The sequence below is a fragment of the Dermacentor silvarum genome, chromosome 5 (assembly GCF_013339745.2).
Source record: "Dermacentor silvarum isolate Dsil-2018 chromosome 5, BIME_Dsil_1.4, whole genome shotgun sequence".
NCBI classification, from domain to species: domain Eukaryota; kingdom Metazoa; phylum Arthropoda; class Arachnida; order Ixodida; family Ixodidae; genus Dermacentor; species Dermacentor silvarum.
The window spans coordinates 81660074-81731999 of record NC_051158.1 but is presented as its reverse complement, the minus strand read 5'-3'; the positions used below and the strand labels follow the sequence as shown (position 1 = coordinate 81731999).

At 44.3% G+C, this 71926-nt stretch overlaps 2 protein-coding genes and 1 long non-coding RNA gene across 4 annotated transcripts; 1 reads left to right on the top strand and 2 right to left on the bottom strand.

Moving 5' to 3' along the window:
- Nucleotides 1-16665: 16665 nt before the first annotated feature.
- LOC119453531 (ethanolamine-phosphate cytidylyltransferase) lies at nt 16666-54951 on the bottom strand. 2 transcript variants are annotated; one of them, XM_037715578.2, is made up of 16 exons: nt 54744-54951; nt 53304-53346; nt 49368-49413; nt 39672-39757; nt 39029-39104; nt 38115-38181; nt 33992-34039; nt 33388-33472; nt 30042-30092; nt 28910-29002; nt 27196-27241; nt 26807-26883; nt 23927-24004; nt 22217-22282; nt 21424-21489; nt 16666-19492 (listed from the first exon to the last, which is right to left on the bottom strand). In XM_037715578.2, the coding sequence occupies exons 1-16, from the start codon at nt 54794-54796 to the stop codon at nt 19289-19291; spliced, it is 1185 nt and encodes a 394-aa protein (XP_037571506.1). In that variant the 5' UTR covers nt 54797-54951; the 3' UTR covers nt 16666-19288. The 2 variants fall into 2 exon arrangements, with proteins under 2 accessions (XP_037571506.1, XP_037571507.1); XM_037715579.2 differs by lacking the exon at nt 30042-30092 and having other exon boundaries at nt 54744-54950.
- Nucleotides 43741-48503, bottom strand: LOC125945872 (uncharacterized). Its single transcript, XR_007467176.1, has 2 exons — nt 44480-48503; nt 43741-44192 (listed from the first exon to the last, which is right to left on the bottom strand). It is a non-coding gene; the product is annotated as an uncharacterized LOC125945872 (long non-coding RNA).
- A 248-nt stretch (nt 54952-55199) lies between the features above and the next one.
- On the top strand, nt 55200-68560 carry LOC119453530 (developmentally-regulated GTP-binding protein 2). Its single transcript, XM_037715577.2, has 13 exons — nt 55200-55472; nt 56199-56287; nt 57836-57907; nt 58493-58582; nt 59614-59674; nt 60681-60771; nt 61667-61739; nt 62426-62516; nt 63615-63789; nt 64551-64639; nt 66017-66075; nt 66948-67001; nt 68311-68560. Exons 1-13 carry the CDS (start codon nt 55409-55411, stop codon nt 68395-68397), a joined length of 1095 nt encoding a protein of 364 aa, XP_037571505.1. The 5' UTR covers nt 55200-55408; the 3' UTR covers nt 68398-68560.
- Nucleotides 68561-71926: the final 3366 nt, after the last annotated feature.

Here is a 71926-nt window from a genome sequence, read left to right as displayed (position 1 = left end):
TTGACGCGAAAGGTGCACTGACACTTCCAAAGGCGTGCTTCTGATTTTTAATTCTGGAACTTTGTGGATTTAATGTTCTTATAAACTTAGGCCAACATGCGCGCACTCGAACGCGCGTATCTAAGCCGTTTTAGAAATGGAAGCACGCGCTCGCAATCTTCCACACAACGAAAATATTAAACATCACCGTGACTGTCAGCTGCCAGCTGGCATCTGATAATGTTCTCCAAACATTTTCAGGAAGCGCGCCCAATGTGATAGATCAACTGGACCAGGGCAGGCAAAGTAAAATAAAAGAAAACAGAAGAAAGTTCACGGCCTATTAAATTTGAGACAGTTCTTTTTTGCGGGTGGAAAGATCTGGCTCTCCGTGGCGATAGGGGCACTGATCCTATGGGTTTAAGCAAGCCCCCGCTGAAAATACTGGTATTTCCAGAGCGCTTCTTCGCATGCGAGCTGATTGTGGAGATACATATCTGAAGAACCATTTGGAAAGTTGCCCCAGTAATGCCTCGTATTTAAACCAGATGTACAAAACCAAATTATAGGAAATTGTGGTGAAATTATCAAAGAAAGCCTACATGCAAAAGTGAACACTGCAGGCTGCTTCTCCGTACTTGCTGAAGAAACGACGGATATTGCTGGATTCGAACAGCTTACTGTTTGTGCAAGGTACCTAAACAAAGACGTCAACGATATCGAAGGAAGGAAGGAAAATAAGAGGTGAAAGGCAGAGAGGTTAACCAGGTTAAGTGTCCGGTTGGCTACTCTGCACAGGGGGATGGGGTAAGGGAAGAAAAAATTAGAAAAGAAGAGAAGATTAAAAAGAAAAGAAAAAGAAACGTATCAGTCCGTACATTCTATAGTTTTTCACTAAGTCCTGCTTATATTAAAAAGCGTACGAGCGCTTTTAAAGCAGTTCGTTCTGACGTCGGCTGGGACCAGGGACCAAGAATTCTGGCTTCCGTAAGGGGACGGCTGTCTATCTTGTCGAGCGTGGTGGTGAGGAAACGATATCGAAGAAGTGTGTTTAGGTTTTAGCACAGGAATAGATGCCCTCTCTCACTGAGACTGCAGGTTATAAGTACATGTGTACAAACTGCTGCAGATTCGAGTCACCCTTCCAGTGCCACTGCCAGCGCTGAGAGAATTTCAAACATGAGATTACTAAAAAAAACCACTTGCGCTCTACAATGTCTGAGGAACGCATGGTTGTGCACGAGCTAGCGCCTTGGTCTTTTGTCGGTGCTGCGCTGCCCCTTTGGCGACTCGGACTTACCTTAACGGCCTCTTTTAGAAATCGCCCGTTCATTTAACGTGACAATATCTCGAAACTGGTGCCATCCTGAGAATTAGTTCCTAGAGCATATCCGCCTTGTGAATTCCGCGGCTAGAATTTGTAAATTGCAACACGGGCCTATACAGTTCCTGAGCGGGACGACCCCTTCGGAAGGCCAAGACATACTCGATGGCAGTTATTCCGTGGTGCTGCCTCAAGTTTTCTCTTGCTTGTGGGAGACATTTTGTGCAGGATCGGGAGGTAATATCGTAGTGTTCCGTCGACGTAGGCCTTATGGAAGAGCACCATTGATCGACAGTTGCTGCCCCACATGTGATCCGGCTAAAAATCAGAATACGTGCGACGCCGAGGAGATATTCTCACTCAGTTTTTTCACTTGAGGCGACCATGTGAGGTTCCTATCGATCCAAGAAACCCACTCCAAGAAACCTTTGTGTCTTGACGTATGGAAGGGTACCACCACCCAACACTAGTGGGTATTTTTCCATACGCTTCCGCGTGAAAGCCATAGCATGCAGCGATTTTGTCGGGGGACAATTTCAGACCCCTTGGATTTATGTAGGCCGATATATTTGCCAGCGCTCTCTGGAGACGTTGTTGGGTGGTACTGCGGGAACGCGCCGCGCTACAAATGCAGATGTCGTCCGCATACAGTGTGATTCTGACGCCACGGGGTAGGTTTCTTCTCAGATGGATGAGGACTAAAGTAATACCGGGCTTAACACAGCTCCTTGTGGCACTCCCTTCTCGACGGCATAAAGCGCCGTGGGGCCATCCGGGGTACGTATAAAAAGTTGGCGTCCTTGAAGATAGTCATGCAATCCATGTGTAAAGCCGTCCTCCAAGACCAAGGGTCTCCATAGCGTCAAGTATTGCTTTATGATATACCGAGTCATATGCTACCTTAATGTCCAAAAATAATGCAGTAGGTGTGTTATCACAGACCAATTCCTCTTCAATTGATGAGACCAACCTAGGCAAATACATTATAAATTGCGGACCTATTTTGCCGGAAGCCATTCGGGTAAACTTTTGTAGTTTCCAGGAACCAATTTAGTCGTTTGTGAATGATTTTTTCGAATAGCTTCCCTACGCAACTAAGCAGAGATATGGGGCTTCAATATAGGAATAACTTTCGCAAGCTTCCATTCCGTAGGAACCTCCCCATTTATCCATGAGGCGTTGTAGTACTCCAGAAGACGTAGGCAAGATGTGCGGCATAGATTTGCGAGGGCTTCATAGCTCACACCGTCATGACCAGGTGATGATCGCTTGTTTGTGTCGCCGATTGCTGCCGTGAGCTGTTCTATTGTGAATGGTAACTCTAAGTCAGGAAGGGTCGCTCGAGGTGGACTAGGCTACAGTGTACTAGAAGGGGGCAGTGGGCTTACTCAGCCGCTCCTCTGACGCAGTCAGAGTCGCATCCAAGAGGTGGCGCCACTGGCAACTTCAATGGAAGCTTTGCTTGCAGAACCTTTGATTTTCCTTGCGTTTCTGTCGGTTTCAGTTCGAAGCAGTTCAAACACTTATTTGTTTTTAATTTTGGCATACTTTAGAGTCTTTACATATCTTTAGCAAGCACTATATTTGTTTAGGCCACATGATATGTGCCATAATAGTACCTTGTGGAAAAGGAAGACGGCAACTCTTGGGCAATTTGCTGCCTATCCTAACTCTTGAACCTTTTGGGCAAAGAGGTCGTCGCTGACGGATTTTGCTTATGTGGAAGAGGCCTTCGAATTTTCCGAATCATCGGGCAATCGTAAAAAAAAATTGAAACAAAAATTTGAATGAAAGGGTCGGTGACCAAATATACGGTTTCATGCAGTGTCGACCTAATGTAAAATTTTGTCAGAGAGAAAACAGTGCGCGCATACTACCCAGACGGGCTAAAAAAAAAATTAGGCATGCTAACCAGATTTGTGCCTTTGCTTAGCCAAAATGAATTTGTATATGTGGCTTAAATATGTCGTTGTTCCACTTTAGTTGTTCCATGCTTCACAGTAGCCTTCTGCGTTTATTGTTAAACATCATTACGCCGGCACAGATTTATTAAATCAAATTAGGTTGATTTTTCCACAAAGAAATGGAGGGAGGCCCGAACAAAACGTGAAAACTAGTTCACTTGACAAAGGCTCCGGCCTATGCTTATGTACAGTTATATAAGGGTAAGCAAAATGAAGTTAACAGGGCTGTTGCTGACACAAAGCTTTTATTTGCAAGAAGTACAGCAAGCCATTGTTTCATGCACTTCAACTCATGTGCAACGGCTCAATTTCAGCTGCTTGAGCCTCTGCCGCTTTCCTGCCTTGTCACAGTTAATTTCTTTCATATAAAAATGGAGACGTGTGACAATGTAAAAACTAATTATTTTAGCTCTGAGTCTAAGAGCGTGCGCATTGCAGCCAACTTCGAGGGAAAGCTTACTCTTAAGCCAGCATATCCATAACGCTGTCAGAGTGTAGCTCACTCTGAGAGAAGCATTCTGTGAAAAGATCCTCTAGAATTTTCACAAAGCCGTACAGCTGACTGGAGGAATAAAGGAGGCCTCCTCGGTCACAGATGTTTGTTAGCCGGGCAAGTTGAAAACTTTCGCCTGGTGGCGTCATAGTGAGCAGCTTTATGCATTCTTGGCATTTTATGCTGGAATTGACAATACACTTCCGCGCAACATAGCCCGCAATGTGGTAAGTTAGCCTCTAGTCGCTTCTGGCCACGTGCTGGTTATGGTCGTTTGAAACCCGCAGGCCTGTGCAATGCTGGGGTACCACGTTTGTGTGGCCTCTGTGGCAGTAGCGCTAGCTGCAGTTTGACTGCACTAATTTCTGTCACATGATGCTTCGAAGAGTCAACTTCCAGTAGGGAGGCCAGTGTACCTTCCTCGCAGTTTCCTTCGCTAACTGACCTAACTATACCATAAAAAGAAAAACAATTCACAGTGATCAGCAGGAACTGCGTTGGAGTTGAGCACAAAACGTGGCTCGAAATGGAGCTCGCATACTGCGCTCGTGTCGTCCAGGGGAGGTTCTATGGAGGTTCTTTTCCCACTTTTTCCGCCTATTTTTATCCTTCGGGAGGCCAAACAAGGACAACATCGGCCCATCCTTCACATAAACATAGCCTGTTTGGCACCCAGGCGCGTAACAGTCGGTTTGTCGATGCCGCGGCATGGCTCAGTTACTGCAAGGCATACTAATCTCTTGCAGGCTATGTGCGAAAAAAACACTGAAGGAAAAAACAACCCACGCGACGACGTCCACAGAAAAAACAACGCAGCTCAGCAATTCCAACTAATATGATCGGGCACTGGGCGGGCACTAGGCAGCTGCGCAGCTGCGCCATCGCACCCACGTTCCATGATGATGATGATTTATTGGCATCCCCTTTGAAACGGGGTGGCGACAAATAGTCACCTAGCCTGCTTGATTTAATCAGGTATACTACACATGTTCTTTATCTCGCATTTTTGTATACCTTTTTCAAAAATTTAGCTTGTACCGCTGCCTATGATTTTAAGAGATCAGGTCGTATCCATCTTTTTCCTGCTTTTTTCCACCAGTACTCTAATCGTCTCTTGCTGATCTCTACGGCTGATCTGTTTATGTTTCCTTCCACTTTAAACCCAAGCGCTTCTGGGAGTTGCACGTTACCTACGGTTCTCGCTGGGTGGATCCCGTCGCATTCCATTAGGATGTGCTGAGTGGTCTCTGGATCTTTACTGCAGCATACACATGTCTCATCTAGTTCCGAATATTTGTTCCGATATGTTTTCGTCCTTAGGCAACCGGCTCGAGCCTCAAATAGCAAGGCACTGCCCTTTGTGTTATCGTACAAATTTTCCCTTCTAATTTCTTTCTTCTCATTCTTGTAAATCTCCATTGTCCTTTTCGTTTCCATTCTTTGCATCCAATTCACGGTCTCTATTTCTCTCACTTTCTTTCTGATGACCCCTGGTTGTCTATTTACAGTTTCGATTATCCTGTACTTGGTTGCCAACTTCCTTGACCTCTTCCTCCATTCTGTGTCCACGCTTTTCATGTAGAGATACTTGTGCACTTTAGCCGCCCATTTATTTTCATCCATGTTCCTGAGCCTTTCTTCAAAACTAATTTTGCTTTGTGCTTCTCTGACTTCAAAAGAGGCCCAACCCATGTCTCCATGCACTGCCTCATTTGTCGTATTACCGTGTGCTCCCAAAGCCAACCGGCCTACTGATCTTTGGTTAACTTCTAAACCCGCCAATATATCCGATTTTAAGCATATAATGGCATTTGCGAATGTTAGCGCTGGCACCATTACTCCTTTCCAGATTCCACGCACCACCTCATACTTATTGTGGCCCCACAGTGCTCTGTGTTTCATTAATGCTGCATTCCGCTTCCCCTTTATTTTCAGATTATCTTGGTGGTTGCTTGAGTAATTCTTTCCTTCGTTTATGTGTACGCCGAGGTACTTATATTGCTTCACTATGGGTATTACTTGCTGTTGAATTGACACCACGAAGTTACTCGTGTGTTCATTAAAGATCATAATCCCTGATTTATCTGTGCTAAACTTAAGGCCTAGGTTTGTCGCTGCGTTCCCACAGATATTCGCAAGTATCTGTAAATCTTTTTTATTGTCCGCTAGTAGCACAATGTCGTCTGCGTACATCAATCCAGGGACCTTCTGTTGCACCATTTGTCCATTACGCATGTAGGATAAATCAAAACCTAATTCGCTGTTTTCCAGTCGTCTTTCTATGCCCTTGACGTAAAGCGTGAACAACAATGGTGACAGAGGGCATCCTTGCTTCAATCCTTGGTGAATTCCCACCATTTCATTTCCTTTTCGGCCTTCCCATGCCACTTGTACTTGGTTGTCTCGATATATCTCCCTCAGCAGCTCCACGAAATCGTCATCTATGCCTTCGTATTGAAGAATATCCAACAACAATTCCCTGTCTACGTTGTCATAAGCTCCTTTAATATCTAGAAATGCTACCCATAAAGGTCTTTTCTGAGCTACTGAAATCTCTATGCACTGAGTTAGTACAAACATATTGTCTTCTAAGCGTCTGCCTGGCCTGAACCCATTCTGTAGTTCCCCCAATACACCGTTTGAAACCGACGCCAGTGCCGCCGCTCGGGCTATCGGAGAAGCTCATATTTGCGACATTCGTGGAGCCGCCGCATCGCATAGCCTCCGCCAGAGAGTAAGCCCACTGCCCCCTTCTAGTACACTGTAACTAGGCTCGAGGTGGACTAGGCACTTGCAATTTGCAGATAAGGTTGTGCCCCGCTGGAAAGGAGCCTACAGTACTGCTCTAGCTGCCACCTCTTTCAGGGATGCGCGCTCATGCAAGCGCACAACCATGCAAGGGCAGAGTTTCGGCCTTGTTGGTAGGACATGCTAGCGAATGTTTAGCACAAAGGACTTGAGACAGGGACAAAAGGTAAGATATACAGGGCAGCGCTTGTGTGTGTCGTCCATTGTGTCGCTTTCTCAAGTTTATTTGCGCTAGCTAAATAAACCACACGCTTAAAGGACTTTGAATGTAGAAGAGTAGATCGCAATGCTATAGGCACTCAAGTCTTTTGGACTCTAAGTTCGAAGCACTTTAGGGGACCGGGCTGTCAGCGTGTATTGTGATCTCATGCATGTCGTCGTGGTCACGCGCAATGCAGAATTGATCAAAACCGGTTCAAAATAAACTAATATGATTCAGAATAATGTAAAAGATAGGAATAATCAGGCATTAAGTGCATTAATGAGCAGAAACTCGTGAAAATCGTTTCCCAAACGCCACTCTGGTACCAGCGCAGCGCAAGAGAGGGCGCCACCACCCCACATTCCTCCTCACTCCAGCGCTACTCCAGCACCCGATCAGTGCGCGCCGTGTGGCAAGAGAGAAGGAACAGGAACTGTTATAAGCAGTTGGCGCGCCCCAGAACTTCCTTTGTGCCATGGACGCCGAGTTGCAGGCGCGCATCGAGCGACAACGCTGGCGCATCACTGCTTCACACTTCCCGCTTCACGTTAGTGGAGCTGCATTAGCGCTGGATTTGAACTACACAAGCGCAGGATTTTTTTATAAGGTCCACAAAGTTTTTCAGCTCCCGTTTAAATGGTTAGCGCTATATTCAAGTTGCGCAATTAGAATCATTGGGTAACACGCATAGCCATTTAATGTCACCAGCCCTTCCCCTATCGAGAAAATGGGGGTAAGCGAAGCTTGTCGTGTATCGGACCTTCATGTGATTTTCTTTCTTTCTCTATATTTACTCTCTCTCTCTCTCTCTATTTCTCTCTCTTTATTTCTTTCTCTCTTTCTATATCGCTTCCTTCCTTTCTCTCTGACCTTCGTGTTCATTTTCTTTCTCTCTTTTCTTTCTTTATCTCTTTTTCCTTTCCTCTCTTTCTTTTTCTCGTTCTTTCTCTCTCTCTCTCTCTCTCTCTCTCTTTCTTTGTCTGATCTTCTTGGTGATTTTGTATATTTTTCTCTTTCTCTCTCTCTCGGTCTTTCTCTCTCTCTTTCTCTCTTTCTTTGTCTGACCTTCGTGGTGATTTTCTATATTTCTCTCTCTCTCTCTCTTTCTTTTTTGTCCCTGGTATGTGCCATTAAGCTTGGACCCTTTCTGCACTATCGCCAAGATCGGCCCACTTTTCAGCGTGACACCGCCGCCGCCACCACCACCACCAGTGGTAATAGTGATTTTATTGAAGAAGAAAGTGACGCTTACTTCTGCTGCCCAATAGGGAGCACAACGCAGCGTCCACCGCCGACACTTGTGAGCCTATAAAGCTTCGCTTAAAAAATGTGCTTCTTATGGCGCATTGTCAGAACAGGAACGGAGGCAAAGAGGAGCAGATCAGTAGCACAGGAGGGAGTGGCGACTACTTGCTCGCTCATTGAAATGTTCCATGCGCCCCGAGAGCAGGTGCGAGGGCGAAGGTGTATCACGTGACCAGATAGTTTACCTTCCCGCGGTAATAGTCGCGCGAACTTCGCTTCTGGGTCACCATTGCTGCCGCACACTGAACCAAAACGACGGAAACACAACCAAAACAAAAGGACATGAAGCGTTCGCGTCACGTGACTCCTTCGCACCACTCTTTTCGCGTGGGAGCAGCTTGAACTGCGCTCGACTGCTCCCGGCGTCGCGAAACTGCTCGCGTTCTGCCATTGGGGAGAGCGCCTTGGAGACACTTTTCAGTGCTTCTGTTTGCCCAATGGAATGCGCCATTGAAGGGCCCCTCACCGGGTTTGGGCATTACAAACAGACAAGTGCGGTGTGTGCTGATCACGCTCTGACGATCGTGTCCCACAGCGCGAAAACGGCTTGAAATTTGAAACGAAAGCCCGTGCGCTTTTTCTCTCGAGGGAGCCTCGCCTTCTGCCGGAGTATCAAGGCCACTTGCGTAAAAACTTCTACGTCAGACTCACTGCTTGCTGCGTCGCCGTTTATGGCGTGTGGCCTCAGCAAATCATGGGAAACACGCAAAGCAGCCACTAAAAGTGCGCCGCACAGCAACGACAAAGACACAGAGAGAAGGAAACAAAAGAAAGGGTAAAGGGGAGGCGGGGTTCATGAGTACCTCGACATATACAAGACGTCTGAAGGACATCTTGTGACGTCTTGTATATGTTTTGAAAAGATCGTTAGGACGGTGTGCTAAACTCGAGAAGACATCTTGTAGATGGCTAATAGATGTATGAGTGTTCAGTGGGGTAAGCGTTCACAAATGCTGAGAAACGTGTGCAGATGGCCTACATATTCTTTTCAAATTTTGGCAGATCCTGTTTCACAATGACTGCGGGCTGTAATGCGATTAACATTGAAATAACATAGCAACACAACGCATTGCCACTGCTAAAACGCGTCATATATATGAGGCGCATAGGAATTAAGCGGGACTCCTTACTCGCGCTTTTGGCCGCGAAGTACATGCTAAGTAATTTGTCAAGACTCCGAAATTGCACCGGTGGCGCGCCTGTGCAGTCGGGCTCCTCGCGCTTCCCTGTACCCTACTGTTCCCTGTGGACACGTTTCGCCATCTAGTGGCGCGCCGTCACGAAGCCGGCGCATGGTCTCCTAGATTTGTGGAGCACTAACGCTTGCGAACGCTAGAAACGCGTCGTGTAAAAGGTGTGTACGACAGCCGGGCTTCTTTCTCGTGCTTCCCTGTCGAACTCTACACCATCTTGCGGCGCTGCCGAGAACTCCGCGTGTGGCCTCTGAGATGCATGGCGCGCCGGTGCATGCAAACGCTGAGGCTTGTTCCCTCGCTGGCCGCATGCCCAGTCGGACCTATACCCAGTAACCCAAATTGGCGTAAAAACAGTTCATTAAAGAGCGCCAATCCTCCATAGTGGGTGCATGCCATAAGCAGAGGGCAATGAGCGGCTTTGAACGAGCCGCGGCCGGAATCAAACCCTCGAGCTCTGCAGCGCAACGCCATAGCTACGCTACCGCGGCGGGTGACATGTATCAGTGAGAAACATCGCGCTCCCCAGTGCTTATTAAAATCAGGGCCGGGGTGCCCAGGTGTGGCCGGCATCCTCTTCATTTTTTAAGGAGCTCCCCTCCCCCCCCCCCCCTCAGCAGGTCAACTGTAGCACTGTGGCTGTACACATTCGACAGGCGCTGGAGTTGATTTTATTACTAGTGGTGCCTTGTGGCGGGGCAATTCTAACTGTCCAATTTTTCAATGAATGATTTAATCACCATTAATTAATCGGTTGACGTGGCTGGAGTGAAGGCTAGTCTCCGGCTGCAACCTCAGTAGAATACTGGTATTTTTCCTACGTGCTTCGATCTATTCTTGGACTGGTTTCACTGCCGGATCCTGTGATTAAACGCTGCACTGATATATATACAGGGTGTTCATTTTTAAGTTTTACGGCATTTTTTAAAATCGCCTATGGCAGGTGGCATAATTCTTATCGTTGAGCTAGGTAATTCGAAGAGGCGGACATTAGTAGCACGAGAAATCGAAACACATATTCAACTAATTAACAAAAATTCCCTATGTAACTTCTTAGTTAATTACTTTACGACGCATATTGCAATTTACGAATTGTAGCCGGTGAGCTTCTCAGGCGTATCCACTTGGAATGAATTTCCAGAACGACACCAGTTTGGAAATATGCGCCATCAAACTCGCCGTAAAAATGCACTGTTGTTCAACTTACTTTTTTTACCAAAATGCTGCTTTATTGCGATAGCAAATATATGGACACTTCAACCGGATTTCTGCCGTCGGCGTCGCCGTCATCGTCGCCGTGAGGTTCCGTATAGATTCCAACGCGCGCCATATGCGCGAGCGAAAGCGCGCTATCACGGAGGGCGAACTCCCCCGCGCGCTATCACGGAGAGCGAACGCACGGCGGAAAGCAAACGCGACCGTCGCGCGAAAGGCCGTGGGGGTATGGGAGGGAGGGAGGCGGGGCGGCGCTGTGCTCCGGCACCAAAGGCGTATCTTGCCACTCAATCTCCCACGCGAAAGCAAGAAAGCGGGAAGGCAGCGCGGGAAGGAAGGGGGGGGGGGCAGCTTCTCCTCTGCCAACAACTTCTCTGCACTTTGCCCTGCGTTGGCGGTCGCCCGCACCTTTGTATGCGCTGTGCATTCGCCGCTCAGTTTCCGTTGAAGCGCGCAAGCCTTCGCCCGCTGCGGCGTTTTGACAGTCGTTGTCTGCGGTCATTCAGTGTGATCTATTCATGTTTGCTTGTGCGCGCTGACACCACGATTGTTAATTCAGTTAGTAAGCGAATGTGTCCAAGTTTATGCAGCAGATAAAATCACTATCCCTACTGCGAATAGCTCTCTACTAATTTGCTATCGCAATCGATGCTTCGCCTTTCGGGCGAAACTGCGACATTTTTTTTATACATTGAAGCACAAAAGTAACTGGAACGCCCATTTCGTCCCACACAATTTGGAAATAAAATCTCGAAACTGGTGTCATCCTGGAAATTCATTTACAAGTGGTCTTGCAAACTCACCGGCTACAATTCGCAAATAGCAATATGTGTCGTAAAGTAATTAACTAAGAAGTTCATTAGTCAGTCTTTGTTAATTGAATATGTGTTTCGATTTTGCATGCTACTTACGTCTGCCTCTTCGAATAACCAAGCTCAACGATATATATATATATATATAATGTGAGCGCCAATCCTCCATGTATATATGAGCGTATTGAGTGTGCGCGCGCTATAAGCTCCGTACAGTCGAGTTTGCGTAGGGTGCCTCGATGCCCAGCGCCGAACGGCGGCGCTGGTATCGAGGCACCCTAAGTTTGCGGCTGCTCTGGCGCCATCTGGCGCAGCGACGCAACAGTGTTGGGAAGTGGGCGCCGCAGCTCGGGCGGCTCGATGAGTGTTCTTTCCCGCGCGCTACATTTAGTCTCGGCCACGGTTGAAGCCGTTTTGCTTTGTTCACCAGCCTCCTTATTTTTATATACGTATTGCGACGGTGCAATGGCATGCGCTTCATCGGCAAGCGTCGGAGGTGAAAAAAAAAAAAAAGGGCAAGTGGAACCGGTGATACTGCTGCGTAAAGGGCTGTCACAACCACGAAGGCCAGCCGGTGATAAAGTTGTACAGGTTTCCTGGCAAATCTTATGAGATCGAACGGCGAAAGAAATGGGTCGCAGCTGTGAGGAGAGTAAAGTAAGTCAGCTTCTTTGATATTTGTGACAAGGTTTTGTTCTGTAAAGCGTGCTACACATGTGCGTTTCACAGCTCATTGTGCGACGCCAGCGGCCATGGCCAGCTGCTGAACATTTAAAAGAAATTTGTCACGACTTTGCTGATTTGACGACTGCTTGCCGTTGTCTTAGCATTCGGTATGATCAGCATAGCACTGACATGTGCGATGAGCAATATTTTATGCCAAGGAAGCCTATTTTGAGCTGGCGAGCACTAACTCGACGATCCTCGTTTCGGCCGCTGGCGCTTGAGAGGCGCGGTTTCACATGGTGCGATTTTTCTTGTGATATACATTTGCGACGTATCATTGTAAAAGCAAAGCGCGTATGCAAGGAAAGGAATTCGCATGCGATATCGTATCTCGTGAAAGGGGCCTAATGAGCCTCGATCATTGTGCATGATGAAGAACGAACATTCGCGTCATGTAAATTAAGATCGCCTAGTTAATAAATCTCGTTTATCAGCGCAGCAGGTGGCTCCGACTGGGTCCCAAACGAGTCAACGAGGATAGCATGGTCACTGCCACACGATCCAACAATCCGAATCGTTCAGCTCACTCGACATGACTGTGCTGACGACATGTAGCCTACGAGTGAGCGTGTAGCTGCACGCGGTCCAGATCGAGCTGTATGACAATCTAAAGTAACAGTGTGACAGGGGCATCAAATGACAGGCCGCGGCGTACAACGCGCCGGAGCGAAATGAGGCATGCATTGCCAACAGTGAGGAGTCGATTAAAAATCGGTTTCAGGGTGTCACGTTTTCAGGGTGCCAGTTTAGTGACTTCAATTTTAGTATAACAGTAAGCTTTATTCACGTGAAGGATAACGTCGTATACTTGCTTTCCCTGTTGCGAATGGCACTTCGCGTGAACGTCCACGCCGTCTTTCACACAAGCAACATGCGAAGCAGCGTAGAGCTTGTCTCCGCTGGTTAACGCTGCACCGTGAAAGTAATCGTCTATTCCTTTAATAGGCCTGAACCCCGCGAAAACTATTTGTGCCATCACAGAGGGCCATGCTTGTACTTTCACGTACACACACGCACAAAAAAAAGAAAGCAGATCGCGGATATACGTGCGGCTTTCGGAGGCGTGTATAGGCACCGGGCGGCCGTTGTAAGGCGCCAGCGACGCGCCGGCGATATGCTGGGGAACAGCGCCGCGAGCGGCAGCTGTCGGAGCACTGGCATGTGAAGCAGACGACGGGACGAAGGCGCTCGGTGCTTCCAGTGATTTGGCACTGCGGGTTTTAAGGGCTGACGCACCGGAAAACGCATTTTCGTGTGTCTGCTTTTGAGAAAGGTCGTCACTTGTACGAGGCAGATCACATTCGTGGCATCAAGTAGTATATAAAGCAGAAAACGAGCGCAAATTGTGATGCAAATGCACCACGCGAACGGAGCTCCGCGGCAAGCTAAGACGTGGAACTCCAGCAGTTATATTGCAGATGTTATTTTGCTGTGCGCGTTAACATTCTCGCGTATTTAATCATGTAAATAGGCGAAGAACACAAAAACTATGGACAGAAAAAAAGGAGACATATGTCTTCCTTATTCTGTTTCTTGAGCTGCTTCGCCCATCGCACATGTGTCAGTAAGTTCCCGTTCTCTGTCCGTTGTAGCTCTTTTATCTTTGCAATGATTCCCCATTCTTAATTGCTTATAAACTAGCCCAATCTTCAGTCACGGCTCATTTTATATATAGCTTAGCGCGACGGGAGCCGTCGGTGGCGGTGAGTGTGAACACGCCACTGCATTGGCGTTCGCCGTTGATGCACAGCACAGTCATGTGCCGGACGCAACCAGAGTTGGGAATTGCTAGAGAGGAAAATGTACATTAAGAAGAAGACTGATACACTGATAAGACGGCAAAATGACTACATATCTGATTGTTCACCTTCGGTGCCAACACTCCGGAGCCGTTACACTGCATGCGGAGGCGAAGACACGCAAGTGGGACACGAAGCTCTTGCGTATGAACGGCTCTTTTATTAACGTTAGAACTAGACCATAGCAAATCAGCATCGGAAATGTACAGTGCCCAGCGATTGAAGCACTGGGAGCGCGCGGCTGCCGCCGTTGTTTTTTTTTTTTTTTTTTTTTTTTTCCTTTTCGCGCCACAGGTGAGCGCCGTGGGACCAAATGCAGTCATAATGCGTTACGAAGGTTCTCGCTTTCACTATACACCACAATGCATCAGTTTGGCGTCCCCAGCGCTTACAATCAGTGCAAAAAGCGCTGGCGACCATGCGATTCGAGTATCGCGTTTCAATTGCTGAGCACTAGCCTGTACGCGCTGTTGCCTACACACCGCACATATACAGACTTTCCGCCTGAAAAACGCGATGTCGCGATGAACAACGTTGAATTGAATGGCCTAACCAGCTTCAGTCATGTTTCAGTAACTGTTAGTGCACCTAAAAACGCAACATGTTTGATCAGACTTGGTTTCACGGCAGCGCCTGCTGCGCGCGGCCCGGCCGCCACATGCCATTAATTCAAGGCGCCGTCGCACGAAGGCGCCACCGGTCCAAATTCATCCCGCGCCCGGTGCCTATACGTAGTTCCGAAATCTCGCTGTCTTCCCCCCTTCCCAGGTTCGCGCCGCCCGCCACATGCGACGCTGAGCATCGCGCCACCGCTGCTGCGCAGCAGCGCCGCCTGTTCACTGTACGGAGCCTATACTTGTTGCCGTCCTATGAGGGCCCCCCCTTCCCTTGAAGGGAGACTTTAAGCCCTGGCTCTCCCATTGTGTTCATGTTCAGACTGGCAAGTGCCAAAAGTAGCGCCTTGCGAAGTGGGCTGCGCCTCGTGTTCGTCCCTATTGGTCATACCAGGCGTCTTAAGCACACTTTCAAAAATTTTTAAAGGTTGCCTGTGGTAGCACAATTCTAGTTCACGAGCTGGTCTACTGAAAGAGGTGTACATTACTTGCACAAGAAATTGAAATGCATAGTCAACTAATTAACAAAAAATCACTAATTAAGCTTTTAACTAATTACCATATGGGCAGCCCATATTGCAATTTACAATTTCTAGCAAGTGTCATTTATTCTTGTGTCTCTCTGCCTTGTCCTCGTCAATGTGCTGCTTCACCAACCCGATATGATGATTAATCACCAACTCGCTGAACTTTCCACATTACTCGACACTCTACGTGCATCTAATGACGTGGTGCTCCCTTTTAAAATTATTTTTGTCATCGTCCTGCTGCACCATGCAAATGAAGGCAGTTGCCTCTCATTTACAAGCTCCTCAGTTGACCGTGCATCCATTTGCGAACGTCAATACATGCATTTAAATGTGCCTGTAACAAGCCACGTAAGCCTTTTCTTTTTTTACCTCGAGGACCCCAAAGTTTATATTTCAGCGTCCTTAGAAATAAAATATTCAACTTGATATTCGGAGGTCGCTTATCACAAATATTCACATTCAATTCGATTAGGAAATTTCACTTATCGAACACCCCTAATAAATACGCAATAATCAATGATGCTACGTGAATCGATTATAGCTTGTGTCTACATTGCAGCCACAAGATATTACTTTTTGTTAAAGCGAAGCTGTCAAGGCGAACTCTCCCAGACTTTGCAGACTGTGTCTGCTGCTGCTGTCTTGCCAAACTGCTCAGCACAGGACAGACACATACGAGTCTCACACCCCTGCAGATGTGTCAATGGCTAGCTCCGCTCTTTACGGAGTTATGCAACGAAACAAGAAACGCGACCTAGATATGCTCACTGCAACACTCCTCCTCACACCTTCAAGCGCACCATTCCTTCATTAAAGTGAATAGCTTTCGTTGGCGCTCTTTCTCTCATCTTTGTGGTCCGAGAGGTATGTGGCCTCAATCGCGTGCATAGTTCACTTCTGCCAGAGCCAACTGAAACTCTTTAGGACACACAAGTTCCTGTGAGATAGCTTTGTGGCGTCTGAAGGTTTAAATGATGTGGTTGGTGGTGGCGCTGTGTCCCGTTTCTCTGTCCATATGGCCGACGGTTTGCGAGACATATTCGTCATGCAAGTCTGTGACGCTTCTCTTGTAGAGACGTGCCGCTTCATCTTGCCGGCTCACCACCGCTTATACAGACTCCCACATCTGCACTTTTTTCCTCCCCTACATCTATTAAGATATAATGTACCGTGTTGCTTTGTCACAGCAGTAACATCCAATTTTAAAATTGTATTTCTTTTTGCCTGAACAGTGCAGCTTTCCAATTACTCCAATAATAATTTGGCATCACCAAGAAGTGCAACATCGATTTTAATTCATTAACAGTGGTCCTCTATGCAAGACATACGAACACTTCATTCAGGTCACATGCCAGCATGTGACCCTGCTCTCACAGCGTGATGTCACTTGTTCCTGTTTTTCTGTGTTCAGGTGGTGCTCTGCATGTATGGAACGATGGAACAAAACAGTGGTTTGTCTGAGCTGCATTTGCCTACTCTTGCCTTTGTTCGGTTTTTAAATAGTACTGTTTCCTTCACATTACAGTAATAGGATCTTTTTCTCTTTTTTGCACATGCTGGCATAAATAGTAATAATGTGCTAGTCGAATTCTGAGCATGTCTATAAGGATAATATTTGAAGACCTGTGCTGAGAGCCTGTGGTGGCAGCAGTCCAATGCAACAGAATTGTCCATGTACCCCACAGACAATAATGACAGACATTTTTCCACAACAGAAGCCCGCATTTTATTAATGGCACCTGTATTGGCTCAAAATATTGCGAGAGTGCAGATAGCGAAACCTTCTAAAATAGCTTTTTAAAATGCCCGCACGGAGTGACCAATCAGGTCACTTCATGCACTAATCCCCATATTCAGAAATGCATCTTAACGTCAAGCCCATGCTTGACTTGATTTAAATGACACCTGTCATGAACTGCTGAAGGAAACACAATGAGCGTCTTGGGCACGTTCATGCGAGGCATGATCAAGTCAAGCGTGGGTTTCAAGTTAAGATGCGTTTCTGAATACGGGTGTAACAACATTAAAACTTGACACGCACAAATAAATATATTACAAGTACAGAAGCCAAAAAACAAAAAGGTGCATGCAAGAGCACGAAAAGTTTCACCTTTCACACCCGCATGCATCCTATAGACACACCAATGTAAATAAGGCAATCTTCTGATCACACAAACAACCACTGCAAAACATACTGCAAGTTGTCTTTCCAATGACTAGCGACGCTAATGTCTGAACCACGCAGCTCACAAAAAAATAGAACTGCTAAACGTGCTCTACGAGTTCGTCTTTGGCAGCTAGCTGATGAGATACTGGAAAAACAACTATGGGCCTGGACGTTGCTAGAATGAGAAAGACGATACAGCCGCTGCTCAGACTGTTGTGAATTAGAAGAATTTCAAGCCATCTTGCGCTAGTCATCAGAAGGTGAAGAAAAAGAAAGGGGCAAAGTACAAGTTGAATGCAATCTGCACGTTCCTGTACCCCGTCATATTTCAGCACGCATTGTAGACCACTAGGATGACACATTTAACAACTGTCACATCTGAACAATTGGAAGAAATACACAGCCATGCTCAAGAGTTGCTGAAACAAGATTTTGCAGACGATTCGGGTCACGCTCCTAAGCTGATGCCACAGGTACAGAAGGCATTCAGGTCTTGGAAGATCAGATGAATCGTGATGCAACGGACAGTAGAAAATTTTAGCAAAAAGGTCCAGAGCCCCGCTTTCGAGACCTGCACTGAATATGTGTTAATTGTTAATGTATAACGGCAGTGTGTGTGTGTAACAAAAATCTCACGATGCATGGATACTTCCAAGTCAAATTGTTCCCACAGAAAACACAATGTGTCGCACCACGTACAACGTTAAAAAGTAAGCGGGCTTAAATTCAGAAAGCAGTGCAAGATGATGGCATCCATAAAATCGACGAAACGTTGGGGAGAATGAATGTGCACTCTGTAAAAGTGATGCTGATTGATGAGCATACAGACAGCCTGTGTTGAAAAGAAAGCCGAAAGCTTCGAGCTTGGATAGGGAGAACTCGGGAAGGCCTGCTCGGGGAACCACACTGTTTCTAGGATGGCGTTTTCTATGTACATACAAAAGGTGCAGGTACACACGTGACACAGGTCCAGCAAAAGTGCTGCTCGTAGCTGCAGGGCAAGACTAGTCTAGCATTCCTTCGGCAGTTGAACCTGCTTGTCTATGCTTTTGAAGGTAATATATAACAACACGCCCTCAGACACTATGCATAACAGTGATGGCTTGCACAAGCAAGTACGTGATACAGCTTCCAAGCAAGTCACCTGTGCCCAAGGGTTCGCTTGCTTTACGCAATGAGAAAGAGTGCCAAGGCCACAAAACCTACTTCAACCATCGCTGATAAAAGAAACGTGGGAGTTGGAAGCTATTTACAACACAGCCCTCATTCTGCCTCGGTACTGATAAAGTTAATTTCACGCTGCAGTGAACCATGCCAAAGGGCGTGCTGAAATGCAGCGACTGCAACTCTGCGCTTTTTCATCTGCTCTGTAGCGTGCATGTTTACGTACAGCTTACTTGTGAAAAGAAATGACTGCTGCCTTCTGTGACCTTTCGTGACCAAATTAGAATGTGCAGTCTCTTAGGCACATTGTGCTTGTAGTTGACAAATAACACATTATTAAGAGCAATCTTTTCAAGTTCACTCTTGCAGACACCTTCCTTGACCGAATAAATAAATAAAAGAGAAAGTCATCAGCAGCAAGTGCTCTTCAAGATGTGCAACAATTTTCTTTCAGTGTTTTACAACTGGACAATAGCAAATGGCTTTTTTTTTGCGTAATACTGAGTCCCAATTAGTGGCAATGACTTATCCAGAATATACAAACCCAGAAATGGACATAGTGCATGATGAATAAATGTCTTGTGCGTTGCACACTGATATTTGGCCGCAGAGAAAAATGGCGGCAAAACAACGACCTTAGTTTAACATATGCATGTATTCCCCGAGCACAGTGTGAGGCTTGCTGGAGCTGTTTACAGCTAGCAGATAACAAACACACGCGCTGTCAGCACACCTTCTGCCGTTTACAGCTAGCAGACGACAAACACATACGCTGTCGGCACATCGCACTTTCAGATAACCGTTGCACTCTCTAGGTCCTCTAAAACAGGGTCCTCCCCACCATATTAACAGTTGTGCCCATATCGCTCTGCACCAGATTGCACCAAAGTTGTGACACAAAGCCTGCAAGCATTCAGCTGTGCATCGTCTGCATCGGCTTCCTATCGTCTCTGGGAATACGTCTGTCTGCTGTGCGACACGTTTTTCAAGTCCTCATTCGCCAATGTTGTTGTTCCCCACGTGGTTGTTTTGCTGACTCAGGAGCCAAGCGTCGTAGACAGCCATCTCCTTGCGTTCTTTCTCATAGTTGCGATTCTCGTACTGCAGCCGATTCCGTATGATGCGCTGCACCAGGTCGTGTGTTGTGAGCTTGTTTTTGCTGTCCAGTATCTTGAACTTGCCAACACGCTTGGGCTCCTGTTGACCAAAAAAGACACCCGGAGGTTTGTTCAAGAGGCATGAACACTAGATAAATCAGGGACGGTATGTAATGATCCATCTCATTTACATTCTCTCGCTCTTCGACAATCAACAAAGCCACATCCTCACTATCACCGAGATCACGCACTCAGTGGACAGATGATAAATGAATAGAACCGGACAAAAAGAATCCTTACATAATATGGCTCCAGCACTAGTTTTCCCTCAACTATCTACTAGCTGCACATAAAAATGTAACTTGAGGAGAAAAAGCAAGACAGCACTTCTCGGGCACATCTAGTTAGTTTGAGCTCGAGGGAAGTAAAGCAGCAATGAATGCTCAGCAACTGCCATTTCTTTACCATACAGCATGTTTAGTACCATAACAGGTTGTGCTGTAGTTTCACATACATTCCATGTAATCGTATGTGATAATGTGATTTGCTTCTGCATGTTCTTAATCTGTGTTTGCCTGATAGTACTTAGTTGCACACATCTTTAAAAGGTAGCAATTACATATTTAAAAGGCCCTGCAAGAACACTGTTACTATGTTGACAAAAACTCAAGTGAAAATAAATGCTGAAAGGATTATTTATATTAGGAATGTCAAACCATTTGCCATAATGTAATAGCAGCAAGCATCAGACAACATAATAGCTGCCTGTAGCATGCACACTTAGGTCAATGAGCCATAAAGCCGCTCTGAAGGGCCAGCCATCATTAAACCTATCTTTGCTTTGTAAAGAATGCAGGTGGTATTTTGTTGTCTTTGGCTTTTCCCTTTACATTTCTTGTCATGTGTTTGTTCGAATACTGTATTTACTCGCATAATGAACGCAATTTTTTTCCCGAAAAATATGCGCAAAGTTGGGGGTTTATTATGGGGGGTAAAATTTTGAGCGATTTTTTTTTTCTGTAGCCACCTCTAAAAAAGTCACTGTTTCGCCCGAAAGGTGAGCCATCAATTGCGATAGCAAATGCGTACACAGCTATACAAAGTAAGGGTAGTAGTTTTATCGGCTGTATAAATTTGAAAACATTCGCGAACTATGTAAATTAGCAATCATAGTGTCAGCGCGCACAGGCACACATGAGCATATCACACCCAATGACCGCGGACACTCACAGTCAAAACGCTGGTGTGAGGACGTGCATGAGCAACAGTGAGCGAAGTCACCTTCGTGCTGTGTATCGCTTCAACACAAACTGAGCAGCGAGAACGGAGCACGCACAAAGGTATAAGCCGCTGTCGCACCTAGACTCAGCCGCCAACACAGATCGCTTTCAAAATATGATGCGCGCAGCCGTGCAATGCGCAGTTGCTGCACCGCCCCTCTCCCTCCCCTTGGTGCCATGCGCACGACGAAAAACAACGTTTCCGCCCCGCTTTCCTCCCTTGAATGCAGGAAATGGAGCTACAATCGTTGGCGCCGACGGCAAAAATGCGCCTGGAGTGTTCATATAATAAAAGTAGCAGTCACACGGTATGATTCAGCGTCCGATACGGCGCCAAACACAATCGTACCCGCCAGGCGCCGTATCAGACGCCGAATCGTACCGTGTCTCTCCTACTTCAAGGCAGCAAGTTCAGGGTGCAATCATTATGCGAGGAAAAGAAAGAAACGCACTTCTTAATTGGAAAAGTGGGGGGTGCGTTCATTATGCGAGTAAATACGATATATTTGTGTGATTTGAGTAAAAAAAAAAACTCAGTTGATACTATTCATTGCAGTGTCTGTATTCCTTTCCTTCATATTAAGTTTTCTCGCGCTACTTGCTTCAAGAATGTAATACCAACTCGCTCATCAAACCATCCTTCTGATGCACACTTTAATTAAAGAGAGAAGAAAGGTGAACAAAGGACAAGATAAGTTGTGATTCTGTGAAAAAGTATGCGTAAACTTCAAGCTACGCTTATAAAACTCACAGCATAGGGGTCACTGCCATCCACATCTTGCATGATCGGAGTCTTCCCATGGCAGACCACGTGAACCTAAAAAATAATTTTCACTTAGTGTCTCAAGGGCAAGCTTGACATTTTACATTGCAAAGCCACCAAGAAACAAGATTTCTAAAAAGCTGCGTGTAACATTATTTTATCTAGGGATGTCTAGATCAGTATAGGCTGAGTCTATAGAGTTATTTTTTTTTCTGTTAAATTTTTTCCCACACTCGTTTCAGTGGGGCATCATAACAGTTAGTAGGGCATGACTTACGCATTTGAGGGTTGACTGGCTTTCTTAATAAAGCTTTGTTGATCAATGTGCTATGTTTTCCTGGCTGGCACTAAAAAGGCCTTCTGTCAAATAATGCTAGATAAAAAATCACCGACATGTCCACTGTGGTTGGTCAAAACATGCAGAACAAAAATAAATAGCGAGATGCAGCTAAAAAAAATTGGAAAATTTCATCTGAGAGATAATTAAGCAGGCATACCGTACACAAGATACGAAGCACGTTTATAATGACAGAGGTTATGAGGCCTTTCACAATGAGGTCTAAACTCCTTTAATATTCCATAGTAAGCTTGCTAAAGCCACAAGGCAAATATAACACAATTTTTTACAGAAAAGGCACAGGCTAAAGCAATGGCACCCGGTTCTTCAAAGCCGGTTTTGTATCAAAAATCAAACAAGTTTTTTTTTTTTTATTGAATACATAAGCACTACATCTCATGACTTTTAATCAGTCTGATAATTCAAACGTATCAAGCAACTTACACGGAAATGCTCCATGAGGTCTGTAGTGACCGAGTAAGGAGCTCCTATGACCACTTCGTTGACATACTGAAAACGAAGACAAAAAGCAAACCACTTCAATATATAAACAGTTGTGGCTTCAACATTGTTCTTTTTATTCGAGACCACTTGCAAAGCAATGGAGCGAAACTACACCCTCTTTCGCAGCTACCGCAACCAAACAACTCCCCAATGACTCCATATGAAAAAAATGTGCTTGTCCTATAGGAACAACTCAGCTGGAGAAGCTGTATTAAAGCTTATGCAAAAGAAGTCTCGAAGTCCCTAAACTCTCGGGGCTTTTTCAGCAGCTGTCGCAACACTTGGAGGTATGGAAGGGAACCGGCCAATGACCTGCTGAGACCGCACAAGGAGTGTTACAAACTTGCTTCATGGCATCTGATCCTTCATGATACACAGACAAATGTGATTGGAAATTTCATACAGTGCATCATGCCTGATAGGCATCAAGTAGCAAGCGCATGACACGGGAGTGTTTCTGATCAATTGTCAGAAAAGCTTTTCATTAGGACACTAGGAGTAAAGCTGAGTCAGAGAGGGTTCTGTGGGAAAGGAGAGGGGTAGTTAGCAAAAAGAGGAGGCCCATTTACCCCTCCTCTTCCCTATCTGCCTCACCATACGCCATATTCAATGAAGCTAGACTGCAAATAGGTTATTTGCGCAGCAAAAATTAGCATGATTCTGCAGTCATACAATTTCAGTTGCCCTCGCTAGAGAACTAATCTCAAGAAGCCACTCACGAAGGAGACTTCGAAAGCAATGGACTATTGTTAAACAGAAACCACTTGAAATCCTGAACCTTAACCTCAAATCACAAGAAAAAAATGCGGAACCCCCCCCCCCCCCCTTTTTTTTTTGCACCCTGAAAAAAATTTCATTCTACATGTGCAAATAAATTTGCAATTATAAAAGACATCGCTTCCACATGCCACAAGAGAAATTTTAGTGACCTATGACAAATCCTAACTTTTGTTTCTGCATGTGCATGCTCACATCTGTGTATGTGACATCCACTACAAAAACCAAGTATGCCAAAGGTTCACTGTTCTGGTAGATATACTGAACACAAGCAACATTAAAACCAGGAAAAGTATAGCAACAACTCTGTCTTACTTCATTTATGACTGCAATAGCGCCACTCAGGTATAATGCACATTTCCCATGTATTCTTAGCTAAATTATTTTTTTTCATTTTGGACAGAAATAGGCCAGCTAACCTTTTGAGAATGAGACACAACATTACCCAAAGGAAAGACTTATTTTCCCCTTAAATGTGCAAATTACAGATTGGAATAGTTTTACATTATTCCAGCCCAGTTCTCGTCACATGTGAAACAGAGGTGTACAATTCATTGCATCTACAAATGTGTGGTACCACTGCAGTCAGGGACATCGGTCTTTCTCCTCTGACCGTGCTTGCAAAAGAAAGCGAGTCGCACCTGCCATATTCGTTCTTCCTAGTCCTGTGTTCCTGCTCTAATATGACAATTGACGCTTGCTGCCTGTCATTTAGTGTTGGCCAAAGACATTTAGCCAGGAACTCTGAGCTCAAAACCCAAACTGAGAAAGGAAAAAAAAAATAGCTTTCTAGTGCGACTACACTCGTCTATAAAGGGTTACAACGCCGCAAAAAAATACCAAGGAAGTTAAGGTGTTCGCATTTCCACATACCTTGCAAGCCAAGACGCTCAGAACACGCTCGTGGAGGTTCATGATGGGGTAGTTGTAACCTTTGTACCTGTTCACCACCTGCACAAGATGGAACGATAGCATGCTGAGTGTTTCCCACAAAAAAAAAAAAAAAAAAAAAAATTATTCGACAGCCACATTTGTATGTAGGGGATCACCTGCAGATACACAGTTAAGTGGTGTCCACACAGTTAAGATAATGAATAGAAGGGTAATAGTAATAGTAATACTTGATGATGGTCATGCATGTTGTTTCGTTTTGGGCACATGTTCTTCTCTAACGGCATAATTAACTTTTTCCCTACCAGGGGGAAATAGGTGTTTTTTGTATGTTACGGCAGATGTTTTTTTCTGAAGGAACTACTGCACTCAATATTTAATGTAACACATAAACAGAAAGCAATATGAATGCACTTCTCACGCATAAAAGTTTTATTAACAAGATATGTGTCATAAAAAAAAGATATAAATTCTTAAAATAAAGATTGTACAATAAAATCGAACAAAGTTTGTAAAGATACGCATACACTACTAAGAAAAAAATGTTACAACAATTATGAGATATACAAAATGTATTGCCATCTATTAGACACTATCTCCAAAAAAATCAACATTTTTAATTGAACAGATATTCCGCTACAAAAATTTAACTGCAAGCACTACAGTTGGACGTGCCGGGCTGCGGCCGCCAATGTTCCGGGCTGGTTTGCGTCGTCGTCGCTTCAGACTCAAAGTCAGACGAAAAGTCAGACGTAACGTCAGCGTCCTCTGGCTCGCTGCTATTCAATGTATCAATAAGATCAGCCACAGGGGCAGCAGAATCGTGATATCTGCGATCACCCGAAGCGCGCGCGCCGTTTCCGGAGCCAGACATTTTTGCGTTCTGCTTTGACGATCGCGAAACTTCGGAGCGCGTTTAAAAATCACCGCCTGGTGGGAAAAAAGTAAACTGCTTAGAAAGCAAAAATATAGTTTCTCCTCTTTCACAACCGATGGCGCAGTGTGTCCAAGAGCGGCTGCAGGAGGTCTCGAAAGCGGCGTTTCAAACCATCGATAGCGGGCGGCCATTTTTTCGTTCTCCTTTGAAGATCGCGAAACTTCCGAGCGTACTTAAAAATCACCGCCTCGTGGGAAAAAAGCGAACTGCTTAGAAAACGTTCTCCTCACGTCCGATCGTACAGTATGCCCGTGAGCGGCGCGGCGCGTAAGGTCTCGAAAGCAGCGTTTCAAACCATCGACAGAGCGCTAACGATGCCCAATGGGCACAGTACGGAAAGAGTTAAGGGTGACGCACAGAGTGCCTCATCAGGACCATGCAAACACAGGCCTCACTGGGCCAATCTGAAACCAAACTAGCACTATAGTTGGGTACAACTTAAGAAGACAGGAGGGGCCCCGCCCATATGACCGAAGCGCAGCAGCCGATTTCCTCCGCGACTCGCCCCGGCTTGAAGCGCGGGCTGCATGCTCTCCGTCGGCGGGGACACCGGCCGTCCGGCTCATGACGCAAGTCTTTAGTGCGCGCCCATTGGTGGAGGCTCATATGTATCCGCCTTTGAGGGGGCAAATGCTGCTGGCTTCTAAAGTTGTACCAGACTATAGAATCGTATCTGCGCACTAAGACCTCCATGCAAAGGTACTTGTTCCATTTCTGTGACAACCACACAAAAAATTAATGCATCTACATTTTATAAACCACCTTGGTCACTGCAGACTTATTGTCGGCTCACGAAAAGAGCAGGAGGTCTCCAGATGCCCTGTTTATGTAAAAAAACCTCATGGCTAACATGTCTCATCTATAGTTCATAAATTGTAGTCAACTACTGCCAATCAAATTAATCAGGTTGATGGACGGCTAGCCTCAACAGCCTAGATTGATTCAAGGCTTGGTTCAAGCGCTTTTGTCAAAATGAATTCGGAGGAAACCAACAATTAGCAGCAATGTTCACTAAAGAAACTTCCTTCATTTACTTTCCATATTTGTCAACTTCCTGCTTTTCTGAATTGCCAAAAGGTCTTGCAGTAATAGTACAACTTTTACATGAGCAGCTTTAAAAAGAATGAAAGGCTTGCAATTGTATGCATTCAATTACTTATTTGACAAAATTTTGTCACCTGAAGCTCATTTACTTGTTTCTGCACACTGAGAAATCCCTGCGCGCTCCATGAAAGCAGTTACTTAATTCTAAATGATGCATCACGTAAGCACTGCATTATGGATACAGTGCAGGCCCCATCAAAGGCCACTTCACTTTGGCTAAATTGGTTACAAATGAGCAGTGCATACTATTGAAGCAACCTTGGCAAATCTGCAGGGCTGGCAATTGTAGTATAATTTTCATATTAACAGCCTTTAAATATCACCTAAACAGACGATGTCTGCATCTGGTGGTTAACAGATACAACATAAAGCATGCTACCTTCAAGATTCTTTTAGAGGACCATGGACAGTTGCAGGGGCGACCTAACCTTGGAGGTTGGTCCGAGAAGCTGCACTGGTTCTCAACGATCTCGGCCATGCATCACTTCCAGCAAACAGTAATGGCGACATTTTCTTAAGTTTCGGTATCAAAAGCGCCTCTTTTCTACTAGCTTTTCGTGATACAATCTTTCAAAAGTAAAATTTTGCACGGAGGCTGCTCTAACCTGGCACTATCTGAAACAAGGCTTTTGACGCAGTCTACAATTTCATCGCAATTGGCCTTTACCGTGAATGCCTGTGTGAATTGAGCGACTAAAGTGATGACCAGACGAGAAAGAAAGCATAATGCCAGCAAAAATCCTTCCCTGTGAAGATTGTTTGCGATAGGCACTGACACAATTGCAAGGCTAACAGCATGTATACGACAGAGCAATACTTACAGGGTCTGTGTGGAGCCCGACGATGAGGTAGTCACCCTCGGCCTTGGCCTTCTCCAAGAAATCCAAGTAGCCCACATCTTGAGCAAGCAATGTATGTCAAGGCTATGTACAAACTTCAAAACTGTTCGTAACAGTAAAAGTCTCCACTCGTGCATAAAAGATGCGTATGAATAGGAGACACTAGGCACCGCGAGGCAAACTTCAGAACATCGTGCTAACTAATGGAGCTGGACAGTTACAGTGTTAAACTACATACAGCCCCAGCACCGGGATAGGAGCAATGTAGTATATATACACACCATCAACATTGTCGCTTACAGTGACATGGTAAATGGCATGTCCCAACTGTTGATAAAACTGAGTGCTTATCTGAAATGCTGAAAGGATACGAAAAAGGTCAAAGGCTCCTGCCACGTAAACAATGCGATCTGTGCTCTGGAATAAAGAAACAGATCAAAAAGGTCATCGAGAGGCACAGTGCATCATCATTCTACTTCAGGGAGTGACATCTCTGCAGTAAAGCCGCACACATACACACACACACACACACACACAAAAAAAATAATTATCTTGACTGCATCAGTGGATTACTTAAACTGCACGCAGCTACCAAAAACACTGAAAGAAATGGTTGATTGCCCTTAAAGAAGGCTAACTTACATCAGGAACAAATTAGATACGCGAGTACACAGCAGTCTCTTGAGAGGCTATTTCCTTGCTGCCACAGATGAGCTTGCTCCATCGTTAAGAGTTGGCTAAAGATGCATGCAAGACTGATGACAGTTACTGTTGCGGGAAAAATGAAATCCTACAGGGTGTAAAGTGTTTAACCCTTCAAGGGGTTCAAATTTTGTTTTTATACAGTCGACTCCTGTTAATCCAACCCTTGCAGGACCGCCAGTGTTGGTCAAATTATCCAAAAGGTCAAGTTAACAAACAGGTGCAAAATCAATGGATTTAACAATTTCTTTTTAATTCCTTTAAATAGCCTGTTGTCGTTGACAGGCTACTCCAACACAGTATTACAATAATTATACGAGTCGTCATTGGCCAGTGGCGCGCAGACCTTAACACTAGAGAGTTTTAGATTAGGGGCCCCAAAGTGCTTTGCGGGTGTTAGCGTTGGGGCATGCAGGAGTTTAGAATAGGGCTTTGTGTTTGCGAATAGCATTTTGCGCTTGCAGCGCCACTACAGTGTCAAAGAAAAACTATTGTAAATATTAAAATAAACTATACCATTTTATGATAAGAAGAGTAATATTGACTTTCGTGGTTTTGCATTTAATTACAATTGAGAGGTTATTCTATTAGCAGCAAGCGATTTGTTGCGCTTAATTTTGAGTAACCAACTTTACATGCCTTCACCAGCCAAGCTAATCCACGTTAGGCCTACGAGCCATGAAATCGACAATCGAATTCAGAATTAGCGGCATCTAATGAATCAATCTTCATTACACGCGTTAGCTCATAGAAAGCGATAACCACAGTCACTTCTCCTAGCTTACGAACTTCACGCGTTACCACGAATCAAGCCCAGTTTGGTACTTGGAGAGCCTGTCGCTTCAATGGGTGCCACCAGTGTTTGTTGACGAAAAGCTTTTGGGGAAACTTTTGGGGCTCCCGTTAAATCCGTGAAATAGCATGCCCAACGCAAAACCCAAACGCAGTTTGCGTCTCGCGCATGTGCAGTGGTGTCGACGCTATTTCTTTGGGGCCCCTATTCTAAAACTCTCTACTATCGTCGGCACTGACAAAATCTTCAAAAGAGACATCACCCAGGGCACAGTGTAAGTCGTCATCATCACTGCAGGACAGGTTGCTGCCGTCATTGTCATCGCCTAGAGAACCCGTAGCACCATCTGCTATAATTTCTCATGTTTTCACGCTTTTTAGTAATCACTGCGCGCATGAGGCGGGTGCCGGTGGGGGCGAATTAACCCAAGTGACATGCTTTCGCATTCGAACAGAATGAGTGTTTCTTCCACAGCCCCCTGATGTATGGTTTCTCAGCGGGACTTTCCAGTGCCTTCAACTTAAGCAAAAAAGTAGAGTAAACTGAGGTTGAATTATTGCGAGTCGACACTATTTAAAAAGCTGCAATACCTTTGGCTCCTTGCCCTCGGCAAACTGTATGATTTTCTGCGTCGTCGGCAGAAACTGGGAGATTCCGGTCCACGGGCTATGCGTCGTGGAGTCCTAGAAACAGAAGGAGAGAGAACACAAACAGGACGCCTGTCGAGACACAGACAACAAAATAGGCACAGGCACAACACACTCACACGTAAACACTGACAACGCACCCAAGCAGCCTGCAAAAATTCTCCTGGACTTTAATGGTTTGGTTAGGTTAGTAGTGCCACAGCTCCTCGTGTGAAGTTAGCGCACTTACAACAGTAGCGAGTTGAATTACACAGCTAAACAATTTTAACTAGCAATGAAGCTTAAGTACTAGCCGAGTCATGACAAGCACAATGTCACCTGGTTATATTTCCTTCACTTGTCACAGCTACCGGCAAACTTTCTCAGTTCTGCCGGCTAAGGCAAACATCTTTGCAACGTTGTTCCTTGTGCAGAAGTTCATGCAACTAACAAGGGCACAAGTTACAAATGCAAGGTGCCATACAGAAGGCCTTCCTTTAATGCTTTCCTGCATTGACAGCATCCCCAATATTTATAATATGCAGTGGCATGTTTAGTTGTTTCACACATCAGAATGCCCAACGGAAGAGCACATAGCCTATGCAATGCTGTTTGCAAAGAATTTCTGTCACATGTCCATTAGTAACCTGCAAGCTTTGCTCTGCACTGAACTCACAGCAAAATAAATGCGGCAGTAAGGTAACACGGTCTTACATTCGTCCTAGGAACTTCCTACTCCAGCAAGCATTCGTTCACTATCGATAGTCCCAATTACGGTTAACCTGATCTCACTTCAACGCAGATTCTTTGCTGTGTTGATGTACGCAACCACGCCATTTTTCTCTTTTCTTTTTTTGCACATCTGAAAGCAGAAACTCGGATTCTATCAGTGTATCAGACTAGCGAAGCCGAATTACAAACATATACGAACAGGAGCGAAGTGTCAGAATACTCGGTGACACTGAACACGTCTCAGGACTGTTCTTTCTGCAGTAGAGTGCTACCATTTTAAAGTATTTTCCGCCTGTCCTACCGCAATGATGCAGCGGCGAAAGCGCAGCAGCGAGCCGCCTGCGTTCTCGCAGCATTGACTTACGCCGTTTCCATTGATGCAGGCTGTGGTTAGACCTTCATCAAAACCAGAGAACTGCAGACGTGTAGGATGGGGGGGGGAGTGGAGTGGAAAGGGGGGTCCACAGGGGTCGACAGAGGCGAGTGCGGTTAGGAGGGGACGAGGAGAGGCAGGACACACACGCAGGGACGTGAAGAAAAAATAATAAAGAAGACGGCAACGATACAACGAAAAGCATAAGGGCATAATTAACTCTGGGGAAACGAAAGTCCTTGTCTCGCACAATCACTCGGACATTGTACAGTACATTGTACGGCACAGGCTCATCACGCCGAAGCCGTAAGCCATTCGGAAAGGAAAGAAGAATCCCTATGTCAGTAGATAGATAGAAACTTTATCGGTGAAAAAGAAAAGAGGATTTGGTAACTATGTTAGTAACTTCGCAGTAGTGAAACCTCGTTACAAGAAAGTGAAATACGAAACTAAAACAACTTTGTTATGTTCCATACTTTGTAATAAGCATACATTCATTACAAAAACATTGGCGAGAAACAATTTAGATTTACTTCGTTGCAATGTATCATTCGTTATATCCCTGTTTGTTAGATTGAGGTTTAGCTATGTGACCCCTGTTCCCTGGTTAGCCAATTTTTGTTTTGGATAAACTACTCTGGACGCAGTTGACTGCATCTTGCCAAAAAGAATGCAAATTTGCTTTCTGTTCAATCCAGAATTATATATCCCTGCATCTAAAGTGCCAAAGTAATCTTGCCTGCGCATGTTTGTTTTTTTCGCCCCTCATCTATTCTGATATTTGTCAAGCCATGCAAACAGTCTTATTAACTGTGCTGAATGTCGTTATCATCGGTGCATCATATTTTTTGTGTGTTCCCTTTCTGTTATTTTTCTTTTTTGTTTCACTAGCATAACCATCCACATCATAGATATAGAGAAATTGAGTTTTTCTTTGCCACATTCATTTTTTCACTGTTGCAGCTTTCACTAAGTCACTGAAAAAACAGATTGACACCTATGGGAGTTTCAGTTAGACAGGCTCTGCTCCTGAATGCAGCTGCATCTTAAGGACATACACATCACTATAACGAGATTCCACTGTACATAATAACTATAGTTTTTTTTTTTTCATTGTGACCTTGTACAGAGAAGAATATGGCATTCTGAACACTCTTCAATTGCGAGAAAAAAATTCAACACTATGTTCCACGGCAACTACTGGTATACAATGTCGATCCAATCATATGTTCGGGTACCATCAGTTCGTTTTCCATTCATATAAATGCCATGCAAAACTAGCGCCATCTTTTGATGTTGACCCAAAAGAAAGAAAAATTGCGAATCACTCTTCTAGGAAAAAGAACCTATGCACAGAATGTCCTCCTTGCACAAATTATGCGGGTCGAAATTTTGCCCAGCTCCATAACGAACAGATTAGAACAATAAAATCATCTTCTGCCCGTGACACAGCGAACTTCAGGTGAACAATACTTATATAATTGAAACTATTGGCTGCAACTCTGGCTTACTTCCAATGGCTGCCACATGTCTACTACACATGGCTGCGTAAGCCTACTGTGTGACATATGTAATGTCATCCCTTTCTTAGCTGCTATGAAACGACGCACATAAAATCTCTGCCAGTTCTTATAACTTGTACTTCTACTCCAGTAATGTCATTTTATCAAGGCTAACAGCATAAATGAACAAACAAACAATGTGACTGTTTCAGAAATTAAGCTTTCTTGGCCCCATAACTTCCGTTTAAACAACGATAAAATCATTCAATACCGAAAATCTCAAATAGCAGTTGCCTGATCAAGCCCCAACCATGGGATAAGATGGACAGAAGCAGTGACACAAGAAAGAAAGAAGACTGTACCAAACGCTATCTATACCAGTGGCCTCCAGCACCACCATTGTTCGTACACATACTGACTGCAGCTCTTGCATGGTCAGTGTTATATTTAGAAACTGCGCACAAAAACTTAACGACACTGAACACCTGAAACGGTTGCCGTGAAATCTGACATTTTCAGGTCAAGCATCAAGCATACCAATGACGGTAAAAGGAAATGCTAATACGGTAACATCAAGCTTAATTAACACAGCTCTGCAAGTTAGTGTTATATACACTATTCTACTTACAGGAAACATTTCATAGCAAGTACAATAACAGAAGGAATAATTCCTTAGAAAATGTCACAAAATGCACTCAAAGATTACATGTTGCCGCATAAACAAACGCTCCCACGGTTATTTTTGAAATTAATATTCAGTTTTTAATGCAGGCACACTTCTGCATAGAGGAACTCCTAAAGTGTTTAAATCGCAGTTCTTTTACAATATGCAAATCGTTAGACTATCTTTGATCACCTAAGATTTTCTTTGTATGAACAAATTTTGTCTTTTTGTTCTGCTTAAGCAGGGTCTGCCACAGCAAGACAACTGCAAAATAAAGGAAAAAACAACGAATTCAGGTTCGCCTTCGTGCGAACTTTAATGGCCCCAGTGCCTGTTGGCAAGACTGGCTGCTCACAAAACAAACCTGCCAAGTTCAATCACCTTTCCATTCCAAAATAGCAAAAGGACAAACAAACGTGCCCCGAGGTCACAAGCATGAAGTTAAAGAGGCCATGACATAGTCATCGTCCAACTATTGGCAGTTTATCGCTATAACTGAGAGGAGCCAATATGGTTACATACACATAAAAACTGAGCTGTCAGTGCAATTCGCTGAGCACTGACAGCAAATTGAGCATAAAAAAAAAAAAAAAAAATCTGAGCTGTCAGATCCCAGCCTCTAAGCCTCTCCCACCAAAAGCACTTCTGTGACGTCAAGTGTGGGGCCACTGCTGTGTCGTCTGCTCCAAAACATTTCAAAACTATGTTGTGCTGTGCTGGATTCTCTTGCTCCCCATGCTCTGGCACTTAACGGTGCAGCGAGAGCGCCTCCATTGCATTGTGCGTGCAATTATTTCACTTGGGCGAGAAAACCAGCACAAACAATATACCGCCTGCAGAATGTATTGCGGGCTTACCGCTGGGACGCAGATGCAAAAACTAAACCTTGTGCATACTGCGCATATTGACCATGCAGAACTTGCTTAATTTTGTCACACATCACTGCCGCCCGGCTCAACTGCAATGTAAAAAAAAGTTCTAACACAAATTTTCTTCCGCACCAAATGTGCTCATATTTTGCAAGCTTGCCACAGTTTAACATGCTATACATAATCCAAGCTCAAAAATTTGGTGTCATGGGCCCCTCTAAGGAATACTTTCAAGCACCAAGTAAGTGATTTGCATAAAACGTAATAAGCTGCCATGGAGGCAGTAAAGTGCTGTGACAGACCTTGCTGATGTTGCCTGCATGTTCCTTGTCCACGCCATACTCCTTCGCACCTCTGTGGTGATGTTGCTTGGTCATCAGCAGCATGCTGCAAGAACGCATGCACAATACTTTAAAACAATTATCCTGCATGTGAACTTCCTTACTTTCTTTTTTCTTTTTTTTCAGTTGTACTACTATGCCGCTGTTTTGTGCAGCAAACACGACCCACTTATTATAGCCCTGCAGCGAACACAACTGCAATTCACATGCAATAATAATGTGAGGCTATAAATGCCGAGGAGGGACACATTCAGTACACGCTACCTCGGATATGAGGTAATGGAGACAATTACAACCACATGTGAAGGCTCAACCAGATCACTTTAATGTGGATTACTTCAGGCTACAGGAGATTGTCACATGCACCAAGATGTCAATAGACGAGCACTTTTGCACTTTGCCCTTTGGGATGTAGCTCCCGTGAGCGTAAATCAGACCTGCAAACTCATGCGCAGTACTAGCAGAATGCCACAGCTACCTGTTCAAGCAGCACACCTATCGCATGCAATCCTAGAGCAGAAATAAGGATAGTGTGATTGAAAGAAAGGCAACTGGAAGCACTCACCGGCCAACAAGATCTGTGGTTGAAATTCCTGCTGTCCGTTTGCACTCTCTGCAGGGTGAACAAATGCAATGGCACTAAAGAACTTGCGAGGTCTTTGTGGAAGTGAAAAAACATCCTGCAAGTAACCACTGTGCCAGCAAACTTTCACTATCAGTATCACAAAAAGAGGTAATGTTTCTCAAAAAACTTCCTGCGAGCAACAAGTGGATTATGTCTTCTTGCAACCACCATGGCTTCACTTCTTTGAAAAGCGCAACCACATGCAGGCAATTTTCAAGTGACAACGACAAGTGACAGCAACAAGTTTGGCAGTCGCAGAGGGCGATCCGTTGCCATTACTTGTTGCATTGCTAGTTTTTGGACAACCAGAAACTTTTTCCCAGTTGCCTGGAAGTCCACGTGGCCATTGCGAAACAACATGGCATCGTGATTGCGAAGCCATGATTGTCGACCGTGACTGCGAAACAACAGGGCAGGAACCGAGCCAGCCCTAAATTTGACCTGAATTTGTTCGTCCTACTTACTCTTCATCGTGACGGTAAGAAATAAATGCTAAATACAGCCTTCGTTTAGTATAGTCGCACGCTGAGGTTAAAGTATTGGTAATGTTCTGACATTACTGCGATCATGATAACAGAAAAAACATGCAGTATCTTGTGACCAACATTTGAAGGCAGGTGTGGGAATGCATCAGGAATACAAAGATGGAGATTAGAAATGCTATTTTTCAGCCGATTTTTGGTCTCAAAGAGACATTCCCCCATTACGACTGGTGACATAGAACACTTATTCACTGGTGATGACAGCGTACTAAAACTAGGACATACTACATTCTGGTTAAAACGTTGGCTTCGTGGCACATTTGCAATTTGTTTATGGGCTTATGATTGTGCTTTATCAGGTAACAATGACAATTTGTCGAAACTTATTTTTCGTGATGCCGCACCCATGTGGTTGCCCCACTGCGGCATGACAAGCTGTCACATTGTTGTTGCTATTGCTTGAAAATCGCATGCATGTGGTTGCCTCTTTATGCTTCTCTGCACAAGAACATGAATATCACTAGCCTATCCACAAATTCTGTTGCAAGTAGCGGCTGTTGTGTGCATAAACTTTCCGCCCTGTTTATTTGCCATTGTATCACTTTAAGATGAGGAGCAAGGCACGACATACAATAATCACAGCACTATGCTCGGCAACAGCATTCTGCAATGGGCACCTTTGCTTGCTGTAGCTACACTTTCAAGCAGTGCAAGCATCAAACTAAAATAAATCAAATGCTTTTGCTAAAGGTGTCCCAGTACAGTTAAGTGGTCATTACCTCTGCTCGTTATGCCGCTATGCTTGTTATGCACTACCTCTGCCGCGTTCTTGAAGGCCATCGCGACATTTTTTTACTTTGACAGTTGACCCTTAGCTCAAACGTCCGTCGTGACCCACCCCATAAATAACGGGAACCCTATTCACCGACGTCCATATCGTATTTCTGCGTCGGTACAAGGAGTTATCCAACAGAAACTCAGAACGATGCTTGAAAAGTACATTTTCGAGTCTTCCTGTAGTCCCTGGGCTTCTCCTGTTGTACTTGTCAAAAAGAAGGATGGAATGTGGCGCTTTTGTGTGAATTATCACCACCTGAACAAAATCACAAAAAAGGAGGTTTACCCTTTGCCACGCATTGATGACGCTCTAGACTGCCTGTACCAGTGCCACCTATTTTTCTTCAATCGACTTACGGTCCGGCTATGGCAGATATCCATCGACGACACTGACCGAGAGAAGACTGCATTTGTTACCCCTGATGGTCTTTATCAGTTCAAGGCGATGCCTTTTAGTCTCTGTAACACACCGGCCACCTTCAAACGAATGAAGGACTCTTTGCTTCTGGGGTTCAAGTGGTCCACCTGTTTGTGCTATCTGGACGACGTCATCATTTTCTCGCTCACATTTGACACGCATCTCGATCGTCTTTCAGCCATTCTTGATGTGTTCCGCCAGGCCGATCTCCAGTTGAACTCTTCAAAATGTCACTTCGCTCGCTGCCAAATCACCGTCCTAGGACACCTCGTGGATGCCACAGGCGTGCGACCTAATTCGGACAAAATTTGTGCCGTTACAAACTTTCCTGTCCCGCAGTCTACAAAAGACGTTCGTAGTTTCATAGGGCTGTGCTCCTATTTACGGCGCTTTGTAAAGGATTTTGCGACCATTTCACGTCCCCTTACCGACCTCTTGAAGAAAGACGTCTCGTTTTCTTGGGGTCCTGATCATGCCACATCATTTTCTCATCTCACTACTCTCTTTGCCATGCCTCCAATCCTGGCCCACTTTGACCCGTCTGCCTCAACGGAAGTTCGAACTGATGCCAGTAGTCACGACATAGGAAGCAGGGTTAGTATAACACTATCGTGGACATGATCACGTTATAGCCTATGCCAGCCAACTTTTATCACCCACCGAGCGCAATTATTCAATCACTGAGCGCGATTGTCTCGCTTTTGTGTGGGCAGTTGCTTAGTTTCATCCATACTTGTACTGGACATCCATTCTGTGTCATCACTGAACGCCACGCTCTCTGCTGGCTATCCTTGCTCAAGGACCCCACGGGACGACTCGCTCACTGGGCTTTCCGCCTGCAAGAATATACCTTCTCCGTCGTATATAGACGGGACGCTTGCACCAGGATGCAGATTGTTTGTCTCGCTACCCAGTGGAAGAACCGGCAGATGCGGACGCCATCGCTTCCATTTTCCCCGTGTCCCAGTTGCTTCAAATCTGCAACGAACAACGCCGCGATCCTTCGTTACAAGCCCTCATCGACCGTCTGGAGTCAACGCCAGGTGACGCCTCTCTCCAGATGTTTCACCTCAAAGAGGGGACATTATACCGCCACAATTTGGATCCCCACGGCCCTGACCTTCTGCTCGTCATTCCATCACACCCGTGTTCGACTGTCTTGCGCCAACATCACAGCACTCCCTTGGCTGGGCATGTGGGCATTTCACGCACATACGACCGTGTACGCCATCGCTTCTTTTGGCCGAGTCTTGCCCGCTCCATGTGGCATTATGTTGCCGCTTGTGAGCCCTGTCAGCGCCCGGAAGAAGCCCTCCACCACTTCCAGCTGGATGTCACCAGCGAATCGACATCCCACCCGAACCCTTTTTCCGTGTTAGTCTAGACCTTCTTGGGCCGTTTCCTCTCTCGGGCTCCGTAAATAAATGGGTCGCCGTCGATACCGATTATTCTACGCGGTACGCAGTCACAAGAGCCCTCCTGACAAGTTGCGCTACTAACGTCACTGAATTTATACTCTACGACATCATATTAGTGCACGGTTCTCCAAGCCAATTACTAACTGACCGTGGCCATAGCTTTCTCTTGGCACTCGTCGAAGACATCCTCCACTCCTGCTCGACAAAGCACAAATTCAGCACGTCCTACCACCGACAGACCAATGGCCTCTCAGAGCGCCTCAACTGGACCATCACCGACATGCTTTCGAACTATGTTGTGGCCGACCACGACAACTGGGATCTTCATTTATCATATGTGACGTTAACATATTATTCATCGCGTCACGACACCGCCGGCTATTCACCGTTCCATCTCCTATACGGCTGAGAACCCGCGTGTAAATAAGTTGTAAATAGCCTTGGGCATCAGCTACACGTAACAATATACGGTAACACTTTTAACCAGTACAAGTATCAAAAAAGAAACCAAGTGATTTTGCTAAGGGTGTCCCACTGCTGTACAATGTAGCTCTTTTTATAGCAATAGCAATTATATGGAAACTCCAGGCAAATTTCGGACGTCATTATCACAGAATCGTCATTTTCACAAAATTGTCTTCTCTCATTCTACATAGCTTAAATAATCAGTAAATCAGCAGCAGCAGTAATCAGCAGCTGTGATACAGCTTCTAGTGGGGCACAAAATAATCAGATTGGTTAAAGAGCACTAGCAGCATGAGTGGCAATACCGGTCAAAGTTTTTGACCACATTGTGAATCTAGAAAATGTCATTATGCAGATAAAGCCTGATTAAAATATGCTGCAATGCATACAAAGGCAGAATGCAGCACTAGAGAGATAATGGTGATTTTAAACATAGAACTCACTTGTAACGACCACTCTCTTTGACGTAGCGGTAGGTGTCTTCTCCAGACGCATCCAACGTGATGTCATCTGCAACCGATTGTTTTTTGTTTGCTTCAGTGCTATAACTCTGAGATGGTTGAAAGTGAGTGCTTGAAAGTGGTTAAGCGATTCATCATGATTCAATAATAAGGAACCAAACATGCAGCAATTAATTTTCTTAGTTCATGCTCTTATCTGTGTAGTTTGGATGCCAAAGGCCCACATGAAGCCTAAGATGTATGCAGAGAAGTCAGTGGATCACCAACTACCGGAATCGTTTTTTTTTTTCTGTCCAGAAATAGCTGACAGAATAGCTGGCAATGCAAGATTCTTAGCGTTCCTTGAAAAAAAAAATCTATGACATCTTCCCTTACATGTCTGACTATCGAATTAGATTGTGAAATTCAAGTGCCAATTGTGACAACCTAGTATTTGTTGCTTGACTTGTTGAATATGTAACAAAACAGAAGAAATTACACTGTACCATTCAATGCATGTACCTTGCATAGCTGAAGTGAATCCTTTGTATCGGCAAACAGTTGTCGCAGTACATACAAGTACATGGCATTGAGTCTGTCAATCATTTTTTTTTTTTTGGCATTGCTGTCTGAATGTTATATGTTGCGCGCAAGAAACAAGGCCTTGGTAGGCAGTAAAAAGACTCCTTTACCACGCTGGCTCTGCCAGTACGTGTGCCTTCTGTATTTTGACCGTGATTTATGTTCTTTCATCTCAAAGTACATAACTGCTGTACATAACTTCTGAAACTATGGATAAAAAATAAACGCAATGCAATCTCTTTCCTCTGAGCAAAGCATTTGAGTCTTGTAACATCTTTCGCATTGAAGTTGGAGGTACGTTTTTCCAAGGGCTGCGACAATACGCACAATCTTACCTCCATGAACACAGAAGTTGCACTTGTACTTGTCCAAGGTTTCTAAAGTCGTGATGTAGGGTGCACCCTCGACGACCTGCGTAAGGAAGACAGAGCGAAAATTTTATCAAAATGTGAATATACAGGAATGTAAAAGTGACAAAAACCCTTATCTCTGAAAAGCATGAAAAGCATGCTCACACATACACTCAAGATTGCACTACGCATATACGGCCACATGTTTCATAAAAAAAGAAACACTATACAATAAAAGCTCGCACTTGTGCCTGTTTCATTGAATTCAGTTTATTTAACACTAACTATACTGGGGAGATAACTAGGCAAACTGTCATCATATCATGCCAGGGTTTATTACATGGCAGCAGATACAAAAAGTTCTGCATCTGCTACAATGCAATGGACCATTCTAATGTTCAATCACCACAGAAATAAGAAAGCAAGTAAAGCTCAGCAGAACCGACTCAAAATTATGTTAGCACATTACAGGTTAATACAGTTGAAGATAATTAATCATATAAAATTTACTATGCAGTAATCATAGACACCCGAAGGTGCGGTAGGAAATGAACTGGAGGGCTGTGTGCAGCAGAATGGAATGCCACAGCGCCGGCACATCGGACATGAGACATCTTGCACAACGCACCTCGTCAACCCACTTGATGGCACGAACCATCTTGTATCTCTCCTGCTCGGTGAACACGGGTGGTCCCTTGTGGTTCTTGATCTCCTCTGGTCACGGAAAGCCATGCAAGAGAAGAATACAAGACAAGATGTAAACCGACTATTCATAATGATATGTGTCGTAATTTTCAACAGGTATTCCAATGCAGTGCTAATCTCGAACAAAACGCTTGGAGGCCTACCGAAACACACTAAAATATTGCGATATAACCTAACAAAGTGCTGTGACAAACATGTTAGTGGAGTTACTAGCACTCAACAGGAAGAGGCAGGCAAAAGCGACAAAGTGGATTGTCATATGATAACTCCACATTCTAAGATCTCAAAACCACAGTGATTCATTCACAGCCAGTCATGAAAGATCCCGATTGACATCCTGATTGTTTCCCACCATTATTTCCACACTCCCCAAGTTCCAGTCTGTCCACAGGTGTGCAGACTGTTTGAACTAAAGAAAGAAAAGAACACACTGGTACATGCAAGAGTTATGTTTACATGGTTGTATAAAGTGAATAGCTGTTTTACCGAGCAATTATCCAGTCTTCTGGAAAGCTGGGGGCACAGTGCTCCAGTACTCTGTATATTATAAAACTGTAAAAGCAAGAATTGCTTTACTGCGTGCATTTATCAATACTTATAAGCAAAAATAAAATTAATTGTGGGGGTTAACGTCCCGAAACTTCACACCGGGATATGAGAGGTTCCATGGTTTTTCTGGATTAATTTCAGCAACCTGGTGTTCCTTAACATGCACCAGAATGCAAGTACACGAGCACTTTTCATTCAGCCACCATCGAAATGTGGCCATCATGGCCGGGAACCAAACTTTTGACGTCCTGCTGAGCATCAGAAGACAATTGTTTCCGAACACGTACAGTCATTGCAACAGTCACAGGCCTGTGGCTCCACATCGCGCAAGTCACAAGAGCAGCCAAGATTTGAATGGCAAACGGAACAGTGCAGCAAACGTCCTTGACATTCGCTATCACAGTTGCGCCACGGTGCTTCAGACAAGGGAGACAAGAGCACTGATAATACTGGGTTTGCCTTTGACAAAAGTCAAGGACCTCGGATGCACTGCACGACCGGCTGCCTGAAAGCAACTAGGCTGCACTGCATGTCTGGTGACCGCAAGTGCAGCCATAAATGAAAAATACGTACATCAAGTCCCACTAAACATGACAACAGAAACTCTGCAACCTCAGGACTGTACACACATCGAGATATGCGGTGATCGTTACTGATGCCAAAGAAACGCGGAGGGCTATGGGAGATGCTTTAATGGAGGGTGTTGACTTTTAACAAGCTCGGATTCCTTGCGGAGCACCGAACCAAAATTATGTAAGCATTCTGTTTTAACCCAAAGGTCATGCCACAAGGCATTATAATAAAAAAAAAAGATCTAAGAAGCGTGCGCGACTATGTTCAGGAACTGCAGCAATGTCTCTGAAAACTTCCATCACCCAACTGCTGTAGCTGTCAGCACATGTAGCTTTAATGCAGCCTTTACTGCCATCTGAATTCATCCTGATTGCACGCAGTGCAGAGCACGAGCAAAGTAGCCGGTCAAGCACTTGTCATTAACACAGGCGCTGAGCACTCGGGACATGTTCAGCTATGAGAGACCCCAAAGTGGGGGAGGTGTCAGATGCGTTCTTTTAATGTTCACGTAAGTCTAAGTACACGAGCGCTTTTGCATTTCACTCCCACAGGAGCGCAGCTGCTGCAATCGGGAACCAAATCCACGAACTTGAGCTCGGCAGCAAATGCCGCAGCCACTCGACCACTGGAGCAGGTATGCAGTGCATCTATTTAAACAACAAAAACCACGGAAAACGTCGCACGTGTCCCACATTCCGAAGGGATGATAATATGAACTACAACATGTAAGTGGTGAAAATTTCCAAGAAGCACTAGTGCATTTCCAGAGCCATTGAGCAGAAATGGAAGAGCCTGGAAGCATGTGTGATACAAAGCGATACTATCGCAGCTTCTCGAGGATTCACGCAGCGCAATGGCCAGCACTATGCCGGTGCGCACTCCCACTACTAGCTTTAGTTAATAAATAAATGCTGATAAACACCAAACTTATGCAGAAAAGAAATAATAAATGCCGAAAAACATCCGCCAAATTTCTTTAAAAATAAACACCAAAAATGTGGATCCCTACTTAGAACGATACTATTTTTTACACTACTGTACTATATCAGTACCAATGAGCAACGGATGCACAGTCAACTTTTGCATGTGTTCAATGACGAAATAAACTGCTTACTACAATGCTTCCATGCCGTGTTATCAGTTACAATTAAATCTGGCCACTGGATGTCTGTGCCAAAATGAGAAATAACGCGAAATCCAGGAAAAGAAAAGTATTGGGGCCGAAACTCCCCACTGGGGAATTCTCATATAGTGCGTAGCATTCATTGGAATCATTACTTATGAATCTTATACTTTAACCTTCAAAGCCAAGACTGCCGTATTTTAAAAGATAAGCAACTCCAAAGAATACCACGCACACTATGAAGATCTCCCCAGTAAACTCTTTTGTACCACCAGTCTTGTGTTTCGTAAGTGAAAGATGCTTCCTTGGCGATTTCACAAGAAAGATCGAACCTTCTTGTCTTTCCTTACCAAATTTAACGACGGGAGACAACTCCCCCCCCCCCCCCCCCCTTTCCAAAGAAGAGGTCCGGTTAATGATCAAAGAATCCTACGCACTATTTGACAATTCCTCAGTGGGGAGTTTCTGTCCCATTTTTCTAGCACCAATCTTGTGTTTGGTAAACGAAAGATGCTATACGTGGTACACTGTTTTATTGATAGTTTCACGCTTGATAACACGTTCACCTGCGTTCCAACGCGTCTCTTTGAAAAGCTGCAGTCTCATAACTGCACACGCATCATTGCTACTATTGCAGCGGTTCAGCCTGTCGAGGTGGCCAAATCAAAATGCAAGACGTGCCTCAATGTGCTGCCTTGCTCGTGAGAAATTCAAAAGGGTGTTCTTTGCAGCTTGTCGATGCATACGTCTTAGGTGTAAATGGCCTCTCTTGAAGTCGGAGAAGCGCAGAGCAAAATTAGTTTTGAAGAAAGACTCGGGAACGTGGATGAAAATAAATGGCCGGCTAAAGTGCACAAGTTCTGTACCTGAAAAGCGTGGACACAGAATGGAGGAACAGGTCAAGAAAGCTGGCAATACAGGGTAATTGAAAGTGTGAATAGACAACCAGGAGTCATCAGAAAGGAAGTGAGAGATGCAGAGACAGTGAATTGGATGCAAAGAATGGAAACAAAAGGCACCATGGAGATTTACAAGAATGAGAAGAAAGAAATTAGAAGGGAGAATCTGTACGGATAACACAAATGGCAGTGCCTTGCCATTTGAGGCTCGAGCTGGTTGCCTAAGGACAAAAAACACACCGCAGCAAATATTCGGAACTAGATGAGGCATGTGTATACTGCAGCAAAGATCCGGAGAGCACTCAGCACATCCTAATAGGAATGTGAAGGGATTCACCCAGCAAGAACCGTATAGTAATGTACACCTTCCTAAAGCGCTTGGTTTAAAGTGGATGAAAGCATCAACCGGTCAGCACTCAAGATAATCAAGAGGCGTTTAGAGTAGCGGTGAAAAAAAAAAAAAAATGCAGGGAAGAGATTGATACGACTGGATCCGTTACAGGCATAGGTAGTCATACAAGGTAGCTAGAGAAGTTTTGAGGAAAAGAAAAAAGATTAAGGAGATGCATGCAAAAAATGGTAGAATGAAAAGCCTGTATAGCATACCTGATTAACTCAAGCAAACTAGGTGACTATTTCTCACCGCCTAGTTTCAAAGGGGATGCCCATAAATCATCCTCAAAGCACGAAAGAGGAGCCCCGCTGGAGCACATGCCTCATACATAACTTGCTTTGACAGTGACAATACATTGTGTCGCAATATTGATTCATTGCTAACGCATTACCATCGACAGTTGACATGAGGTGGGTTCTCTTGCAATTTTTTTCTTTTACCGGTTCTTGCTTTCTTTCTTTTTTTGTGCAGACACCCAGTAGCCAGATTTAATTGTTAACCGATAGTTGCTTAGCTGATAACGAGGCATGAGCATTTTATTAAGCAGTTTATTTTACCATGGAACACACACGAAGGTTCACAGCGCAGCAGATGCTTGTTGTTGCATCCAAATACTGTTAAAATCAGTAATGCTATAAGTGGGGGTACGACTCTACTTCTGTTTATCTATTTAAATGTTTGAATGCTTGTCCTCTGCTTATTTTTCATACAACTTGTTTATAACAGTGGGATAATATTTTTTCAATTGAACATTCTTATAAGTGGGTTCGATTGTATTTTATTCTTTCGAAAGCGTCACAGATCAAGAACAACTGCACTGTGAAAGGTGTGCAGCGAGGCTTCTATGACCTCACTTCATACTTCCGGAGCTTCTGCATTGTTGCCAGCTAGATATAGTTCAAACCTCTGTGTGAACCAGTGGCGCACCGACGGGCGGGGGGCATTCGGGGGTTGTAACCCCCCCCTGAGGCCGACTTAACCCCCCCTTTTGTTTAACCCCTTTTCGTTCCTTACGCATTTGAGTGCTGCAACTAAGATGCAAGACGCATAATCGTCTGCACACTCGCAAAAAGTGCATTTTTTGACAATTTCCCATGAAGAAATCGAAATTAGTGCTGTTTAGATGGTATTGGCAAACTGTCAACCGCCCCCCCCCCCCCCCCCCCCCCCGGCAGAGATCCTGGGTGAGCTACTGGTGTGAACGTACAGCCTTTGTCAAAAGTATACAGGCTACACCATGCCTTCAGCATACGTGTAGTTCAGCTGTGTGCTGTGGCAAAAAGACAATGACATCTGTGACTTTGGTCGCACAAATGACTTTGATGCTACGATTAAGGTGTGGAATTCAAAACTAAACTTTAGCTTTAATTTCCCTGGCAGTGATCAACATTTTCACACCCAAGAAATGAAAAGGAACTTTTTCAAATATGATTTGTCAGCATAAACTGACTTAGTGCCTCTTGAGGAACGAGCCTGGTCTTGAGAAAAAAACATTTTAGGAACAAATGAGATCATAAGCAAAGATGGACCTCATATTCAAAATAAGCAAGTAAAATTACACACATCTACAAGTTCTCAGCAACAGACCTCAAAGAATAAAGGTCTTTAAATATATTTGTCTAAAACCAGGCTTCCCCGCTAAGTGTCCCTCTGAAGGAACTCTATTTTAGAAAAAATTAAAAAAGTACAGACAGTGAAAACATGTTCACAGTGAAAAACAGCTACACGCAGAATCTTGTTTTCTGGAAACTCTGCTCTCTCAGTTGTGAAGTGCCATTATAATCTAAGTTCCAGGATTTGCGATCAAGGCTATCATAAGAGTGATGGCTGACATTCCTAGCAGTGCCTCAATTGGTCTGCATCCATGCAGCATCCTGGTGGTGAAGATAGGTCGGAGTGTCCAACTCGTGTCATCCATTGTCTCACTCTTAAGCACACCCACCCTTCCTTCCTGAAACCCTAATCAGCGTGCTCGAGTGCAGCTCTCTCAAGAGGTGTATCCCGGATTGCTAGCGTTCAAGTGTGGTCCACGCCCACACAACCAGCCATCCGGGTCACGTGCCCATGCTATCTCCAAGAGCGATACGCCACACACGCAACAGGCGTGAGTAAAAAAACACTGGCAACGTCACAATCACACTTTTGTCACAATCCTGCACTTGTGCAGAAATTAACAGGATTATAAAAACAAAACAAAGAAGGGAGTGTAATCTTCAGTCCGATCAATAGCCAGCGCCAGAAGTACATTTACAGTTGTAAGCCCAGCGCTCCTTCTACTTCTTCCCTCGTGTAAGCATTTAATCACTGGTTCCTGTTCGGTAAAATTTTACCGTTCTTGTTGGATATACACGGTTCTTGTTGGAATACGGCTTAAAAGGTACAGTGCTGTCCACTGTTACAAGTAACTCTCTAATGCGTGTCTCAGTTTGCAAGCACTCTAGCTGCAAGTGCAGAACATCCTACGTCAATGTCCTGTGCAGGTGTGTAGAAAGGTGCCAGCGCCACCAGCCACAAATCATCTGCTGCAAACCCGGGCGACTGCACACCTGCCAGACGAGAAAATTCACTCTGTACTCACATGCTCCCTTTAACAGTGGACCGCCCTGTACAATCCAGTTGATTTTCGAGTACAAGAGAAAGACGGTACCAAAGCCAATCAAAGACGGTGAAAGTTGAGATGAACCAAGAGTGCTGTGGTGAGACGTGGAAGGAACAATGCCCTGTCTAAAGTTACTTATCCCCAGAAAGCCTGAACACCATTCGACATCAAGGAAAATTTTAACAACTTGATGACCTCTATTCCTGGTTGTGGAAGGTACATTAATAACAAAGAAGATTATTTGCATGATAAGTTGATTAGTATAGCAGTAATTATTGAGTAATTGGCTTGCTAAACTCTCCACAACTGAAATTTTACTCCACCCGATATACATATAAAAAAAAAAATACTACTATGGCTCTTGCTTTAAATTTCTTGCGCATAAATAATCACTTTGAGGTATGAAACTAAGCGAATTAAATATGATACATTGGGCTTTGTGGGGTTAATTGAATAAGGAAGATTATTAAATGCGAGGCCCCGCACGAAAGGAGGAATGAAGAAGCAGAGAGAATGTGTAAAAGCTATGTAAGTTAATCAGACACTTTTAAACGTGCAGCGTTTCATGGGACAGCCTTAGCACTCGCAGAGGGACCTCAGTCACAGCCTAGACGACGAATACAAGCGAGATGAGCAGCAATTAAGGAGGCTGCGAGAGAATGCGACATTAAAGAAATTCCCTCTCAACAAAAGAGAACAGATAAGGATGGACGGTCTGTGTGAGAAAAGCCATCAAAGAAAGAGCACATAAAGCAGCACCCAAGTAGGCGAGCAGGAGCGTTATGGGTGCAAGCGCAATTTGTCCTCAGTTGCGCTGCTGCATGCCAAGTGCATGAGAAGCTTGTGACCCATTTCAAAGAGATCTTTGCACACAAAGGGCCTGCTACATGTCCTTCGGTGCTGTTCTTAAACCAGTACGATACATAGTTTCTTTGTAGAAACTGTACAACACGTCTGGCATGTAAAGACATGACACCTGGCAAGTACAAAGGCTGAGAAGCACTTGTATCTTAATTTTATACTAAGGTTGGTCTCGCTATGCCGGATGTGGCATCACAGACATTATCGTGACATCATGACACAGAGCAAAACTGGCTGATGTGATGCATTAATAGGGCTAGGTACGACGACGTCGTTCATAAAAAGAATGAACAAGAGGGCCGTAAATGTTTCTCCTGGTTATGCTCTTGCGTGGCAGCTGCAGCCATTGCAAGAACGGAGCAAGGCAGCATATCATGACACATCAACCTCTTAGATACCAAAACTGAAACTGGTTCACAGAAACAAAATGTTATATAGTAAATTATTTAGGGCACTCTGATGCTTCCCAGTATTCTTTTTTCTCAAGGGTATAGGGAGATTAAAACTTCGCATAATGAAACTAAAACAGAAAGACAAAGTCCAAACCGTTATGTCAGTACTAGTTCAAAGTGTGCAAGAGGGCCTAGAATGCTATGCACTGAAGATGCCAGGCTGTTAAGAGGAACTGCTTTGCGCAAAAAGGTGCTACGTTCATGTCGAGTTGGCGCTTCCTACACGGCTGACTACCATAAAGGAAAAAACATCGGCAAGCTTGCTGGCACAAGCATCAATGAAGGACAGAAGATGCAACCAACAAGGAAAAGAAAGTGTGCCAAGTAAGTTATAAAAGAACCAAAAAATGAAACCTTTGGAGCTGAATATTTTGTTAACACTCCCTTTTTTTTTTGCCGCCAGAATGTCCACTATCCAAAGAATACAAGTAAGCCTAATATCAGAGGACAAAGTTGGTGGAGTGCCCACGCCACGTGCCAACAGACGCGTCAGGTTTCAACCAAGGCCAAGAACGTGACACGTCGCAAAGATATCTCTCTTATCGCAGATACCAGCACAGCTGTCAAACTACACGTGTTCAGAAGAAAAGCCCGAAATTTTTCCGCTGTGACGATGGAAGCTTCAAGTAAGGAAGGAACTCACAGAGCCGAACCAAATTTTCTCCATTATGGCTGTTGTCATTTGCAGAAGGTCTGCATAATAAACCACTAATCAACAAAACCGCTGTCAATAGGGCTTGCATGAGCTATGATATGTTGTTTTGAACTTAACATAGTTCTGATTCCTTCCAATAGGACATAAATGGCAGAAATTGCAAGTGATCGTGCAGTACGATGCAGAAGCAGCAGAAAAAGTAAAAATTCCAGAAGCATTGATGGTACACCATCATGCAATTTTCACATAAATGTAGAGAGATACATGGGATTTTCTTTTATAGCAAAATGTATAACTGATAAAATAGTTCAAACTTGTCGCTGACAGGATGGATATTATCAGCAACTCCTTTGAAGTGGAGTGATAGTTGATGCCACACTTTTACCTTTATTCTGAATTTATTATCGGCACTTGAAATGTGTGATTCAATGGTAAAACACGCTAAGCTCTAGCACTGACACGTGAATGTAGAATTTAAAAAAATTTTTAACGCACTTTGTAGCAAGGCCAATGCTTCACGAGACACTGCCACAGCATCATCATCATCATTAGCCTATATTTATGTCCACTGCAGGACGAAGGCCTCTCCCTGTTATATCCAATTACCCCTGTCTTGCGCTAGCTGATTCCAACTTGCGCCTGCCATAGCATATCTGACTGTATAACCATAAGTGCAGCGAAAATAAATACCTCCACATGGCTCTTGTCTCATCACATGGCGAGGCTAAAGATAACCTAGCGCATGCACTCCAACATGTCTTTACATCACAGCACCTGTATACTTCATACGCTTCACTGATAGAGCTATGCCAATAAGTGTCCCAGCATTGTATTGACTGGGGAACTATCGTTTGACATGAATCCGATGGCCCCTGTTTATATTTTTAAAAACTAGGCCAACATCTAAAATGCTGCTAAATTTCACTTCATGTCGTTCAGCACTTTCTGGTGTCATGTGCACACGAAAATAAGACATAACAGACAAACAGAGAACTTCTCAAGTATTTTCAGTGTATAACATATAAAACTTCATACACTGTAGATCTACCCCACTATCGCTTAACTTTTTTTTTCTTTATATAATTGGCTTAATATTATTTTGCTTTCTTACCACTCCTTTCTGTAGTGTGTTCGGGCCTCAAAAGTATGTATAATATATAACAGTGCCCAATGGCCGCTCCCAACCGAAAGGATGACACCTTTGGTTTGAGAAATTTAATCTGAAGGCAGCCCTTATTTCACTTACTGGCTTACCTCAAATATTTTTCCTTGCTTCTCTTTTTATTGCAAGTAAAATAGACCGCTCCATGTGAATAAAAATGTTCAGAACTATAGCAAATTCCATGTCAAATTTTGCATCCTTAGTTTTGATGCAAACAGAAGCAACTGATTAAAACTTTCATTGTATCCAATAACTGCCAGTCTCAGTGTTCAATGTAATTTGTAAAAAACAAAAGATCTCGAAAAAAAAAAAGCCCTCCGACATTGTGACGCATTTTTTTTGATCTACTCACCATCAGTGTGGACTCCCACGACCAGGTAGTCGCCCATCGCCTTGGCCTGCATGGAAAAGGGCAGACAAGCCGGTCTGATAACCCGCAGAAGGGTCAAAGCCTTAAGCCACACCACGTCATCCCCGCATTATCTCAACTGCTGACCCCAAAAACGAGTGCCACGCGCCCCAACCCCCCTCTCCAGCTCTGCATGATAGACAAACAGCAGAGCCAGGAACCTGCTTCTGGTGTTGTTGCCAGGTTTTCAAAAAAAAAAAAAACAGCAACGTGGTGTGCACTCTCCCGGCGTTTGTGAAGAGCGACCACAAGAAGCGAGATTACGAGAAGCATGTGCCAATTGGATCCCGTCCAAATTGTTAACTGACAGAAAAAGTAGATAGCGGTTTGTTTTATGGTCCTGGTGGCTCGTAGCAGGTGCCAGAGGGCTGCTGGGCCATTTGCAACTTGGATAAAGCGTTGCACTTGAAAAACAGACACGAAGTGCTGAAGTGTAACGACTCAAGCGCTTAAAAGTTGTGCTTTACGCAAATGCATGGCAAACATGCAGTTTCAGTGTCAGAAAAAGCACACTTCCTGGGTATTGGAATGCCTTGTGGCAACACAGGACGGTAGTTACACAATCTCCCCTTCCCCAACAAAGCATGCTTCAGAGTGCATGCATGTATGCCATGCCGAGCTAAAGTCCGTCTACCTCTAAATCCATAGCTGCAGTCCACTATTCTGTGCTCATTTTTCTGAGTGTAAATGCCTTTCAAGCCCATTGCTTTAACTAAGCCATGAAAGCGCAAGCTGCACGACATTTCCGTTCATGTTGGTATCGTCATTACGTCATTAGCATAATTTGTGTGAAACTAGACCACACTTATTATCGACTTAAGCCTCAAGAACACTGCCATGACAGCAATAGGAAAGAATGACGGGCACCTAAACGGAACATGAGAGGGAAGGAGGTCACAACAACAGCTGTTTTGCCTTTCAACTGTGCAGTATTCTTGGCTAATCCCTTTCGCATCTGCTTGACATATTAACCAGTATTGGATTGGACAAAGCCAGCGGGACAAAGTCCCCGCATTCTACCCATCATTGCCATGGCAATGTGCGAGGACACTATAACACCAGGTTTCCCTCCAGCAATAGTGATATAAAACTCTAGGCTTGTGGCCACACAAATGTGCGCACTTCCTTCATCCATCTTTCGCACTTATGTACAACAGGTGCCTGAATGCACCAAGGTTAAGTGGGGAAAAAGAAAGGCCTTCATGAGGTCTAGCAAACTTCTTGGTCACATCCATTCTGCATGCTATCGTCAACGCGCCTATTTTAACAAGTTCGCTAGTTTTCTTTTGTGAATTCAACAAGCCTGCCAACGACGTAGGCTGCACACTAACACGAAGGAAACATGCCTACTTGGTAGTCAAGCCACACTTAACACGTGAGTGTGTAACCTTGAAGTTCACTTGCTGAAACCTGCTAATCAGCTTGGTGGAAAATGCATGCTCTTTCGTGCAGGAAATGTTTTGTCATGACACTGGACAGAACAGCAAAGCCACACTAACAAATGTGAAGGTAGGCTGACATGAAGCGATTTTCTTCACTCAGAAGTAATGACTAGGAATGAGGCTACTTTGTTAATGCAATTGCTTATGAACGGAAACTGAGCAATGAAATATAACTGCTAAGGTGGTCAACAGTGAACTGTATCTTCCGAAACAGTTATAGACAAATTCTGTTTAATAGCAATTTGCTTTTAGGAAGCATAGTTCGTTTGTCAGACATTAAGCCATTATTAGCACCCATATGCTGTTTGCACGTTACCACTTACATTTGTTTCATGGAATTCTCTTGTTGGGACCAACCGACAATATTTTTCAGTCTCTGGAGCTTTATTTTTCTGCAGACGGATACTCAAACAACTGATAAACTACCGCACTACAGCAATAGTTTATGAGCAGCACTTTTATTATAATAACAATTAGAACGTGTTTAAAAAAAGCTCTGGCTGCATTTCTGGTCACAAAATAAATATATGTATACATTTATAGAAAAATAATGTCACTGCTGAACAGCTAAATGTAAAAAAACAAAATGCATTAAGTGCATATAACATTCACTCCTTGGAACAAAATATGTGACACTGTACGTGCTAAATAACACTCCCTGTAATTTCCACAACGAATACCCCAGTGAAAGCGAAAACAAATGCACGCCAGTAACGTGCAACACAAACTACAAATACGATATGCGACATTCTTTAACTAGGAAAGCTGCCAACAGCCAGTAAAGTGCATAAGCTAGGAAAATAGTGTATAGTTTTTTGGCCTAACATATGCTAGCATGCAACTCTGATCATGTTGTTACTTCTGGGTGTGGTCACATAAAAAAATGGTTTATTACCAATACAGGACACGGTTGAACTTTGTTGCATGCAGTAAACTGAAGTTATTACAGAACAGAGGCTTTTGACTAAAGTATAACACTGCCTTGAAAGATAAAATTGTATTGTTGCTTCTTTCTGCAAGCAAACGAAAAAACAAAAACAAAAAAAACACCTTGCACATTCATAACTTCCTGTTTACAAAATCACTGTCTAGATGGCAACACAACTTCCTTCAAGCAATTTTCACGCCTCGCTGCCTGCATCAATGAGGAAAGACTTGGTCACATGCAAATTCCATTGCCAAGGCTAGCGTCACGAAACCAACAAAGTTTGAGCACACGTCCTTGAAACGCAGTTCTATTTTCGTCATGTTTTGTTCTTTTCCAACACTTCCGCTCCATGGCACGTGTTTCAAGCACTTTTTCCTGTAGCCTTTATTTAAACATTGCCATGGTCCTGATACTCGTATCCACAGATGTCCGCAAACAATAAGCAGGTAAGGGTACCTAGCAGGGCTAGTTGGTTGAGTTTGCGAGAATGTATTCTAGCAGAAGGATTAAACATCCAGACAGGGACAGAACAACCAGTAGTACAAAGCAAGTATAAAGGGTACGCATCTCCACAAATGAAGTGCCACTTCACTGTTCTCTATACATGTTGGTTGAAATGTGGGGTTTTGTGTCACGAAGCTGCCAGTGGGTCATGAGAGATGTCGTAGTCAAGGGCTCCGTATTAATTTTGACCACCTCGGTTTATTTAACATGCACTTAAATTTAAGCAGTACAGTCCGAGTCCCATTAATTCGAACCTTGCGGGACTGCAAGTTTTGGTCGAATTATCTGAACGTTCAAATTAAATGAACAGTGCCAAAAATGAACGAATTCAAATATTGTTCATTGCTTGAAGTAATCGTCGACAGACTGCGCTTCAGTACAGTAATGCAATAACTATACATGTTGTCAGTCAGTGGCTCACACATCTCGACACTATCACCGGCGCTGGCTAAATACTCAAAAGAGACATCGCCTAGGGCACAGTGCAAGTGGTCATCATCACTTCAGGACCGGTTGCTGCTGCCACTGTCACCACCTAGGAGTAGCATCATCGGCCAAATTTCTTCACATTTTCAACGTTTTAGTGACCACTACAAGCATGTGGGGGAGCTGGAGGGGGTAGAATTAACCGCAACATGCTTCCTCATTCAAACCAAACCAGCTTTCTTTCCATAGCAATGTATGGTTCCTTGTCGGGACTTCCCAGTGCGTTTTTATTAACCGGAGTCGACTGTATAAGAGCGTTTGTGTTGAAATGTGGAAGCCAGGACTGGAATCAAACACGCAACCTTGTGCACAGCAGCACTCTGTACACTACACGTGCATTTTAGCAAAATTTAGGAGGCACTGTACACTCTCGAAATGACTACATCAGGGCACTGACACACACCAAGGCAACGTAACTATTCTGTCAACATAGCATTGTGGGTGGAGCTGGAGAACAACCGTAAGCTTCATTTGCTTCCTGCCTGTCGGTTTATGCGCAGCTGAGAAATAAATACTCACCTGACGGAGTTGATTGGCATGCCCGAAATGCACCATGTCGTAGCTATATGGAAGAAAGAAGAAGAAAAAAGAACAAACAGGTGTTTGTCAATCTTCGGCACAGCTGGACCATTGTTAATGAATCAATGCGGGTCTCGCGGCATCCTTATTGCGTTTCCTTGTGCGCTGTGAAGGCAATTATTCATCTTAGCGGCTCCTACTACCAAAGCCCTCCTTATCGGTTCTTATTATTCAGCTTCTTATTGTGCTAGACGCCATGAAACCACACAGTTAACCACACAAAGGCTACGTGCGCGGAATAAAGAGAAAACAGGCTCTCTGCAGTAAAGCTGCCACTTGGTTTGGTTATACATTGTTTTTGATGGACGTGCTGTTGCGTATGAAACCCCAAAAATAACTTCAAGACTGGACAGCTGGTGTCCCGTTGTAATGTACGAGTGCGTCATGCCCTGAAGTCATTCTTGGTTCCGCGCAAAACAGCGTGCTTAAAATGAAAAACAAGTTCTATGAACAATAAATAACACATGAAAGCCACAAAAAAAAAAAAAGTGTGATCACAATTAAGACAGATAAAATTAACAAGATTTTCTCTTTCTTTTCATACCAGGAAGAAAAGCAGCAACTAAAGACTTTATACTCGAGTCCAAGTATATACCAGTTTATGTATCCATAAGCTAATTCTTCGGGAGTAGACTCCCTTGACCTGCAAATGCAAGGCTCTCTCGCTCGGTCGGCCGCTTTATCACACTGATCGAGCAATATACGTGCGCCGTATCAACGAACTTCCAATATCTTAGGCGTAGGAGTATGTCGGCGCACACCCATTCATTAAACACCTCCAGTGCTAAAAGGAGGTTGCAGTTTCGGGCAGCATGCAACCTACCCAATGCGCACTAGAGCTGCAATCGGCCCTGCGTACGAAACCAGAACCGATACACACGCTCACTAGACATAAACCAAACATCTGCACCGAGGCGCGTCAGCACGAAAAAGTGCTTGGCCCACGTCTATATCTAATCAGCAGCCACGACATATCGATGCTTGCAGAGCAGTCAAGCTACGCGGTCTTTTTTTTTTTTTTTTTTTCGGCTATTGCAATTCGGAGGGGCGCCAAACGGAGCCTCCAACAGTTTCCATCTCTATCCTATGCAAACTCATCCTTCATCTAGACATTCTTAAGCATACCGCCCGCGGTGTCTGCTATCGATGAGATATCTCTCACCGACGAACTAGCGCTCAATTTCAATGAGAAAGTGAAGAGCTGTAACGAAATCAAACCACGCCATCTCGGTGCGCGAAAGGGGAGCGACGGACCACGCCTCCGTGTGTAGTACTACGGAAGATTCCCCGTCATCTGATAGCTCGAAACCAAAGCTATTTCGTGCGTCTTGAGAGAAGCCGGGGCGGCATCGCGCGCCCCGCGTACTGCTTGCTACTCACCATCCGTCGCACCACACTCGGACGAGACCGTCGTCCACCGGTTCCCCACTCATTGTCGATTCCTCTCGCGAGCTCTTGCTCGCTCCTCGAGTCGGTCACCACAATGCCAACAACTCGCGCGAACGTTCCACACCGTCTCCGAGACTACGCGTACTGCGTGTTGCGGCCGCCGCGCTAATGCAATTCCCGAACTCCACGCCAGCGGCATTCGCCAGCAGCGGCGCCCTTGAGAATTATCGGAGTGGTGTTTTTTTTTTTTTTTTTTTTTTTCAGTTGTCACGTGACTTAAGCAGGCCAATCACTGTCCTTGGTCTAGTTTCTTAGAAGCCACTGTGCTTCAAGAATAGTCGCAACTATTCAATCAGATTTAGTTAACGTGTTAAATCTTGTAATTTTTTGCAACTTGTGTTAAGTTTCAGAAGCACTTTTGACATTTGCCATTCGACAAACAGGGGGCATTACAAGCTCTCGCGCTGGCAAACATGGCGGCGTCCACCATGTCTATTCGCTAGTGAGGGTCGGCCACGGCGTGTTGTTGAGCTGTTTTTGTGGATGTTAATACACAACGACCCTCGTCTGTCACTACGTCTATCGACGCTCCAACGTACCGGCTGACGGCTCCACCTCAAGTTCTGTAACGGGACGCCGCGCGGTCAAGAGTCAACATGGGTATCCTCGAGAAGATCAGCGAAATCGAGCGAGAAATCTCTCGGACGCAGAAAAATAAGGGTGCGTGTATAGAGTCTGCTTATTCGCTTTGACGGGCGCCGCTACAGCAGACTCTATTGCGCCCAGTGGTTGATGAGGCCGATGTCAAATTAAGGCGGAGATGTGTGTGGCACGAAAGTGACGACAGTACTTGTCATGCAGCTGTCGCGATAGACTTGCATAGGCACGTTCGTGGAGTTTAGTGAAGACACGATGGTCACACCTTCGGAAAGAGTAAACTGCCCTGGATTTTCAAAGCCCATCTCCGCGTTTCGTTATAGATTCTGTTGTCACGCAAGGAAGACAGCAAAATTATACCCCAGTCACACAATGCACTTGCGATCGTGCTTTAAAGAGCACCTTGTGACCGGTGTATTAGTTTCTAGTTTGCAGTCTTCGTTTCTCTTATCTAAAACTTGCAGCTTGGTGCTTCGAAAGGCGCCACATGTGATGCTTGCAGACGTGAGGAGGAACCGTTACGATCCTCTTAGCATGTCTGTCGAGTTTTCAGGGTCCAAGTGTTCATTTACTTAAAATTTTCCGAGCACTTTTGTATCCTGCACATGTAAGCACGACTAAATAATCATTGTAGTATTTAAATGCTTGGAAACACAGCGTTATGCTAGTACTACCAAGTGACAACGTCAGTAGTGGCTGTGATGACAAAATGATTTACCGAAATGAGCCAATTCCCTGCATGTTCATGCACTGTTAACAGTGTGTTTGCTTGTGTCTTCCTGTGCACAGCTACGGAATACCACTTGGGCCTGCTCAAGGCCAAGCTAGCAAAGTACAGGACTCAGCTTCTGGAGCCACAGGGCAAATCAAAGGAAAAAGTAAGTTCGTTGTGAATACCTACTGTTTAATCACATGGGTTGCATCACGAAGCAACATCATCGGCAGTATCAGCTTATTGCCAATGCACAAAAACCAACTCAAAAAACAGACCAACCGGCTAACACCGATAAATATCTTTTTTGTATGCTAGATTAGGAAAGTCTGTCTAGGATGGCTCTTTGACTTCTTGGTTTTTGAAGTTAATAAAGACACATTGGTTTGTTACTTTGATTTTTTTGAAGACAAACAAAATTATTTTTGTTAATTGTCATGATGTAGTGAAGGCAAGAAAGCTGAAACATTGCCAGACAGCATGAATGAGAAATCATTTTTTTTTTATTTGTACCCTAGAAAGCAAAGCAACACTAAAGTGATGACTCTGACAAGCTAAATCACACATCAGACTTAAGATCACTGGTCACATCTGTCCACTTATTATACATGCATCACCGCACATTCCAATGTAATCGCCAGTGCTATAGCGTAGATTTAAAATTGTATAGTGCTGTCTGTGTAGCGCATGCAGTCTGATTAGACTCTGTCTCGCCAACAAATTGCTGACAACGTTCACAAAGTTTTGGATACAGAAAGCACTCTTGCAACAAGTGATAATGTGATAACATCTATAATTCAGTGAAAGCAGTTGCCAACAAAAAGTAAGACGATGCATTTGTGGCAGTACAGTGCCTGCTTATGTAACATGTTTATTGCTGACTTTGAATGTGATCATCTCTTGGCTTTGGCCATATCGATGGAAAGGAAGGAGGTGTGAGGAATAATCGTACTGACCGTTGTGAGTTGTGTGCTGGTATGTATGCATCAGTGGCCATGTTCGCTGTGATAGTATGCCCTGCCAGAAAAAGAGCTTGTATTCCAAGTGAACATCCATTGAAAGTTGGAACACGTCTTGTATCTGTTCTTGCTCCCATCTTCTTAATGCTGCTCAGTGTAAATAGCAATGTTATTATGCCCTATGGGCTGCTTGCAAGGTACGTTCGCTTTTATACCCATTGTTATATCTCTCAAGCTCACAACTGCAATCCATGATCTGTAGGAGAGACCTTTGCAAATTATGTGACAGTGCACTTGAACATTACGGCTGACCTCTCAGAGATCAGAATTCTGTTAGCCATGTCGAGCTCAACTAAGCAAATTTAATAATTTTTATGACATCCGTTCACGTCACAGTTACAGCCTAACCAACCTTGCTTGTGTGCGAGGCTGGGCAGGCGGCAGGTGGTATTAATATGTGTACACAATAGATTAATAAAACACTAAAAAATTAATTATTATAATATTGGAACATAAAAAAAGATCAGGTACTGTGATATTGAAAAGGCATGCACATGCTATGTGTAGATTAAAAAAAGAAAGACATTGACATCAAAGATAACTTCGCAGTCAGGTCCGCACAAACAGGTTCCGATAAGAACAAATTGCGAAAAAGGTACATTGTATATAACCGTCTTCTAAATGTGCTCCGTCATTGTATACATGCTTACAAAATCCCAAAGGAAAAGTTTTAACAAATCTTTGTTTTGTTTCAGGGGGAAGGCTTCGATGTTATGAAATCAGGCGATGCGCGTGTCGCTCTCATTGGCTTTCCATCTGTTGGCAAGGTAAGAGAACTGTGATTCTTGCTATTTAAGAAGTGAATAAGCTTTTAATATATATATTGCCGAGTACTTGGCAACCTGCTCTTGTGGCACCAACACTTACGTTCAGCTTATCACTACTTGTTGCAGGGCTAGTTTGTTGCTATTTATTATCGTGAAAAAGAAAGGCAATACCATATAAAGAAATGACCAGACAGGAAATGCCTCGTAGCGTTCCTTTCCTCATATGGTTTCACGTGTTTTGCACCATAACCGCCAAGCTATTTTGGTGCTGTTTTGTTTGGTCAGTGAAGCTGTTCAATGCGTTGTGTCGGTGTGACCCATCCTAACTCTTTATCTTGCATATGTTATTTCCTTTTGTTTGCACTTCTGTGATCTACTGCCTTTATTGCAGCGCATTTGGCATGTGTACTATGTGTTTGTTGGATTAAATTAGAACAAAAAAAAAGCCCGCATCCAATTTTCCGTCCAGTAAAGTTACGCTTTAGCCTGCAAGCTACACAACATGAAATATTTACATTGTTTGCAAGTTCACGCTGATGGTCTTGCTCTCTGCTAACATAAATATTCATCAACTTATTGTTACAGTCCACGCTGCTCAACATCATGACTGACACCCACAGCGAATCAGCATCGTACGAGTTCACCACACTCACGTGCATCCCTGGCGTCATTGAGGTGAGATCGCTCGACACTTCTTCAACAGGAATGGCGTCCATTTTAGGATGCCACTAAACTTTTGTTTTTATTTCGTTCATGTCCACAAACTGGATTTTCAATAAACACTGGTCTGAGTGGGACCTAATGCATATAAGAAATCTTAAAGTAACGGAAAATTACAAAAGGAACCAGACGTTTGAGACCTCAAGTGCTTTGGTTGGTGAAAGTTTTAGGTGGTACACAGGCACAAAGTAACCTTGAGAGAAAGGCAGGTATGGACACATACAGAGCACCTCTCCACCACCTGGACACTCTGTGTACATCTGTGTTGGTTGCTTCTTTTTTAATTCCGAAACTTCGACTAAGGAGTCTCTCCTAGCCTGTGTGGTTCGATTCTGCCTGCGGCGGCCACATTTCAATGGGGGCGAAATGCAGAAGCTGTGGCCTAGTGGTAGAGCGCCCACCTCGGCTGCGGAAGGTTGTGGATTCGATTCCCACCGCAGCTGGGCACCCACTGGTTCCAATGGGCACAAGTGTACCCCAGCTTGGCGTTCGGCTTCCTTCAGGGGTGATACGCTTGGGAAAGGAGCCTGCACCTTAAATTCCCGTCGAAACCCTCGTTAGCACTAAAACAAAAGGGATGTTCGGACGAGGGTGGTTGCTTGGGCTAGTTGGTTATTCATTTACCGTGATGTTTGGGCCGCTCCCATGGTGGCCTAAACTTAGATTACGGTGCACGTTAAAGAACTCCAGGTGTTCAAAATTAATCCGGAACCCCCCCACTACGGTGTGCCTTATAATCAGATCATTGTTTTGGCATGTACACCCCAGAATTTAATTCTTTTTTAGCCCGTGTGCTCATTTGGCACATAAAATTTTGAAATTCAATTGTATTTGCTTTTCTTCTTCATTTTGTTCTTGCCTCTATCTCCTGTCAATTCTTGAACTGGACAACGACCAGATGCTTTTATGGAAAGCTTTAATGTACACTCACTCATCCTTGGTTATGCAAACGTGAAAAATTAACGTTTCCGTGACGTCTCTTGCAGTACAAAGGGGCCAACATACAGCTTCTCGATCTGCCTGGTATCATCGAAGGTGCCTCTCAAGGTACAGCTTTGACTCCTTGCTTCTAGCATTGTGCATCGTTGTTCATTTTCGTGTTGCTGTCTGTCTGCCTGCTGTGGTCTCCAAAGTACGTGCACAGACACCACCGCTATCAGCAGTCTACGAAGTGCACAATACCCCACATAAATTGACAACTGCGAATGTAACACTACGGCTGAGTGGATGGCGCGTCGGCTCCCAACTGCACATTCTGGACTGATGACGATGGTGTAGTGAAACATATGGACAGCATTAAGACAACAAACCTGGTCTTTGAGCGCTTAGCTGCTGTCTCACTTAAGTATTGCTTTATGGAGATCTTGTTGCTGTCAAAATCGTTATGTCAGCAGATAAGTTGAGCACTGTCGCTCATGGCAGTAAGAGACCTGCACACATTATTTAAAAACAGCATCGCAACGTATCAGGGCTGACCCTGCGGCTCCCATGCTGACACTATGAGTGAATAACACACAGTGGCCCCATGTGATCAACTGTGTTGTCAAGCAAGGGATGCGGCTGGGCCCAACGTTTAATTAACGGGACTTGTCCCCTTATTGAAACGCCGGCTTCAGTGACATCCCTTGTTTGACCATTGTCAATCACTTCAGGCCTCTATCTTCCTGTGTACCTACGAACCATATGTGCATCTTTATATAGTGTTTTTCCCCTGCTATCCCAGCCTTCCAAGTCCTGCTTTTGGGTTTATTAATACTGCACATCACCATAGCGACACTTGTAGCTGTGTCAATGTGCTAAATGTGAAAGTAATGACCAGTCCATTCGTAACAAGCCACTTGCCTTGAGTGGAGGTGCTGTTCTGCCAAGCGGACTTCCTTTCCCAACCTGGCTAGATAAATATTTGCTGGGCTAAAATGTAGCACTTTCTCTGTGTTATTACCACATGTGCATCAGTGTTCCTTAAGGCATTCTCGTGTCAAGCATGAACAGAGCTACCGCTGTATCAAGCTTATGTCTACGTATTCCTTTCTGGTGTCGTGTCGCCCTCTAGGCAAGGGACGAGGTCGCCAGGTGATTGCCGTGGCCCGAACTGCCGACCTTGTCGTCATGATGCTGGACGCCGGCAAGAGTGAGGTGCACCGGTAAGGGGACTGATTCAGTTCGAGATAGCTGTGTTCTTAGTTCTTCACTTCTTGTGGAAGACGTGTGTGTCTACAGCCTTCTAAGAGAGGGATTTGCATGAAGTCATAGTGTTAAGCAAGCTTGAGATTCGTTAAAAGAAATACCAAGGAGCTGAGGAGGAATATCAAGTAGAGCTCTATTAGTAAATTAAGATCCTGCAATAGAGAAAAGGCAACTCGTTCTGTCAGAGGAGATACAGTAAGCCATGAAGATGAATAGTAGGTGGTGACACCGCCTTGAAGTTCTTGCGCCAGCTGGTCGTGGTGGCATAGATTGCAAGAGCATTTGATTAGGTTTGGTTAATTGTTTATCGTTGAAAAAGGACTACATTGCGTTCTAGAAGAACCATAGAATCAACTTTGTAAAGAACTTTTCCTGCAGAAATGTGTCCCAAATACAAAAAAAAAACTATAAAGAAAACTGAAAATTCGATAAATTGTAGTCTTGCCTTTATTTTAACCAGTAATAATGAACCTTTTTCTGCCAAATTGACGAAAATAGTGTTTTAAAATAATAGTTTGCAAGCCTAACTAATATACTGTTGTGCTTTAATGCCCCTTAAGGTTCGAAACTATTAAGGATGTCATAGCAGATTTGCTTGCTGCACATCTTATAGGCTACATGTGCATCACAAACACTTAGCATATGTTGCCATGATGGTATGCTACATCTCTCTCACACTTGTCATTATGAAAGTCTGTAAATTGGCAAATTTTTGTCTCAGTTACATTTCTATTACGCTTTAGATTATGCTGTGAAGAGCCTCTAGGAACCCAGGGTTGTAGTTTCGTTTACTGTCTTTCAGTTCAAATTTCACTGGGTGGATTCGAAACTCCGAACTACTCTGTTTTCTAGGAAGCTGCTGGAGCAAGAGTTGGAAGCCGTTGGCATCAGGCTAAACAAGCTGCCGCCAAATATTTACTTCAAGGTGAGCCACCACAAATTTTCTGTACGCCATCGCATGCAGTTCATACACGAAGAGGTGTTTAGGCCAAAGACTACTAACTTGTTATGAAACAGCACAGTTTTTCAGAAATTTTAACATTGCACCAGCGATGTCTTGTTCTTAAGTGCTCCAGTGCGTGCTTGTGGTGGCAGTTTGTTTGCAGAAGTTTGTAATATGGTGTGAGCCCTTTGTTGGCGTGTAGTGAACACAGTTCAAAGTGTGGCGTTTTGTGCATATTTGTGAATATGTTACTGTTAACCATGAATATGATACTCTCTGTGTGACAAAACTGTATCCAAAAGTTGGTTTGTTTCTTGCTGAAACAAAAGTTACTCTTAATATTTTCTTCGCTTTTTCTTTCTGTCAATGTTCACAGGTTAGTTCAAAAAAGCTACACGTAGATTTGCCAGCAAGCCTTTTTTTTTTCACGCTTTACCGCATGTCTTCTACTATGAGGCCACGTAGCTATTTGTGCAGCATTATTTTGAAAGTGTATGCCTATACATTTGGGGCCCTGCACGATGTGTTGATTAGCTCTGAAATAATTACTGCAACTACACCTTGCCCAGGCATGATGCTTGCTGATGTTTTTTCAAGTTTTGTGGATGGTATTACAGTTTCTTATTGTCTGAGACACTTGTTTTTCTTGCTTGCCCTTATGATCGCAGGAAAAGAAAGCGGGAGGCCTGAGCTTCAACTCAACATGCAATCTGACAAAGTGTGACGAGAAGCTTGTCCAAATGGTTCTTCACGAATACAGTGAGTGACTGCACCTGGGCTGGGGTCTCAACAGTTGTGCCAGCAGTTGACCGGGGCATGCAGCGTCTAGAGCGGCACGGAGTCCAAGATCCGCCAAAGAGGCCCTCTTGTGCACACTCGGTTCCGAGACCGATCTTTGCCGCCACTGCCACCGGAATCCCTCGCCACATACCAATCAGAACACGGAAGTCTTGTAGAGCAGGCCAGACCCACCACCGACGCCATCTACGCTTTGGCAAAGGCCCATTCTGCTCCTGATGCATAGCCATAAATGTGCTTCCCAGGGGGCCCAGAAGTATCGCGTCTTCTTTGTCGGGGCGCTTGTCCTTGCGATCAATGGGGAAAAAAATTTTAAATACACAAGAAAACACAAACTCGACGCGAGCTGGGATACCCGTGCGCTTGTGTAATATGGTGCATGCTCGGCAGATGGTGCTACTAGTAAAATTTCACAGCATCTCGAGTGCTCCGGCAGCACAGTGCACAAGTAGTATGAAAGGCCGGGCATTTTGTCGGCAGGAGATATCCGTTTGTTGCAGACGCCTAATACCCCGGTGTGAATGCAGCAAAATGGTAATGGCTACTACATGACGAAACCTTCAACATGACGTTTGATAAGATTACAATGCTGCCGTTGATAGCTCTTGACAGACATTTAATTTTTTGCTAATTGGTGTTGCATTATACTGGCCATACCAGCAGCAGTGCCATTTGATGCTGAAGTGGCACGAGCAGGAATAGCTGAGTCAGGTTGAATAGTAATGGCCATGGGCTCATGTGCTGTTGTTTTAATTAGGCGAAACACCATTGCAAGTAGTACTGGCTGAAGTGTTGCACTGCTAACCATAAGAATTATAAACGAAGCACTGCACAAGCCTATGTTGCCTATTTCCGTGCAGCTGGTTGTACTAATCCTAAACTGAGATGAAAAATATGTCCACAACTTCTTCTTTTTTTTTTTTTTTTTGAGAGCCACATTTCCTCAGAGGCTCAGTTGCTTGGCAGAAAGCTGAATTTATGAGATCAGAAAAATAAGACGTAGAGCTCGCTGCTTTTTGTGGTCCGTGGTTGTGTGACTGCAAATGTTTCCCAATGCAGAGATCTTCAATGCCGAAGTCCTTTTCCGTGAGGATTGTACCCCAGATGAGCTGATTGATGTGATCCTCCGCAACCGGGTCTACCTGCCTTGCGTCTACGTTTACAACAAGATCGACCAGATCGCCATCGAGGAGGTGGATCGGCTTGCCCGCCAGCCGCACAGTGTTGTTGTCAGGTGAGCCTCGCAGCGTGTGCGTAATTCATTCGTACTGTTAATTCCAGCTAGTAATTATTCAACCTGCATTTTAATATGGCCGTGTTCTTGAGCTCCAGGAGGTCGCCGTGCCTTTTAACCTCTTCCTTGATTCTGACTTTCGGGCAGCTTTAATCGATTTTTCTGCCTAGTCGAAGTTGAGTGTAAAAATCAACTTCTTTTGAAAATATCAGTTTTAGTTGTCAAAACAATCGTAATGTTGTATGGGAGAGGGCTCCGTCAGAAGAGGGGGATGGCAGTTGCTTTCTACGCCGGCGTCTCCGGAGACGGCTTGCACATGATGAATCGACCTATTTGAAAAGCGACCTATGCTACTGCATAGGCCGCTGCAGATGTGCTGGTTGACGGCTCTGTTCTCTATGGAATTGTGCAATGAAACAGCAAGTGCTGCCTCAATACCCTCACTGTAACGTACATATGCCATCAAGCACATAATTCCTTATAACAAAGTGAATAGCCTTCTATAAGTGTTTGGCTATTTACTTACATTGGCTGTCATCAGCGGTTTCTGCCTTGTCCATAAATTATTGGTTATTGTTTGTCTAGCATTCTTGGTTCAAAGGAATTCTCTAACTATAATAGTTCTGCGTGGTCTGCAGTGACCCAGCTTTCATTCCAAGAAGAAGAAAACGCAAGCTAAAATTTTGATGTGATTAGCCTTCAACTAATTTGCATTTGTTCTTTATATCTGCCTGCATCTTGCACCTGCCCAACCTGTGCAGCTGCAACATGAAACTGAACCTGGACTACTTCCTGGAGAGGCTGTGGGAATACCTGGCTCTGATTCGAGTCTACACCAAAAAGCGCGGATGTGAGTGGCTGTCTTGAATTCAACTCTGCGTCATTGGTGTGTGCTCTTGCTAGCCAAGTGATTTGGAAGGCAGGTTATTTGAAGGGATGCTACGGAGAGAAATTAATGAACTAAGGCAGACTGATAATTGCATTTGTGAGATATGAAACAGGTCAGTCATACTGTGAGCATAAGTTTTGCAAGCCTCGAAACGACGTGAAAACAACTTGCTGAAAACAACTCAACACTCCGCTACCTTATCTGTGACACCATAGATCTTGATGTCTGCCTAAATACAGTTAACTGTATTTAGGAGAGATTAACTGTATTATTGGAGGGATTTAGCATATCATGTAATGTGATCAGCACCTGTCAGCATGGTAAGACTTTTTTTTTTTTTTTCTCATCTACACCCTTTAAAAAAATAGGGCACGTGTCAAATACACTCGCTGACCGATCTTTCAGATCTTGCCTGCAGCACCGCCACTCATAGCAGCTATGCATAACGGCAGTAACTGAATTTTCAGATGCTGCACAATCTTTTGGGCATAAACTGCCACGCGATGCCGCAAACGTAGTGGCCATGAACAAAGTTGCTGCCATGTGAACTAGGCACAAATTCGCAATTTCAGTTGCCAACTCCTGACAAAGCAGCGCAGATTAGGCATAGTGGCCTAAGCAGTGAAGCTGGCGGGGGGGACAAGCTGTCACAGGAAGCTCACCATCAATATGTTCGTACTCCATAGACCTTATCGGTCATCAAGCATGAGATCACACACTGACTGGACTGACAGCCGAGTACGTCAATCCACGTACCGTCTCCTCCTTGTCAGAAAAGGCTTGGCAGCAGCTTGGCTTGGCTGGACTGCAGTCGGCATGTCAACGTACCAATCCCACGTTATAATTGGACGGTTGCGTCGTCGCGGTGATGCAGAGCGTGTGTTTGTAATTTATGTTCCCGTACCTCGTATCGGCACGGCGAAGTGCCAACGAGCTATCAAAATCCACAGGAGACACTTTGTTGGCCCATTGGAGGCACCCTACTTGCGCTTCTTAGGCATAGACCTGGCCGCAGTTTTTCTTTTTTTGCCAATAGCTGCGTGTATGTTTATAACGAGTAACCGGATAGAAAGAAGGTATTGTGGCTGACACGACTTCATTATGACGAACATTGACTATACCATAAAGTCTCTGACATTACACTGGTGTCACAGACATGGTAGTCTTGGCACGAAATTTAGTCATGGAAATTTGGCCCTCATTTTCCCTACTAATGAATACCTCCTTTTTCTACCCATGGATATGCAGATAAAGTTAAGAAAGAATACCGTGCCACTGTAAAGTGTCTTAATGGTTCCCTCTCACATGCCTTTTTTTTTTTTTCTGTTTGTCTTCAAGCTCCTCCTGACTTTGATGGTGGCCTTATTCTGCGAAGGAACGCAACGGTTGAGCATGTGGTAAGCTACTTAACCCTCTAATTGCTGTACCCAAGTATGCTCGACTGGCCACTGATGAATGCCCCTGGCCATGGCCGAGATAATTCACGAACGTGAAACATCTGTATAATGTTGCATCATCTACTCAGAAGTTTGTTAAACTGAAATTTTGTTGTAGGTTTTGTTTTTGTATGTCAGGTGGCACGGCAAAGCTTATTGACTGCGAGTGTTGCTCGCACCTCCAACATGGCAGACCATCGAAAAAAGCCCGCTCGTCTTTTTAACGTCACAAAAATTCAGAAACTTCTTAAGAACTCTGACTCAAAGAACTTTGATGTTGATTAAGAGGTGTTTAAGTTAAAATAACACTAAGAAAGAGGCCGTGTTGCTTGAGGTGCACTAATTATACTAATTCAGATAATTACAATATGTCCTAATTGTTCTCAGAATTTTCATGTATTAAATATTATGTTAAATGTTCAGCAGCATATTGCCAATAAATAACATTTGCATTTAAAGCCTTCTAATAATTACTTAGAAATTGAATTTGTTGCATTTCCGAAAGAGACCTGGCACCTAAGGGGTTATAATGTTGCATTCTTGTTACTGGCAGTTGCACTTGAAACATTCAAATCATGAATCATTCTATTGAGCAGTTGCATGGCATGGCAATTAGATGCCTTGTTCATGTTTCAAGGCACCTACTGCCAAGTTGACCAAGTTGAGGGGTAGGTTCCTTACTGCACGTTAGCCGCAATGCGAGATGTCACAGTGAGGTGTGCATAGTGCATGCAAAGTTGCAGGTGTTGCCTGTCAAAAATTAGAGGGTTCTCAAATGTCTTTGACAAGGCGTCCGAAATTCTCATGGTGTTCTCTCTTTACCCGTTGCGCAGTGTCACGCAATCCACCGCAGCATTGTCCATGTCTTCAAGTATGCACTCGTTTGGGTGAGTTGCCTGCTGTGGCTTTGTGACCATCTCACTGCCTTTTTGACTTCCTCTAAACCCTTCATTGGACTATGTTCAAGAAGCAAAGAGCATCCCAACAACGCTGTGAATTTTTTTTCTGGCACTTTTAGTAGGCATGAATTCTACTAACATGGTATTTTGCCGGACGAGTTGGTGCATATCGACTGGTTCGACCAGCGTAACGTTACACAGGGATAACACTCGAGTAATCTCTGGTATTATTGAACAACTACGAACTGCTGGTGCCGCACGTGCTACAGAGCCATGTGGAGAAAACAACCTCAGGGGACACAAGAAAGCTGAGCGTCCCCACATCCCCCCAACCTTAGATCGCCGCATGCTATGGCAAAAACATGCTACATGGTCTATTACCATCGTGCGCTTCATGAAAAAGAGCCAGTGTACATGCAGCAGTGGCTGCGCAAAGGAAAGGTTCATGCACTTTTGTATGTAGCATGCATGCCAACATTATCTCTGGTGTACACCGCCAGCATCCGTAACCTGCAGCAGCAGCTCTGCAGGCTCGACGACACAACTCCAGGCCAGGACTCTGTAGAGGCCTCGTAGTAGTCGGCATGATTGAGCGTCGCTCGAATCAGTGCGCCTTCCCACTGAGGGGCACGCAGCAACTACTGGTGGCTGCCGGCCACTGTCCAAGCTTCTGAGGGTTGCAAGCCTACAAGCGCAGCCACTACGCCAAAATGCTACAGGCATCTCCATTGTCCAGGGTGGCTCGATCGTAGGCAAGGGCAGCAGGCGGCAGCGCAAATGATATGCAGACGACAGAAAACCAAGGGTTACTCCACTCACGTTGCATAAACTTCAGTACTCTAGACAAACCGCTGAAGCACTGCAAGGGAGACGCTCTATATTTGCATCATCCAAGTGGTACGATGTTCACTTCAGCTAGAAAAGATATCGGACAGCTACTCAGATGCTATGTATATGTGAACAAAGGTCGATTTCTTGAGTCACATGAGTAATTTCAATTTGTGCGAGGCTTACTAAAATGAGGGAAGCGAAGTGTCACACCTCAACGCGATGAGTATGCTCATGTTTTCCTTTCTTTGCAATCTTCTTACCACCCCCATTGGTTTGTATTTCACATTGCACAATAACAATGAACAGCAGTAACACAAGAGCCCACAGAAAAGTGCTGCAGTGTGTAAAATAGAGTTTGAATTTCAGATGTTGTTCACTAGTATGCTTTATGTGCAGCCCTTGACCTGCATGGATTCCATGCTGACTGTTTGATTGCCGACACATTTTTCTCCTCCTGTTCCTTCAGGGCACAAGCACCAAGTACAGCCCACAGAGGGTTGGCCTGCAGCACGTGGTTCACCACGAAGATGTCGTCCAGATTGTCAAAAAATGATGGAACCACTGTGCCCTAGGATCTGCAAATGATTTATGCCTGCCATGGATGAATTGTATCGGCTGGACTTCTTTTCTTCTTCTTCACTGGCCTCATGACAATGTCTGTATTGTCAAGAGATTAACATCATAAATCGACAACCCCAGTGACCAACTTGCCTTGAGACCAGAGACCAGTGTGGTGTTATTCACTTGCATGCTTTCTGTATCTGAGAGATGGCAGTTTACAGTGGGAACATTAATATACAGTAAAACCTCGTTGATATGTTTTCAAAAAATACGCGAAAAATAAACGTACGATCCGAATCCAGTAAATATTGAAGCTGACAAGCCCATATTGAGGTGCAAGGGCAGAAAACATTTATTTCTTGCAAAACATAGTTACAGTTGAATCTCGGTAACTCGAACTGACGCTGTTGTCCCGTCAAAGTTATGTGTATTCCAATGGGCGAGAAAGCTCAGTAATTCGAAAGCGAAAGCATTTGCGACGGTTAATTCGAACACAACCGCGCACCAACAATGCTCTCAGGAGCACGCCAAATCAGGTGGCGGCACCTCCGACTGGCATTGCTCCGACACCGCCATAAAGCAAAAGCTTAGGAGAGACCCATCAACACCGTGCGGAGAAATAAAAAAGAAATAATACCGCGGCGAAAATTTCACTCTCTCAAATGGCAAGGTCGCCGTTTCTGAGTCGCGCCGGAACACGCGTGTACGTGCCGACGTCTCGGCCAACACTGCGGCGCAGAAGGAAGCACATGAGAGCAGCCTTTTTGCACACCTGCATGAAAATATTTCGCTGCAGTACGTATCATACGACCACAGTTTGCCGCAATGCTGAACGTTGCTGCCGAATAATCGTATTTTCCGGGAACGTATTAACCGGGACGTATTAACACATTCCTCTATGGGGTTATGTTTATTTTTTGTGATTGCGAACGTAGGAGCCGGGTAATCGTATTAAGCGAGAATGTATCAGCGAGGTTCTACTGTAATTATGTGCACTGCACTGTGCGAGTAGCAGTACCCGATAGTGACATTTGGCAACAGCAACAAAGGTGCATCAAGCATCAAAATTGCACTGAAAATGGCATTTTCAATGTACAGTCAAGAGCAAAAGTTTGCGGATTGCACAAGTGTGTGCCGAATTACCTCTCTGTGACACCTGCCATTGACAGTGCCACCAGGATGGAAATGTGTCCACTTGTTGATTGCCGACGCGTCAGTTTTTATGTGACGCGAGACGTTTTTATACTTCTTTCTTATTCTCGTGCAAAGCGTCCTGCCTAGCAGCACGAAGTCAGCTCACAGCACACTGCTGATATCAGTTCCAATGGCACTGCTGCCCAGACAGAAGTGCATCGGTATGGCTTCCAATGAGCTCTGTTGTGTGGGAAATAACAAACAGAAGTGTCTTGCACCAAGCAAGAAAATTGACATGCCGTCAATCAAGAAGACGCATCTCCGGTCCAGTGCTGCTCTCGACGGTGGTTGATGCATTGGAAGTGTCAAACATGCTGTTTGGCTCATCTCTCAGTCCGTAAACTTTTGCTGTCGACTGTGTACTCGGTAGATAATATTCAGTGATAAAACATTTTCAAAATGCGCTTGCAAAATGTGCAGGCTTTTCTTCAATGGCCCATTGTGGATGTAAAAGGTGGATAATCTACTTTTTTTCTTCCCTGGATGCAAAATGCACTTGCTTAAGGCACGTGCTGGCTCAACGTGGAGGGTGAACCTGTCAAAAGGTGGTTCATGTGCTTGAAAAACAATACATGTAGCTCAATTGGTGTAACACATTGTATGTTTATTTTCTGATGTTCACTTGCACCACCCTTTACTGTCTCACCTGGCAAAGATGATTGTACCTCATGGGACGCTGTCAGTGTGAAACAAGAGGTGTTTGTACAAATAGGATTTTATAAATTCATGTGGCATTGTTTCCCTCGACAATGGCCATGACACAAGCTCAGATGAAAAATTTCTAATTGGGTACATCTGTGACAATATCGAGCTTTATAATCACTGCTCATTCTGAACGATCCCAGTTTTAATGAAGTTCAGTACTTGCTGGTGGTTGCAGCAGAAGAAAGTGCGCTGCGAGTAAACATTGCAGCAAATATTAATGGACTCTCAAGGTAAATATCCAATTAGTTTAGTCTGCTGAGGCATTCCTTCGAGCCTCTGTTCACTGTTCTTTGACTGAAATGTGTTGATTAGTGAAGAAAACATAAACGAAGCTTGTCTACTTTGAATTTTACATCCAGCCTGCAGCTTCGATGCTGTGCATGACATGAGTTTCTCAGCGTTTTCAAGTATTGGCTGTTTTTATGAAGGATAAGTTCCCAAAATTTTCAAATGCTTTCCGACGGGGGTGAAGGCAGAATGCAATAACGCTTTCAATGGCACTTTTAAGAATGGCAAGTGGTTAAAGTTAACCCTAGAAAACCGAGCATCTATCGGGAAAAAGAAAAAGCAGAACTTGTTTACCTTTATATCTGGTGATGGAGAATTCATTCGTACAAAAAATGTGTAATGAAATTTAATTTGGCTAAATAATAATTGGTATGGTAATTAGTAATTGGTTTGCAAAACTATCCACAAGGCGAAGTCACGCTCAGGTGTGTCAAAAATGCTACTACAGGCATTGCGGTAAGTTTATTTTATTAAGGTAAGTTATTAAAACCCATCAAACATAAATAAATTCCTCTTTATTGGTGCATGTTTAATGTAATCCCGAGCATATGCTGTTGAAATCTACGTCGCATGGAGCTAGTGCTGGCATTTCAGGACGGCTTTGTGAGGAACAGTCTCATTTTCATTTCCTTTCTGGCTTGTCAAGCATCTAATACAGGCAGCTAGACTGACGCACTTCCTGATCAAAAAGTAAATTTAACTACCAAGCTATCATGTTTTTCTTGATTCTGTGACGGAACCTCAACAGAATTCTATTACTGATTTCGTAAGAACAGAAGAGGTATGCTTGAAAAGCATTTTAGAAGATGTGAACAAAGCAGTGACTGGCTTCATCTGCTAGTATAGCCATGTTGTAGCAGTCGGTAGCATCGATAGACTGAAATCCATGCCACAATTGTCTCCTGCCAACGCCAAGCGAAGCTAATGTTATAAACTTGCTTCATTTCACTGGCTTGCCTTGGTAGAAATATGCAAGCTCTCCTATTTTCGATTTCAATGCACTACATAACTGTTTACTGCACTGACAATAAATACCGACAGCTACTTTTAATTGTTTAGGTTACTGATGCCGCTGCTGCATTCAACTGCCACAACAGGATCATTAGCAGGACAGGTGCACAGTTAGGCCAGACCATCCCCCTTGTAGCAAAATTTGGGCTTGTAAATTTGTCGTAGCTTTGTGCCTATAATATGAACAAAGCCTAAGTGCATAAAATTCAATTCAGTGTGCCTAAATCTCCCATTGTAGTTTTTCTAGTTTAAAGGATTCGCTATGTATTACTAAAGATTAAATGTGTGTGGCAATACTTTCACTTTTACTCTATCATATTATT

Excerpts from the sequence above, each read along its gene's own strand:
- LOC119453531 (XM_037715578.2), bottom strand. The coding sequence starts at position 54,796 with ATGAGTGGGGAACCGGTGGACGACGGTCTCGTCCGAGTGTGGTGCGAC. Across the intron at positions 39,758-49,367 it reads CGTGGGAGTCCACACTGATG|AGGAGATCAAGAACCACAAG; the intron begins GTGAGTAGATCA and ends TTCCGTGACCAG. Across the intron at positions 19,493-21,423 it reads ATGGCAGTGACCCCTATGCT|GAGCCCAAGCGTGTTGGCAA; the intron begins GTGAGTTTTATA and ends TTTGGTCAACAG.
- LOC119453530 (XM_037715577.2), top strand. The coding sequence starts at position 55,409 with ATGGGTATCCTCGAGAAGATCAGCGAAATCGAGCGAGAAATCTCTCGG. Across the intron at positions 58,583-59,613 it reads GCATCCCTGGCGTCATTGAG|TACAAAGGGGCCAACATACA; the intron begins GTGAGATCGCTC and ends CGTCTCTTGCAG. Across the intron at positions 66,076-66,947 it reads ACGCAACGGTTGAGCATGTG|TGTCACGCAATCCACCGCAG; the intron begins GTAAGCTACTTA and ends CCCGTTGCGCAG.